This window comes from Dipodomys spectabilis, unplaced genomic scaffold (genome assembly GCF_019054845.1).
Source record: "Dipodomys spectabilis isolate Male_0828 unplaced genomic scaffold, ASM1905484v1 ptg000359l, whole genome shotgun sequence".
In the NCBI taxonomy this organism is placed as follows: Eukaryota; Metazoa; Chordata; class Mammalia; order Rodentia; family Heteromyidae; genus Dipodomys; species Dipodomys spectabilis.
In genome coordinates, this window is record NW_024871036.1 from 799,644 (window position 1) to 871,732 (window position 72,089).

A 72,089-nucleotide genomic window follows, 5' to 3' on the forward strand; every position below is an offset into this window, starting at 1 on the left:
ATATAACTAAAAATGTGAAAGACCTTTACTCTGAAAACTTTAAAATTCTAAAAAGGGAAATTGAAGGAGAGTCAAGGAAATGGAAAATTTTTCAATGCTACTGGTTGGAAGAATTAACATTGTGAAAACTGCAATACTTCCCCTAAACAATTGGCAATGCAATACTCATCAAAATCCCAACAATATTCTTAAATGAATTTGAGAAAGCAATTCAAATTTAATATGGAATTACAAAATTACAGATGAAACAGTAGGCTTAGAAATGAACTAATGGGCCTATATTCACCTTACACACACACACACACACACACAATGGAATTCTGTTCACCCATCAGAAAGGATGACTTTTCACAAATCTTAAGGAAAATGAAAGGCTTGGGAAAATTACAATAAGAGAAAAGAGAAAGGAATGCAGACAAAGAGCAATATAGGTTTCATGGATTCATTCATTTATGGTAGCTAGAAGGTGCCCACAAATCTACAAGTAAACAAGACATATTCTACCTCATCCCAGTTAGAATGGCCATTATCAAGATAACTAACAACAGCAATTGCTGGCATGGATGTAGCCAATTGGGAACTCTATTATACAGTTGGTGGGAAATTAAACTTGTTCAACCACTGTGGAATGCAGTACGGATTTTCCTAAAAAGATTAAATATAGATCTCCCTTAAGACCCAGTAATCCCCTCATGGGTAGTAATCCAATAAATAACAATCTCACATGAAAGCTACCAGTATAACCATGTTCAGTGCCCCGGCCCAGAGCTCAAGGACTGGAAAATTTACCACTGCTGGTATTTGTTCCCGCAAATATGAACTGTTTGACATAAGATACCAAATCAATCTATTTGAAATAGCTAGGATAGGACTTAAAGGTAGTGGGTGATAAAATGGCTTCTTTGTTGAATATTAAGAAAAGATGTAGGCAGTCCAAGAGAAGAGATATTTTTTGTTGTTGTTGTTGGTCGAGGGGCTTGAAGTCCTGGCTTGGGCACTGGCCCTGAGCTCTTCAACTCAAGGTGAGTGCTCTATCTCTTGTGCCACAGTTCCTCTTCTGGTTTTCTGGTGGTTAAATGGAGATAAGATTCTCAGGGACTTTCCTGCCCATGCTGTCTTTGAACCACAGTCCTCAGATCTCAGCTTCCTGATTAGCTAGGATTATAGCTGTGAGCCACTGGCACTAGGCTAATAATGGGGAATTTTAGAAAAGAAAATGCACCTCTTCACTTGTGTCTAGACCACAGATATCACTATTAGAACACTTCACTTTCAACTCATTTCATCAGACATTTGTAAATTTTCTCTTTTTGTACATGTAGGAATACTGCAGTCAATATCAACTCAGCTGTGGGATTGGATCGATTGTAGGAAAATTGTTAGCACCTAAATCAAGGACTATTACATCAAAACAAATGAGACCCTCTTTTGGAATAATTGTTTTCTCTTTTTATTACAAATCTTTGCTTGATTACTTCCTAATGTGATATTGGACCTCTTAATAGAGTGGTGACATTTTCGTTCTCGTCAGCTTTCTCCCACATGTGGTAAAATATTTAAGAATTCAAAGATGTCCATTGATAATTTATTAAGCTGACCTCTAAGGAAATGTGCATTTCTGGAATTTGGTCAGCTGTCTTGTTCTTACATGCACAGGCTTTCTTTGATTTATTTGTTCTACAAGGAATTATACTTTCTAATCTTTGTGTGATCAATTTTAGTCTCTCTGATCAGTCTTTCTGACCCTCTCTCTGGAGTCTCATTTCAGTCTGCCTCATAAAAAATATATTATTTATCAACAAAATGACTCTCAGCTTCTGTTTTTTGCCTGACATCGTGTAGTCTGTGATAGCAGCCCCATAGCAGACAGTGCTTACTGGAGTTTTTTGTTTGTTTGTTTGTTTGTTTTGTGTGGGTTTTTTGTATTAGAGGTCTAGGACTACTATTCAAGTTAGTAGCTTCTCTGGGTCCCAGTGATCCCCTGACCTAGATTCAACAAAGGACAGCTGACTAAATTCCTGTTTTAATTTTCTCAAAATGAGGCAATCTGGCATCCTTGCAAAGCGATCAATAATCCTCTGTACCCACTTACAGAAATATTCTATCAAGATGGCTTTTCAAGGTTGACTGTAAAAATTTTTCATTTCCAAGTTACCACCATAAAGTAGATCATATTCCTCAGAGCAGACTTTTGGAAGGAAGGTTACCCTTCCTTCCTTCTCTTATAATACATCAAACCATAATATTCTGCAGTTGTGGCCAGCCTGGAGCACATTTTCCTAAGAATATTTTGTAGTGTAAAAGAGGACCAACTATCAAAGTAAAGGTGAAAATACTCGTCTACTACAGACTGATTTATCTTGCTTATATCTGTTGTTATTTTCATTACTTCAAACACAGGGATAAATTATATTAGGATTAGACAAGTGGCAAAGGATTAATGGAATAAACATTCAGTTTACTTTCATATATCCAATATAATACACTTAACCCCTTAAGGAAAATTAAATCCAATTGTAGAAACAATGTCAGAAATATAAAATAAGCCTCAATATGAATAATCTGTCACACATACACCACCATCTATTCAGAAATTCAGTCTCTCTATAAATACTTATTTGGTACAAGATAATAAAAATTTAATTAATGAATATGATTTCTAAGTATCATCTGAAATACTCCTCGTATATATAATTATATATAATTTTTAGATGTCACCTAGAAAGGAATTTAACATGCATGTAGAAATCAAATTTCCACAACTTAACTGATATTAGAGGAGTCATACCCTTCTGTATTGTGTGGTGTGAAGTTTACCACAGTGCTGAACCTTTCCACATAATACCAAGAGTCATGCACAATAATTTATTATTTGATGTTAAGATAAGTGCTGAGTGTAGGATACACTTTGTATTAATACATTAATTCACACAAATGAAACGATGATGATATTTGTTTAAATTCTAATGCTTCTCAATTTTACAATTCATGAAATATATTATTAAAATTAGTTTCACTTTTTCATTTCTATAAATGGAGAAATTAAAATTATCTATTAAACATTCAATATTAAGATATCAATAATAAATATACTATTATTAAAATGATATACTATTAAAATGTGATTTGAATTATAGTTCTAACAAATTGTAATGTAAACAACATTTAATAGAATTATGGATAATACCTTTTATACTTACCAGCTTGTTATTGTTTCCTAATTGTGTCATTTGTTATTCTTGGTACAAGTCATCTATTCACCTTATTTGTTTAGTTTTCTATTTTGTCTCTATTGGTTTGCTGATTATGCATTTTGTTTTTTCTTTTTAGTGACTGACATGAGGATGAAAATCTGTATCCTCGTTTATTACTTCTGATGTTAAAGTCAAATTGCTGCTCTCCACAGCTGTTCTACACTTCTTTGTATAGTATAGAATTTTCCCTAGTCCCATCGACTGTATTGATGCTCTCATATATTTTATTTTATTTTTATTTAAATTTTATTGTCAAGGTAATGTACAGAGGGATTATAGTTACATAAGTAAGGTAATGAATTCATTTCTTTTTTAACTTGTTACCCCTTCACCCATTTTTCTCCCGCTTCCCTCGCAATGCAACTCCCAAGATCATTTCCAACATATTGTTTTGTGAGTATCACTGTTGCATAGGTTCCCTCTTTGTCCATTGTCTCACCATTTTGTTTTTTATTTTCATTTCCTTTCCCCAGTTCAGATCAACATATTTACAATACCCAGGGTATCAAAATCAAATACAGTGACTAAAGAGGTTACACCTTAGGTGGGGAAAACACAAAATGATAAAAATAAATCACCTAGTACATTAAGAACAACAACAACAAAGAACATATCTTGGAGTTCATTTCACTTAAAACCACCTTATACGGTCATATGTACATAGCTATTGAACTATTCTGCTCATCTAGTAAGATTATCCTTGATGTACACAATAATCCTCCCCTATTACCCAGTAATCCCACTTCTGGGAATTTAACCAGGTGACCACAAACAAGGCCACACTAAAGCTACCAGCACAATTATGTTTATCACAGTAATATTTACCATAGCTAAGATATGGCATCTAATTTGAATTACCCTTTCTTTATCAGAGGGTAATCAACTTGAATGTTATCCACCTATACAATATTTTTACAATATACTTGTCATTATTTTGAAAAAAACATATTTTATTATTTTCTCATAGTAAAACAGAAAATAGTTTAATTCAATTGAAAGTTCTAACTTTCAAAACCGAATAATTGTTAACAGGACAGAATATATGTGTTCTTCAAAATTCCTGTAACTACTAATTATTCATTTTCAAATTCTGAACATTTCTTTCAAGAGACATTCAAAGCAGTACATTTTTGCATGTTATTTAATTCTGCAATAGAGGCAGTTTCCAATGGGGTGTTACATATTGATAAGTCAACAGAAAATATAGCCACATTTTAGTAGAGGATAAATCTATGAAGTATTTATAAAAATTGATTCCTCAAAAGTAAACATTTGTTCATCAGAGTAAGCTATTATTTCCATGACCATCAATCCTAAGCTTTTATGCCATAAAGTCATCCCACCCCAACAGTTTCCAACTTGTAAGGTGTACCTTAAAATTCCCTTAATTCACATCATGAATAGCTTATGACTATTGGGAAAAAATTCTACACTTCTGCTACACTTCTGATGGCCTTCCTATTGTGGAAAGAACACTACACTAAACTTTGCTGCAACATTTCCCCATCCACCGCCAGTGGTATTCTTGAAATCAAAACACTTGCAAATATTATTTATATTTATACTTTTTTAACTATCATAGATATTCAGGAGGCTAAGATCTGAAGATTATGGTTCAAAGCCCACTCAGGCAGGAAGGTTCCTTAGATTCTTATCTCCAATAATCTTCTCAGGAAAAGAGAGACACAAGTGGCCCTGAGGTTGAGGTGGTATAGCACAAGCCTTGAGCACAAACAGGCTCAGAGAGAGTGGCTTGACACAGAGTTCAAGTTCTAGGACAAACCAAAATAAAATAAAATAAAATAAAAACAAGCCTCAACTCTAGCATTTTTCTCATTGTATGCAGAGGCCCATAATTTAAGAAATTGCTTAATGTGTTAGGAATAGATAGAACCAAGAAGTCACACATTTACCCTCTTCATACCATGTTACACCAAAGCACCAAAAATTGCTTTTTCTAAATGTATAAATTAATATCATCGATTTGTTGGCAACTCTGTTTAGGTTATTCACATTACTTTATACATGAATTCTTGGAATTATCTATTAACTAAGTTCTAATTATACCTTGCTTGAACGTATATTTTAAGAAAATAGAATGTCAGAATCATCCGTGAATTTGTCAATTAAACCCTCTACTTAAAAAGAATTTTGTAGTATCCTATAGAATATGAAATTACAAACAAAAACAAAATATTTATTTTAAATCTAAATTCTAATTTAGCAAGCTCTACAAAATCCTACATTAGATGAACTTTGTAATTTTTCCAGGCTTAAACTTTTGTAATCTGTCATCATTTCTTTGGAATCCAACAGAATGATGCTTACTTTTTCAAATTTTTGTTTAAAATCATAAGCCGATTTCCATCTAGGAATGTTATATAATGAAGAGAGCATTAAAAACACAACTGAGTATTATTTTTAAGAATTTTTATTTTTTTTTGTTTTTCGTATCTCCTTTCTATCCCTCCCCTTCTCTTATCCTATTCTTTTCTTCTCTCAATATCATCTTTAAACTTACATAATTTTTATGGGTTTTACTTTTAAATTTAAATTTTTGTTTTTCCATTTTCCTTGTTTTTTCAAATCTCTCTCCTATCATTCTGTCCACTCCATTTCCCTCTCTGAGATTAGGACTTGGTTAAATTCACTCTTCCTTTACCTCCCCAAATCCCTCTACTCCTATTTTTCACATTTTTCCCTAAACCTCATAATTTCTGGTTTGCCAAATTCTTCTTTGCTCTTCTTATCCAATTAATCCATATATGCTTGATGTTGAACAGATTGTATCTGTTGAATTAGATTGTATCTGCAGCAACTATAGGACTTTGGTTGATCCTTGTCTTAAGATAGTGTTCTAACACAAGACTGGTGACTTGCATTTTAATAGGAAACTTGACTTCTCAAAACATAATGACAAAATTAGCCCAAACATCCAACTTTGTATGCCTTTCTTGTTGTTTGGTATGTTTCATTAAGACAAAATTATACTACCTGGTCCAGGGAAGGTATCACTATGCAATTCCACTTTCTAACCTCCGTCTTAGTCTGAGTGCTAGAATTCCAGGCTTTTATCACATTGCCTTGCCCTAATTTGTTGGTTTATTTAATCTAGAAACAGACTAGCAATTCTGAAATTCTCCAATGATCTTATCCACTAGGCTGATTGCTCAGACTGTTTATGTACAATTTTTAAAGATGTTCTAACATTTGACACAGGATATGAACATTTTCAGATGCACCTGCAGGGGTCTCTGATTCATTCCTCCATGGATCTGATCCATTTAATCATGATTACTTAACTCTTTTATTATCTCTGTTCCCTACCTATGTAATAGTCTCAAACATTTTTGAAGAATGTTCACTTGAGGACTTTTTAATATTAGAAAAAGTCATTTAATCTAGTCTTATTCAGGACATATTTTCTATTCTTTTCTAACTTTTCTACATATTCTGAGAGTTGTTTCATTTGTGTATTTGTGTGTGCACATATAAGTGCCTCTGTGTGTATGTGTATGTTTGTATTTATGTATGCAAAAGCCTCAAGCTCTTATTCAGCAATCTTGATCATGACTGATATTTTATCTCTTGATCCATTCTCCCAAAGCAGTTTTGGCTGGTTAATTATAGATAGTGTCTCAAACACTGTTCTGCCCAGGCTGGATGCAAACTGAACTTCCCAGACGCCTTTACCTCCTTAGGTTTTATTTTTTCCAGCAGTATCAACGTTTAAACCAGATATATTTTCGTGAGTGTGAAGTCGAAGCTCTAGCCCAGATTTTTAACTCAAGAATGCATATAAAGATAGGTGAACATACCTACTACATATCCTGAGTATATACTGTTAGAAATGTGAGCTTAAGCTATGTGCCATTGTCTCATGCCTATAATCCTAGCTACTCAGGAAGCTGTGATCTGAGGATTGCAGTTCAAATCCAGCACGAGTAGGAAAGATTCTAAGACATTTATCTCCAATTAACCACCAGAAAACTGGAAGTGGTGCTGTGGCTCAAGTGGTAAAGCACTAGCCTTGAGCTAAAGAGCTGAAAGACATTGATCGGGCCCAGAATTCAAGACCCCCCCCCCCCCCCATGAACATAAAAATAAAACAGAAAGAAAAAACAAAGAAAAAGAAATGGCCTATTTTTCCAGTTAAGTCCATGATCTCTAACTTGCTTTGGAACCAGAATTATTCTTCCATTCTACGTTTTACAAATTTGATTGATTAACTAACATGATTTAGAGCTAAAAGATGAAAGAGAATGGCCTCATCCTTCATTTTCCACGTAGTAGTAGTGCTTTCTCTATATCACTCCCATAGTTCTACATACTGGCCTTTGCTTTATTGTTTCAAAGTTGCCTTCTATAGTACTATTCTTTCTCCTATTATTCCTATTGTTTCTTCTACTGTTAACTTATGTACACTTGGGAAATAATGCACAACACACACTCACAAAAAACAAAACCAAAAAACGAACAAACAACAACAACAAAAATAAACGTTTCTGAGAAATATATTCCCACTAAAAATTGGCCTTGATTTTTGAAGTACTTATGAAATTTGAACTTAAAATGCTCCTGGATAATGGTTTTTCATAATTTTATTATAAAAATAGTGTACAGAGGGATTAGAGTTACATAAGTAAAGAAATTAGAACATTTCCTATCTAGCATTGTTACCTCCTCCTTTGTATTTCCTCTGCTATCCCATCCTTCCCCATCTCCCCAACTCCCCCCTCCGCTCCCCAACTTGAAAAGTTCGTTTTCTACATAGTGTTTTGTTCATCTCATTGTTACAAAAGGTCATACTGTATCCTTGTTTCAGCATTTTGTTTTTTCCCTTCCCCTCCCCACATTAGATAAATGTATATACAAGATGCAGGGCACTGACATCAAATCCAGTGAAAATAGGGATTATATCGTGGGGAAAGAGCATAGAAGAGAAAAAAAATCACATAGTACATTTTAGATACATTAAAACAATAGCAAGAAAGAAAAAATGCATGTTGTGTAACTATCTTGGGGTTCATTTCACTTAACATCATCTTATATGCCATATGTATATGAATAATGTTTTTGTATACCTTTTAAATTCCATATTTTGTCTTTTCTAAGTTGTCTCTGAAACTAGTGTTACCTCATGTCCAAAGATGTCTTTGTGCTATTTCAATGAAGCCAGAAAATATTCATTTTACCTCGAGCAGCACCATAGATTGTTATTGGAAGTTAAGTGGAAGGAACTGTTATTGCAAGTGGAAACTGATCCCAAGAGAGGAATTGAACATAGAGAAATGACAAAGTTCCAGTTAATTTGTGCTGTACTTTTTACTGTACAAGAAAATAATCCAAGGCTTGAAAATAATCCAAGAAAACTCTGTCCCTGAATTGTCCGAGTGGTTTATTTACTCATATGAAACTGTATCATGAAGCCACATTCCTAGATCCCTAAGTGAGTTTCTTAAGATGGCATTACTTTTTCATACTGTTACTATGTATTATAATTCAGGCCACGTGGTAGAAAGAAGTGGAACACGATACTAAGTCCAGGAATGCTAACATTCCTATCACATCACTAAGGAAATATAGTGTTAAAACCTGCAGCACTCATAGGACTGTTACATGTGAAATTGTTACATAAAACATCATTAACAGTCATCTCCAACACCCATAATATTCTGCTTCCACTTACAAGCTGAAGAGCCAAATATCTAAGCCTTTTTGTTGATTGTGTATGTTTCCTAGGAAGAAAGAAGGAGGATGTGGGATGTCATGGTGGAATAATATGTACATTGGCTCCCTGTCCACATTTTCTGCATTTTTAAAAAGTACTACTGATGAACTCTCATTTACATCTAATTGACTATGCTATCTGCACAAGATGCAGATATATGAAGTCATTTATTCTGGTGGATAATCACATACATTAACAAATTCCATTTCTGGAAAAAAAAGATACTAGGTAAGAAAGTATAAAGTATTGTCGATAAAATGGTTTCTTCTCCTAGCAGAACAAAATGTAGTATTGAAATAATTACTCCAGGTTTCTTTGAGATTTTATGTTGTCTCAGTATCAAAATGTTCTCTAATTCCTTGGCCTTGGCTAATTTTTTAAAACAGATTTTTTTAAATAAATAGCAATTTTTAAATTTTTTAAAAATAATTTCAAATAATTAGTAATTTGTTGTTTGCTTTTGGCAGGCATACAATAAGACTGCATTAACATTGTGTGAGTTGAGAGGCTACATTTTTATCAGAATCTAAACATAATGAAAAATAGATGATTTTAAGGCAAATAGCTTATATGTTTTTCAAATTTAATGACAGGATAACAGGTTATAGTAGAAAGAATGCTAAACAGCAAAATATCTTCCCAATATATCTATCATCCCCAAATATCTAATGCCTCAAATGTAGATTTACAGTATATATATATATATATATATATACATATATATATATATACATATATACATATATGTATGTATATATATGTATATATGTATATATATATACATATATATGTATATATATATACATATATACATATATATGTATATATGTATATATATATATATATACATATATACATATATATGTACATATATATATATGTAAAATAACCACCTTTCATCACCCAAGGAATGCATATTTGAATAATTATCAGATGGGAGAAGTATACTCAAATAGGTACTTAAAAGTCCCACTTGTATTTCGAAAGGGACATGATAATGTAAGAACCAGCACAAAGATGTACAGAAACTACATTAGAAGATAAAGGAAAAGACAACAACCCAGATTCTGAATTTTCTGGAAAGCGGAAGCGGATGTAAATGCTTTTTCCACTAAAATCATCTGAAAAGCATTTCAGCTCTGTCGGTGGCTCGATTTTAATCTAGTGAGACTTCTTTTAGATTTCTGTCCTTCAGAACTGCAAAATGATAAGTACAGATGGTAAAATCCACTTAACTTGTAGAAATTTGTTACAACACATTTAGTTTAGTAAACTAACTCAACTACAGCCTTTTCCTGATGCAAATACAGGGACAACATATGTCCTTGTTTCTGAGAATAAGAAAAAGTTGCCACTGGTGTTGTACACATGTATGATGTACATACTACTAAGGGCTTTGCGTTAATAAAGTCTGGAAATTCTAAATAATATCTAAATAAGAAGCTCCCTATCTTTATATTCACATAGGGGTATTACTAAGTACCAAAGTTATGTAGAAGGCTAGGGTAATAAAATGGAAATGAAATCTGTCTCCTAATATTACAAAAATAATTTATGTCATTTTGAGGTACACTTTCTAAAATAATAAAAAATAAGGTAAAACAGAAACAGAAACTCAATTTTTCATCCTTCCTAACATTCCAAGAGAAATTAGAGAATCAAATAAAGATATAGCTATCCCAGGATGGTATAAGATGTTACAGGATCACTAGATGGTGGAAAAGAAGATAACAAAAATGGATCTCCTCATACAATGGGAAACAAAATCTACACCTTCAGATTGAGATATAGCTAGAAAATAGTTTCCATTATGGTAAGTCTTTGATATTTTAGTTTGTTTACACAGCAACATTCCTTTCAGGAAATGATTTTATTAATACTCAAGGGTTTGCAGCTTATAACCCAGCAACAAATAATGCTTCTAAATGTAAACAAGCATGATACTAAGAGTAACCAAGCCTACTTCCATTGCTATAGCTGATAAATAAGAATGATCTTGAGGAATAGTCAGTCTTGAACTTTCTCAAATCTTTCCTCTTCTCCAACATGAGAAGTCCAAGGCAAGATATGTAAAACATTAACAGAGGATTCTTATATGTTTTATTGTTCACACTAAAGCAAAAACACTTGCACACTTTGCGAGCCTGACTTTAAAAGAGTCAGACCCTCACAATTATTTTATAGACAAAAGTTTACTGCTTTGGCTTAGATGTTTTCTAGCCTTTTGGTGTTGCTCTCTATTATTTTGGCAACAACATTGAAAAACAAGATAAATCCATCATGCTTATGTTGGATTGCTCAAAGTCAAGCTTTCTCCAAAGAAAGATTTCTTTTTTTTTTTTATTGTGAAAATACTGTACAGAGGGGTTACAATTATATGGGCAAGATAATGAGCACATTTATAATCAAGCATTGTAGCCTCCTCCTTTGTTTCCCCTTCCCATCCCTTCCCATCTTCCCCCTCCCACCCCACAAAAAATCCTCCCCACCCCCCCCGGACCAAAGTTGTAAGGTTCGTTTTCGACATAACGACTTGTACATCTCATTGTTGCAATGGGTCCAACTGTATCTCTATTTAAATGATTTGTTTTTTCCCTTCCACTTTACAAATTATACAAACATCAAATACAGTGAAAGCACGGGTTATACTGTGGGGAAGGGACATACAAGCAACAAAGAAATAATCTTATAAATATGTTAGAAACAATTTCATGAAAAAAAAACTTTGGAATACATATCTTAGGGCTCATTTCCCTAACATCAACTTATCTGACCTTTTCTGCTTGACTCAGACAATATAATAGATATTGCAAATAAGGGAAATCATGGGACCCATATTTCTTTAGGCCTGGCTTACTTCAATTAATATAATTTTTTCCAAGCCTTTCCATTTCCAACAAATGGGGATATGTCAATCTTTCTGAAGGAGGCATAGAATTCCATTGTGTATATATACCACATTTTCTAGATTCATTCATCTACTGAGGGGCATCTGGGTTGGTTCCATATCTTAGCTATAGTAAATAATGCTGCTTTAAACATAGACGTGTTGGTAGATTTAGTGTGGTCTTGTTTGTAAACATTTGGGTAAATGCCCAAAAGTGGGATTGCTGGGTAATAGGGGAGCTCTATGTGGAGTCTTTTGAGGAAACTCCATACTACTTTCCAAAGTGGTTGAACAAGTTTACACTCTCACCAACAATGCAGTAGGGTTCACTTCTGTCCACATCCCCTCCAGCATCTGTTGTTATTAGAGTTCTTGATTTTAGCCATTCTAAATGGGGTTAGGTGGTATCTCAATGTTGTTTTGATTTGCATTTATTTTATGGCTAGGGAGGTTGAGCATTTCTTCATGTGTCTATTGGCCATCCTTCTTTCCTCTTCAGAGAAGTTTCTCTTTAAGTCTTTAGCCCACTTATTTATTGGGCAGTTGATTCTTTGAAGATTTGTTGTTGGGGGAATTAATTTTTTGAGTTCCAGGTATATTTTAGATATGAGACCCTTGTCCGTTTATGGCTAGTGAAGATCTTCTCCCAATCCGTGGGCTTTCTATTGATCTTGCTAGCTATGTCCTTTGCCATGCAAAAGCTCTGAATTTCATGCAATCCCATTTGTCCAGCCTTTCTTTGATTTGTTGTGTTTCTGGGTCTCTATTAAGAAAATTTCAGCCTGTGCCAAGGAGACCTAGGGTTTCTCTTATTCCATTCTGTAATGTTTTCAGTGTGTCGGCTTTGACTCCCAGGTCTTAGATCCATTGGGAGTTGATTCTGGTCTAAGTTGATATATAAGGTTCTAGCTTTAGTTTTCTGCAAGTAGTTATCCAATTTTGTCAGCACCATGTACTGAAAAGGCTGTCTTTCTTCCATTCTAATTTTTTAGCTCCCTTATGGAAGATTAGATGGCAATAAGTCTGTAGGTTTATTTCTTGGTTTTCAATTCTACTCCATTGGTCCTGCTATCTGTTGTTGTGCCAGTACCAAGCTGTTTTGATTACTATGGTGTTGTAGTAGATTTTGAAATTTGGTATTGATATTCCTCCAGCAATGTTCTTTCTGTTGAGGAGCGTTTTTGCTATTCGGGGTCTTTTATTGTTACATATGAATTTTTGGATTGCCTCTTCTATTTTCTTGAAGAATAAGGTTAGAATTTTGATAGGTATCGCATTGAATTTGTAGATAGCCTTGGGAAGTATGGCCATTTTCACGATGTTTATCTTTCCAATCCAGGAGCATGGGAGGTTTTTTTCCACTTTCTAAGTTCTGTTTTGATTTCTTTTTTAAAGTTTTTACAGTTTTCATCATAGAGGTTCTTCACTTCTTTTTTTAAGTTAATTCCTAGGTATTTTATTTTTTGTGGGGCTATTACGAATGGAGTTGCTCTTCTAATTTCAGCCACACTTTTCTCATTGTTGGCATACAGAAAAGCCATTGATTTTTGAGGTTAAATTTTATGCTTTGCCAATTTGCCAAATTTTTGAATCAACTTGAATATATGGGAGTGGTGTCTGTGTGATTCTTTAAATACATGATAATGTCATCTGTAAATAGGGAGAGTTTTACTTCTTCTTTCCCTCTTTGGATCCCCTTTATGTTTGCATCTTGTCTTGTTGCTGCAGCTAGGCATTCTAATACAAGATTGAAGAGAAGTGGAGAGAGTGGACATCCTTGTCTTGTTCCTAAGTTAAGAGGAAATGGTTTTAGTTTTTCAACATTAAGTATAATGCTGGCTGTAGGTTTGTCATATAAAGACTTTATTGTATTGAGGAATGTTCCATGGATTCCTAATTTTTCCAGAACCTTCATAAAAAAGGGGTGTTAGATCTTGTAAAATGCTTTTTCTGCACCAATTGTGGTAACCATGTGGTTCTTATCTTTACTCCTGTAGATGTGATGAATTATATTAATTGATTTGCATATATTGAGCCAGCTTTGTCTCCCTGAAATAAATCCTCTTTGATCGTGGTGTATAATTTTTTTGGATGAATTGTTGAAATCGTTTGGCCAAAATTTTTTTGAGAAATTTTACATCAATGTTCATCAAAGCAATGGGTCTAGAGTTCTCTTTCTTTGAAGAGTCCCTGCCTGGTTTTGGGATGTGTGTTTAGATGGCTTCATAGAATGTGGTCGGTAGTGAATTTCTCTTTCATTGAATAGTTGGAGTAGCATTGGTGTGAGCTCTCCTTTGAAGGACTTGTAGAATTCCACTGTAAAACCATCTGGTCCTGGATTTTTCTTAGCTGGGAGGTCTCTTACTGCTGTTTCTATTTCAATGCTTGATATGGGCCTTTTAAGATGGTTTAACCCATCTTGGTTTAGTTTTGGCATGTAAATATTTGCTAGGAAAAGGTCCATTTCTGCCACGTTCTCTAACCTATTAGCATAAAGTTTTGAAAAGTATTCCCTTATAATGTTCTGAATCTTGGTTGTTTCTGTGGTGATGTTTCCATTCTCATCTTTGAGTTTATTTATTTGCGTGTGTTCTATTCTTTTTCTGATAAGATTTGTTAATGGTCTGTCAATTTTGTTAGTTTTTTCGAAGAACCTACTCTTTGTTTTGTTGATTCTTTCTGTAGTTTTTTTGGATTCTAATTCATTTAAGTCTGATTTAATTTTAATTTTTTCTTTCCATCTACTGGATTGGGGTTTAGCTTGCTGCTCTTTTTCAAGGAGGTTCAGATGTCTCATTAAATTGTTGGTTTCATATGTCTCCAATTTGATGATGTAGTAACTCAGTGCTCTAAACTTGACCCTGAGTACTGCCTTTGCTGTGTCCTAGAGGTGCTGGTAATTTGGGTGCTCATTTTTCTTGAATATTATGAATATTTGAATTTCCTTTCTAATCTCTTCTAATCTCTTCCATGACTCATTACTCAGCAGTGTGTTGTTCAGCTTCCGTGTATTACAGGACTTTCTTTGTTGGCTTTTGGTGTTGAGTTCTCATTTTATTCCCTTGTGATCAGAGAGAATGCAAGGTATAACTTCAATATTTCTGAATTTGGACCAGTTTGCTTTGTGGCCTATAATATAGTCTATTTTAGAAAACGTTGCCGGTGCTGCTGAGAAAAACATGTATTCTGATGATGCTGGGTGAAATATTCGGTAGATGTCTGTTACATCTAGTTGATGTATGAAGTTGTTTAGATTTGCGATTTCTCTGTTGAGTTTTTGCCGTGTTTATCTACCTAGTGGGAAAGTTTTGTGCTAAAATCGCCAACAATTAATGTCTTTGGATCTATGTGGGATTTGAGGGAAAGTAGTGTTTCTTGGATAAATTTGGGTTCTCCATTGTTTGGCGAATAGATATTTAGAATTGTGATATCCTTCTGAAGGAGAAATCCCTTAGTTAGTATGGAGCGACCTTCTTTATCTCTTCTCACGAACTTTAATTTGAAGTCTATTTTATCTTATATTAGGATTGCAACTTCTGCCTGTTTATGCTGGCCGTTTGCTTGGTAGATTTTGTTCCATCTTTTCACATTGAAAATGTGTTTGTTTTTATGGGCAAGATGTGACTACTCTAGGCAGCAGATAGAAGGATCTTGCTTTTAATCCAACTAGACAGTCTATGTCGCTTAATTGGGGAGTTAAGTCCGATAATGTTGAGAGAGAGGAGTGAGAGGTATTTGGGAGTTCCTGCCATTTAATCCACCTTCTTGGGGGCTGCAGCTACTGGATTCTCTCGATGGTTCTTGGATTCTCAGTTTAGGTGCGGTTTCTTGGCCTTTATTTTGGTCTTGTTGATTTTCTATGTGTATGACCTCTTTAAGAATCTTTTGTACGGCTGGTTTTGTGGAGATATATTGTTTCAATTTTTCTTTGCAATGGAAGGTTTTTATTTGACCTTCAGTTAAGAAGGAGAGTTTAGCTGGGTACAGTATTCTTGGATGATAGTTGTTTGTCTTTATGGCATGGCATACATCATTCCAGGCTCTTTTTGCTTTGGTTGTCTCTGCTGAGAAATCTGAGGTGATTCTAATTGGTTTCCCTTTATAAGTGATTGGTCTTTTCTCTTTGACAGCTTTAAGGATCTTTTCCTTGATCTGAATTGATCCTGTGTGGATTATAATGTGACAGTGGGATGTCCTTTTGTGGTCTGGTCTATTTGGAGTTCTCAAAGCTTCTTGTACTTGAATAGGCCTATCTTTTTGCATGTTTTGGAAGTTTTCTGCTAGGATCCTGTTAAACAAATTTCCCAACCATTAACTTCTGTTTTTGGTGATCCTCTACACCCATTATCCTCAGATTAGGCCTTCTGATGTTGTCTTCCAAGTGCTGAATAGATCTATCATATTTCTTGGATTTGTCTTGATGGTTGTATGTTCTTTCTCTATAATATCTAGGCTGTCTTCAATCCCCTAGATTCGATCTTCTGCATGGTCTAACCTGCTGTCAAGTCTTTCTACTTTGATTTTTATGTCTTTTCCTTCTAATTGGCCAGCTTTGATGGCTTCAAATTCTTTGTTGAAGCTTTGTTTTAGATCTTGTATGATCTTCTTTACTTCCTTAATTTGGTATTCAGTGTTTATTCTCAAATCACTTAGTTGATTGATTATGGTTTCCTTGGACACCCATTCCTTCTGTTGGGTTCCATTCCGCATTCCCTTTGTGGTCTCTCTGACTTTCTTAAGCTCTTTGTTAATGGATTCCATGAATTCCTTTATTGATCTTTGTGTATTCTCATCATGCTCTCTCAATTCCTGTATTACTTTTTGCTTAGCTTCCTCACGTTCACACAATTCCTGTAGTTTTCTTTGAGTGTTCTCAGCCTGCTCATGCCATTCCTGCCTTTCTCTTTGTGTGTTCTCAAGCTGGTCGCACAATTCCTATATCAGAAATTTTAAATTCATACATATGCATACATATTTACACTTTGAGTAATAAAATTTCAACTGGTATTATCTGCATCTTTCAATTTACCTCTCTCCTACCCATTTACCGACACATTGATTTCTGTTTAGTCTTCGGAAAACACTGCTCTCTCATATAAGTACACAAAATTGCAAAACAAAAAGTACAAAAAATACGTTATCATAAATACAAAAGTAGTTTAATCCCTACCATAATAATTTGGAGAAAACATGCATTAAATTAATGACATTGAATACTGCTCAAGAAGGGGAGTCTAGGAGAATGTAGATTTGTGTGTGTGTGTGTGTGTGTGTGTGTGTGTGTGTGTTTTCCATGAGAAAATATCTGTCATCATACTCAATAAAATACAAAATTCATCTCTGACAAAGACACACACTGAAAGCACGGTGCATTCCACACATGTATGTAAATGGAGAGCCTATGTGTAAAAAAGCAGCCTATGCAGAAAAATCTGAGATATTTCTCTAATTAAGAAGCCAAAATCCAGAAGTGGAGATGGGGCTCAAGTGCTAGAGTGTCAGCTTTAAGCAAAAAGACAAAGCAAGATTTATAGGTCTAATTCCAGAAAATGTTCTCATAATTAGCAAATAGGAAAAGTACTTTGATTATCCCTCACTCTTTTACCAGTTGTGTGTCTCAAAATGAATCCTGGGCGTTGTCTCTGAGCCCTTCAGTTCAAGACGAACAGTCTACCACTTGAGCCACAGCACCACATGGGGTCTTTTGGTGGCTCGTTGGAAATAAGAGTCTAAGAGGCTTTCCTTGCCTAGGCTGTCTTTGAAGTGTGGTCTTCAGAATGAATGCATACACAACCCCATAACCATGGGAATAGGTCCTCATTCATGTCAGCACAGTTATATCTGTCACCATGTTCAGTAAAATTCACAATACCTCCATGAATTAGACACAAAATAAGGTGAAGGAGTGCACTGAACGCCAGATGCTGTCAATACATGTATGTCAATATTTATCCTATGTTTCAAGGATGAATCTATGCTTATCCTGGCCCTCCCTGGGGCTCAATGTCAGGTCCTGGGAATGGCCTACCTCCTCATTTGCTCATAGGCTGGTGTTCTCTCCTTGACCCTTTCGCCAATTGGCCTGCTGGGTTCTGAGTTCAAATCCCAACAGTACCGAAACATGAATCCTGATATGAGAAGCTCATCGATTCACCTGCTTTCCTGTCCTGTGAAAGTCCTAGGTCTCAGCTAGGATGGAGAAGGCCTAGGCAACTCCATGGACACGGGAATAGGTTGCCATCCATGTCATTACAGTTATATCTTCAGATGGCAACCTCCTGAAAATCTAGGGTTCCAGGTTTGAACCACCGGCATCTGGCCTATTTTTTTTGCCAGTCCTAGGGCTTGATCTTAGGGTCTGCGTACTGTCTCTGAGCTTCTTTTATCTCAAGGCTATTGCTCTACCACTTGAGCCACTCCACAGCTCCTGAATTTTTCTGAGTTTGTGGCACTGAGGATTCAAACCCTGGCATACATACTTGGTGAGCAAGCTCTCTACCACTAAGCCACATTCCCAGCCCCACTCTCACAATTTTATCCCATAACTTGTCTATCCTCAAGAAAAGGGTTCTGAGTGTATGTCATCCAAAGAAATCCCTATAGGAATTTGTCCAAAGATAAATGACAAAGCTTATCCTGGGGATTGACTCTATACATGTGATGTCTGTGACAAATGCCTCCATTAAATTATGTATTATGTTTCAACATTTAATAAAGTATTAATGAAAAACGAGTCAATGACCTAATTTATTGTGTATAATTTTATAATAGATGTACAAAACATAATAAATATTATGTGTATAATAATACTAAATACAATAAACCATAAAATGAATAAAATAATACAAAATCAATAATAATATACATAATAAACATGCATATGTACATATATATCATATATTACACATGTATAGAAATATTTTTTACATTGCAGAGCCTTAATACAGGCCGTGGGAACTCTAGCTTGAATTTCTTTTCTTCAAGATCAGCGAACTTCCCCTTCACCAATGGTGTGAAAGAGTTAGCTGGACAGTGAGCTCAAATACCATCAATGGCAGGAATATTGGCCCCAGTTCCAAGGCAGTGACTTAATATTTTTAATGGAAGCAGTTATCTGCCAAGATTTTATTTTCATTAACAATGATCTATTTGTTCCATTATATAAATTTAACATATTGTTTGTTTCACAGTAGATTAATATTTATAGAATTTCTTTCCTTTGGTGACCAGGTTCTGCAGTGTAGAACAGGCTTTCCTCGCCTCCTTATTTTCCTGTGTCAGTTTCCTGAGTATTGGCTGGCATTACCATGTGGTAGCATAGTACCATGTCCAGCTATATTATTTATATTTTGCACAGTAGAATATTACTGTGAACAGCTTTAAGCCATATATCTTCATGAGTATGAATGAATTTCTTGCGAAAATGTTATAAATAGAGTTATTGAGTGAAGCAAATTATAGTAGGCATGCATGTAATCCCAACATCCAGGAAGATTGTTAGTTTAAGAGCAGCCTGAGTTACACAACAAGTCCCTTTTAAAACAAAAAAAAAACCAAACCAACAACTGGTAAGCTTGGAAGAGGGAAAGTATTGTTAAGTGGGGTGATAGGAACATACAATATTGGTGTGTGTGTGTGTGTGTGTGTGTGTGTGTGTGTGTGTGTGTGTGTGCTTGTGCAGGTCCTAGGGCTTGAACTCAGGCCCTGGAAACTGTTCCTGAGGCTTATGCTCCAGTCTAGCACTCTAACACTTGAACCAAACTCCACCTCAAGCTTCTTTAGAGGTCATTGGAGATGAGTCTGATCCACATTCCTATCCAGGCTTAGAAACTTGATTCTCTTTTTTCCGCCTCTTTTGTAAGTAGGATTACAGGCATGTTGTATTACTGTTAAGTAATATAGTAAATATCATGATAGTTTATACACCTTCCAGCAGTTTTTGAGTGTTGCACACACACCTAAGATAAGAACTGCTCCATGTTTGATGACATCCAGATCTCATAATCCCATGAGATAAGTATTGTTATGCTAACTTTACCTGAGAAGAATTAGAGATCCAGAGAGTTTAGTTAATTTTGAGTCCCCAGCTACTATACAGTGGAGCCTGTATTCAAGGCCAAGTAGTTCTGATAATTTCAGAAAACATGGAGTCATCATGCAGTCTAGTCAACATGTGTTCTAGCAAGTACTGCTATTTGCAAGTGCAGTTCTGTGCCTGACAGATTACCTTTCTCTCTCTTTAACTGTTTGCACTCCCTTCCATTAGCTAGGGACAGCACAAATGATGAGAAGAGCCATTTTTGAACGGCAAATTGATAATGGGGATTGACCTTGTTATCACATACATATTAATCTGATCTTCCATTTGAGTTATGCCTCCAGCAATATATTTCTGGTTTTTCTTTTGTATTATTATTATAAAGGCGAGTTACACAGATGTTACAGTCATATGTCAGGTATGGATATATATTTTATTGAAAGGTCACCCCATCCCTTGCTCTTCAATTTTTCTCTCACTGGTTTGGTTTTATTAACTTTATTCTTCTTCTTCTCCTTCTCCTTCTCCTTCTCCTTCTCCTTCTCCTTCTCCTTCTCCTTCTCCTTCTCCTTCTCCTTCTCCTTCTCCTTCTCCTTCTCCTTCTCCTTCTCCTTCTCCTTCTCCTTCTTCTTCTTCTTCTCCTTCTCCTTCTTCTTCTTGTTCTTCTTCTCCTTCTTCTTCTCCTTCTCCTTCTTCTTCTTCTCCTTCTTCTTCTTCTTCTTCTTCTTCTTCTCCTTCTTCTCCTTCTTCTTCTTCTTCTTCTTCTTCTTCTTCTTCTCCTTCTTCTTCTTCTTCTTCTTCTTCTCCTTCTTCTTCTTCTTCTTCTTCTTCTTCTTCTTCTTCTTCTTCTTCTTCTTCTCCTTCTTCTTCTTCTTCTTCTTCTTCTTCTTCTTCTTCTTCTTCTTCTTCTTCTTCTTCTTCTTCTTCTTCTTCTTCTTCTTCTTCTTCTTCTTCTTCTTCCTCTTCTTCTTCTTCCTCTTCCTCTTCTTCCTCTTCTTCTTCTTCCTCTTCCTCTTCTTCCTCTTCTTCCTCTTCCTCTTCCTCTTCTTCTTCTTCTTCCTCTTCTTCTTCTTCTTCTTCTTCTTCTTCTTCTTCTTCTTCTTCTTCTTCTTCTTCTTCTTCTTCTTCTTCTTCTTCTTCTTCTTCTTCTTCTTCTTCTTCTTCTTCTTCTTCTTCTTCTTCTTTTTCTCTTTCTTCTTCTCTTTCTTCTTCTTCTTCCTCCTCCTCCTCCTCATCCTTCTATTATTATTATTATTACTATTATTATTTTTGTGCTGTAGAGAGTTTAGTTCGATTCGTTTGGTAATGGTTACATTTCTTTTGTCTTTGTTTTTGTTTTAGTCAATAATGAGGCTGGAACCCAGGACCTGGAAACTGTCTCTGAGCTCTTTTGCTGAGGAATGGCACTCATATTGAGCCACAGATTTAATTCCCTGAGTGCATTTCTTTTTGGACAATGTTACCCTTTCCCTTCATCTCTTCCAGTTTTCCCGTCCTTCCCCACAAACAAGTTGCATAGGTCATTTTCAACATAGTACCAGTTGAATAGCACTGTTGAACATGTTCATCCTTTGTCTCTCCTTTTCTATGATGCCTTTAACTTCTCAAAGAGAGGTAAATTTTTAAAAAATGTCAAAAATGAAAAAAAAGAAAGAAAAATACCATCTTGTTTCTGTTTCCTGTTCACTGGTTATTTTTGAGATAGGGTTTGTGTGCGCGCGTGTGTGTGTGTGTGTGTGTGTGTGTGTGTGTGTGAGTGTGTGTATGTGAATACTGGGGCTCGAACTCAGGGAGCTGACCTTTAGCTTCTTTACTCAAGGGTAAGTCTACGACTTGAACCAAATTTCCACTACTTCATTTTGAATAGTAAATTGGAGATCAAGGTTTCACAGGTTTTTTCCTACCTATTCTAGCTCCAATTCACTTTCCTCAGATCTCAGATTTCTAAATAGCGAGAGTTACAGGTGTGATGCACTGGTGGTGTTATGCCTACCTTCTTTTTGTTAAGTAGTTGAAATGTAACAGACAGTTGAACCCATAGTAAAAATGAAATCAATTTAACTTTGCCAACTTCATTATATTTTAATATTTTGTCACATTAGATATGTACAGGAAAATATTTTTGTAAATTCTCCTGCAATTTGGTTTTCATCTGTTTTTCCTCATGATGAACTTGATTTTATAGCTTTTTATCTACTAAATATTGATGAGAATATGTCCAGAGGGCATTACTGACCCTTTTGTTGGCTTTCATAAGGAAATGGTGCAAGCTAACACTTGTGATAAATTTTTGTGCAGGATCCCGATGATATATCCACATTCTTAACCAGAAGACAGTAGTGCCTGTTACAGATCATCTAGATCTGACAAAACCCTGACTGAGGCCTTGTTAACATCTTCCTGTAGGTCCTCTTAAAGTGTAATCTTGACACTTCAGTGACCATGAGAGAGCCCTGCTGGACGTTCTCAGGACACAGAAAAGGTTATCAGTCCGGTGTGGCACCTACAGTGTGATGAGAGATTGTTTACTGCTTCCTATGATGGAACGGCACAGGAAATGTTAAATCCGTAAGCTGTCATCAGTCCCGAGGGCTCCTCATTGAGCATTCGATCCTAAGATATAAGGAGAAATCAAACTCTTTCTTCCTTGTACCAGTTGTGGACCTGTTTTTCTTCTGCTGCTGTCATATTCTGTGGAAAGAGCTCTATAAGCCATTTTGCTTATTCTAGGCCCTACGGATAAGTCTGGCTCTTGTACTTAGACAAAAAGAAATCTGGTGATAAAAAATAGCAAACAACATTTTTTTCTAGTCTAGTTATTACCCAAATATGTTTTCAAATTCTACAAATAATTCTTATTAGTAAGAGGCACTAAATTAGCAGTCAATTTCTCAAACTCTTTGGTTCCTCAGTAAGCTGTGTGAGAGAAAGCACAGCGAGTGTTAGGCATCCTCCAGCCTAACTTCTTGGCCAGGGAGAAGTGTCTCTACGATAGGCCTCCAAATTGAACAAAGAATACTTCTTATACTTCAGATTACATGTCCAAGCTATACATAACAAAGAAAGCTAAGGAAAAGACATTAATCTGACTTGGGAACAATGCAGATCACAAACATGAATTCTAAGTAAATAGAAATGAAAAGAAATTTTCCTTTATTCATATAATACAATTAAAATAGCTACTTTTCTCATTATCACTTAATTGTGGTTATAGGTACTTAGTACTAGCTTCTTGAAAGTCCTCAAAAACTCTTTGACATGAACTCAGAAGTAATGTGGTTATCATATCAGCTTGAGATTTTATGAAAAAAACTTTTTTAATTTTTATGTTTAATTTTTATGTTTTATTATAAAGCTGCTGTACAGAGGGGTTACATTTACATAAGTAAGTTACATTTCTCATTGAACATTGTTACCCACTACAGAGTTTTTCTCCCTCTGTCCCTTCCCTCCACCCCCCCACCATTACATTGTAAATTTAATTTCTCCCATACTGTCCTGTGAATATCATCGTTGCAATGGTTCAGCTTTTGTACTTCTTTCAGCATTTGTGATTTCCCTTTCCTTCCCCCAATCAGATAAATGCATATACAGGATGCAGGGTACCAGAATCAAAGACAGGAATTGCCATGGATAAAACCGATAGGAAAAGCAAAATGACATAAAGTAAGAAGAAAGAACTACTTGCAGTACATTGGCTACATCAAGCTTGACAACTAAACAACAGATGACTTGCTGTTTCTATGTCTTGCTGTTCATTTCATTTAGCATCAGTTGGTATGGTCATATATATGCTCATAACTCGAACTATTATGGTCCACTTTCAGGAGTAACAGGCTAATGCTAAACATTGCAAATGACGGAAATCATAGAGTTCATGTTTCTTTGGGCCTGACTTGCTTCACTTAATATGATTTTTTTCAAGTCTTTCCATTTTCTTACAAAAGGGACGCTGTCATGCTTTCTGATAGAAGCATAAAATTCCATTATGTAAATATACCACATTTTCTTGATCCATTCATCTATTGAGAGGCAATTGGGTTGGATCTGTAACTTACCTATGGTAAACAATGCTGTAATGTACATAGTTGTTCTGGTAGCTTATTGTGCCCTAGTTTGAGATCGTTTGGATAAATACAGAGGACTGGGATTGTTGGATCTCTAGTAGGCAGACAAGCCCACCTAGTCGTCCAGAGTTACAGAGCCCACCACAACAAAGTTGTTAACTAGGAAGCAATTTTATTGAGAAGGTTCCTACACTGACCTGTCAGGGCCCCAGCACAGGCTCGGAAGCTGATAATACCACCCCTAGCAGCCCATGTACTTTGGTTTTTAACCGCAAAATTGACGAAGTCAAGCCTGGTCACGCAGGGTGACCAATGAGATTGTTACACACACAAAAGATTGCACAGTCATACTAGACCACACACAGGTGGTCAATGAAGTTACAGTTTGTCAAATAATGGCTGTTTAAACCAGCCTATCACTTTTGGTTTAAATGACTCACAAAGTCAGTGGGTAAGACGAAGCACACACAAAAGGCAGAGTTTATGGTAATCATACACAAAGGAGGAGTTTAGTGGAGTTTACCATAAGCACGTGAAATATGTGGAGATATTTCCAGTAGGAGCCAGATTACAACCTATCTGTTTTATTGGTCAGTCTGTATCAGAACAATCAAGGTGGGTTAGATTGTAAAGGGGGGGGAGGGGAGCATAAGGGCATTCTTTACATTCCAAGAACTGGGCTGCTTGGAGCCAAGGTCTAGTAAACCTGTTTTTAAAGTTTTTTTTTTTTTCTTCTCTTAAATACCTAAAGCAAAAGCAAAGCCTGGAAAGAAACTGTACCAGTTCAGGTTTCCTCTCAGGGCCTATTTCAGATCTTAGGGGAGCTCTATGTTTAGTCTTTTGAGGAACCTCCATACTGCCTTCCAGAGTGGTTGAACCAGCTTACATTTCTACCATCAGTGTAGTAGTGTTCCCATTTAGCCACATCAACCGCCGCATCTGTTATTGTTTGTTCTCTTGATAATGGCCATTCTAACTGAGGTGAGTGGAATCTAAATGTGGTTTTGGTTTTGATTTGCATTTCTTTCATGACCAGTGATGCTGAGCATCCCCCTTCTCTTTCTGAGAAGCCACACTATTTCAGGTTTGTAGTGACTCAAAAGAGGCATAGAAACTTGTAATATTGTATGCTTTTTGTTGTACATTCACTTCACTTGGAGCTTCCAATTACTCCTATAACACATAGCAAAAGTTTATATTATTTCCCTTTATTATTTCCCTTACTGCAAACAAAACACCTATTTTCAAAAAGCATAGAAAAACTCCCTGTGTCATGGGTCTCAGTGAATTCTAAGGAAGATTCTTTACTGGGAAATTTTATTTGGTTGCTTGTTCGTTACATAGCTTAAACACATGTTGAATTTGGGGTTTCCCCACCAAATCTTCAACAAACCAGAAACTATGTTGCCTCATTGGATTTTGCCTCACAAGTTACAAAATATTTTGACATATTTTTGATTTGGTGTTTTGGAAGTTTTTGGCTTTTGAGATAGAATCAGGCTTGAACTGAGGGTCTGGAGCTCTTGCTTAGATTATTTTACTCAATGCTGTCACTATGACACTCGAACCACCTCTCCACTTCTGGCTTTTTGCTACTTAATTGAAGATGAGAATATTGAGAATTTATTAGCTTGGGTTGGCATCAAACTGTGATTCTCAGATCCCACACTCCTGAGCAGCTAAAATTACAAGAATAAGCCAGAACCTGGATATATTGAGCTCCCTATGAAACTTAAACAAGGACACATAATTCTGAAGCATGTATGAATGGCTATGTACTTCAAAATTAGTTAGAAAAATATATCCTTAAAAAAAGAAAAATATAGCCCTTTATATGTGTGTGTGTGTGTGTGTGTGTGTGTGTGTGTGTGTGTGTGTGTGAATGTGCTAAGGAAAATGAGGATGTATCTACTGATTTTGAGGAAAGAGTTCACCTGGACTTTTCACAGACTGAGCTACACTGTACACAATGCTTGAGACTAAAGGTGAGGTAAATGATGCCATCATCCCATTCATCTACATCCCTTGCTAACATAAGCATATACTGTGGTGTTGTCATGAGTATTTTGTATATGAGAGCCAGTACTGGGGCTTGAATTCAGGGCCTGGATTTTGTCCCTTAGCTTTTGCACTCTACCATTTGAAGCATAACTCAGCTTTCTTCATTACTGTTTAATTGGTAGTAAGAGTCTTTTTTGCTCAGTTGGCTTTGAACTGAGTTAGTTTTCCAGGCCTGAGCTTCCAGTGCCTAGCTTTTGATTATTACTTTCACAAGATACATGTTCACACACATTCCTCTCATTCAAAAACCTCACTGTTCAGGCTGATTGACAAGTTGTGAGGAAAGATGGTTGAATGGATAAGTTACCAAATAGGCCTCTAGCCCCATTAACATCATTCTGGTCAGTAACTTACCTTTCAGTGAGTGAGTACATATTTCCACTTTCATTCTGACTTGTTAAACAGGGCATCATGAAATGTTTTGATACACCTTTTAATATTATCTCCCAAACAGAGGATATTATTTGAATTTATTTGATAATATTTCAGATGGGGGTGGTCTTGTGTTTAGATGTCTATGGGCAGAAGCCTTCCAACTGGGCTTCAGGCCCAGAGCTGATGCTTCTGTCTGCTGGTTGCAGAGAGGAAGGTTTTCTTCCTGGTCAGGCTTTGAATTGAGATCCTTTCATCCTAGACTTCGAAGTAGCTAGGATAACAAGCATAAACCACCAACTGTCTTGTTTTAGAAGCATTAATTGTTTTTCATTCATTGCTTCTTTTCCTGGAAAGTTGATCTAGACAGGCTGCTTGTACCTCATGACGAGGTGATTTAAATAATACCCTTTGCCTCTGGCATTTCTGAAACTCATTTCCTCAGTTCTAGGCAAATGAATTTGTTCTAAAGCCATTAGCATTTTCCTTCTGAGATGTTAGGTCGTTTATTTAAATCTCTTATCCTTTCCTTTGGCAAAACAATCAGGATGTTTTGTAAAACCCTACTTCTTGAGAATATTATATTTAAAAGTTATAATGTGCACACTTTCATATAGTCTCTCCTTTTATAAACATATGTTACATGATTGGGTGGAAGAATGATGACTATTGAATTAATTTGATAACCACTCTAGAATTGTTAAGCCTTAATGCTTATTAAATCAAAGGATGATTAAAATACTCAGAATAGTGCATTGTGGCTACTATTCATTTGATGTATGTGGAAAATGATCAGAATTCTTATGATTAATGAAATATATCTTCAAATTTCCAGTGGTAGACTGCTATGCTAACTGGGAGGAGACAGTGGTGATGCTGGTAATGAAGTAAAATATCCAGGAAGAGCATTTGCTAAGGATAAAATTTCCAAGGCTCATACCAAATATATTGAATTAGAATGCTAAGTGATGAATGACAGCACCAAATTTTGTTTGTTGGGTTCTTTGTTTTGTGAAGTCCTGGGATTTGGACCTAGGGCCCGGGTCCTGTCCCTTAGTTTTCTCCTCAAGGCTAGTGCAATACCAGTTGAACCACAGCTTCATGTCCATATTTTGGGTGGTTAATTGGAGATCAGTCTTACCAAATTCCCTCTTTGGGCTTGCTTTAAACCTGATCCTCAGATATCAGCTTCCTGAGTAACTAGGATTCCAGTTGTGAGCCACCTGAGCCCAGCTAGAATCACATTTTAAAAGTATTCTTTACTGAATCAGATGTGTCTGACTACTATTTTAGCACTTTGTTTCCAGTGGGACAGATTTAAACTAAATTCAGAACTTTTCTTCTTGTTACTGACAGCATCCAATATCTATCTAATTTATTCCTATCTTCATTTCTGATCTTTTTCTTCTTTGAACTTTTCCATTCTTATTTCACAAGCAAGCATGTTAGTGCTGTTTTCCTTTTCTGAGGCAAGTCAGCTCCATTCCCATCAATGGGGGATGTACTTACTGTTCTTACTGCTTGGAGTACCTGCTCCTAGATAATTGCCTGGATGATGGCTCTCATATCAACATCCCTCATCAATGTGAAGTTGTTGCCACAAAATCATCAATTTCATGTCTCTGATTTATAGAAATTAACATTAAGATTTCTGGTTTTCTTTCCAGCATGAAATTAGTGAGGAGAGAGCCACATTCACTTCTGTTTCTCCAACACCTGTAATAGTGCCTAGTCCTTAGTGCTCAGGAGCCTTACATGGAGATCAGCCTTCTCCAACTCAATTGATCCTAGCTTCTGGTCAGGAGAGCTCTTCAGGCTGAAGTTTGGTGGCCAGTAGTCATTCCCTCTCATTCTTTGTGCCTTTTGGTGTTGTTGAATCCATTTCAGGGCCAAATCAGTGCCTGACACCTATTTCCTGCTATGGCAAAGGTGGCTGTGCCATCATAGAAATTATGGCCATTGTATTGTTAAGCTGTGTGAGGACACCCACCCCCACACAATTTGCCAGGATTCCATTCAACAATTCAGCAACCAAACTATCACCAGTTCCTGATCAACTCAGAGTATGTGTCCATTTTCTTTAAAGAAAAAAAAGAAAAATTCAAGACATGCCTTTGATGATTTGTCATTGATTTACTGAAACAGAGTATATAATTTTTTGTATTAGTATGTCTTTGACCATCTCTCTTGAGCCCTTGCCATATTTCTGTGTTTGCAGCTTGGGAACGGAAATAAGTTTTAATTCAATGTAGTCAGAGTCTATAGTTCAGAAGGCTCTTTTTTAGAACCTTTTGGAGGGAATACCAACTTTCCATTTGATGTTCTACAGGTGGCCATCTTGGTACAGGTACTGAGTAGACTGTCATAAGATCAGAGAATTGTAGTGATTTCTACTTACTTTCCTCTGGGGGCAGGGAGTGTGATCCCACTGCATATGTGTCTCTTTGCTACACTGAAGGGCCCAGGCCTCCTCTGAAAATCTACGGCTTGGGGTAAGAAAAGATAGAAGTCAGAACACAGCTTCTCACATCACTAAGATTACAGGCCTGAGTTTCATTGACTCAACTTTTGTATACATATTGTAGTCAATTTCATAATACTCACTTTCATTATATTCACTTCATAGACAGATATATACAAATATATGTATATAATTATTCATCTATTTATAACAAGTGTTATATCTAGAAACACACATATATATATTCATATAACTATAATCAAATTATATCACTTCTTTCCCCAATAATATTTACACTAATGTTTTATGCAAAAAATACTAAAGACTAAAAAGTTAAATGCCCTTGTAATTTGAAAAATCATATTTAATCTTATATATTATATAAAATAATATATATTACATAAAGAATATAACATATTTACATAAAACTGATTTAATTGTGGATTTTTTTCTTCCTGATTTTGCATTTGTTCACATCTGTAAGCCTTCTTTCTTCTATTGATGATGGTTTATACTTTCCAGTATATATATCTCCTATATATTTTGTCAAATATTTTCAGCACTATGTAGACTTTTTATATTATTGGAGCCAAATTTTTCTTCCATATTTGCCCAAAGCACAATGAAGATGTATACAGATTGGAACTAACTGTTGGAAGTGTGTCCCACATACCACTATAAGTGTTGTGGCATTTATACCAGTTGACAGATTAACTTTCTAGGACATCTGATCTGCTATGTCCTAGACCTTTTGTAGCCACCTTATCACCCCATGCTGGCATGGCCTGGCTTCATTGCTACTCCCTGTGCATTTAAATGTTCCCATTATATCCAGTAGGATCTCTTGTACAGCCTCCTGTCACTCTGCTTCAGATTGTAAGTTTAAAAGGAAATATATCAAGAATTATAGAATATGTCAAAAAACATTGACATTTTAATAAAGTTTGAAAAAGAAATAGAATGAACCTTTTACGACAATCAGGACAAAAAGAAAAAGAAGGATTTTCTTCTGAAGGAGAGAAGGAATCTTGAAATCTAGATTGGTTTCTAAGTTGTCTTCAGGCAGAAATTCTGCCTCAGAGTCCTCAAAGGGACTTCCTCATTAAAGACAGGATTTTCTTCCTGAGCCCAGGTAGGGACAAATTCTAATTTCTCAATTGGAAATTGGATCCCCTGCAAGAGGACAGATTGGTCTGGGTATTCTGTGAGGGAAGATTCCCTGACCTCATCTGAATCTAGATTTTGGACCTCACTTATTGGTTTTTCTCAGCATAGACTGGGGTCATTTTCCATTAGCATACATTTACCCTGAACACCATGACGTGTTTTTTTTTTTTTTTTACTGGTTTGGAGCTGATCTAGCTGGATTGTGAACATCAATCGGAAACATTCTGGATCATCTTCTTCCTTGGTGGTATGTGTCGATACACCTGCATAACATGTGGGGTTCAAAACCAGTGGATTGTCCACAGGACTCAAAATCTACTTGGGCCTTTCTCCAAATTGAAGAAAAAAAAACCTCTACCTTCACATGCTTTCTGGAGATCAGTGATGGATTTTGATCTCCATCAGTCACTATAGACGATATCACTGATGGGTTCTTTGTCTGGAGTTATGCAGGAGCCGCTCTATGGTGATGCAAACCTGAGAATGGAAATGGGTACAGGAGTCTTAGAGTAGACCCTAGAAGTTAAGGTGTGACTAAACTCCCATGAGTATCGAATGGGAGAAACTGTAGAATTTGAGTTTGGACTGAACACTGATGAGAAGGTAGGGTGTTTTAAACGAGTGGCTACTTCTAAGTTCTTTCAAAAGGAAAACAGTTATTACCTGGCATAGAATATCCATAAAATGACATTTTTGCCAAACTGGGGAGTACTAAGGGCTCTTGGCTAATGAGGCCCATCCCTAGAGATGCAGGTTCCATACCTACTCATGAGCTTGAGGCATCTAAACAAGGACTTCTTCCACTTTTTCTTGGTCTCATGGGTCATGGGTTCCTCCAGCTAGTCCAGAAGAATGTGTAAGCAGAAGAGCAGGTCTGAAGAGGGCATGTTGAGCTTGACATACTGTAAAAGTTCTTTCAGGGTGTCATGGACTTGAGCTCATAGAAATCATCAGGGTAGAAGTCCATCCACATAGGGAGGATGGAACAAACATTGTTGTGGGAAGATTGGTGACAAGGAAAATGAGAGCCCACCCTCCCCATTCTGAGTCTTGTACTATACACAGCCCTCCCTGTCATCCCTGAGAGCCCAAAACCGCAAGCACATCCACAACTATGTAATCTGCTATCCTCTGAACTGCCAAGCCTCAATCTTCTAGTGAAAATCAAAACTGGTGAGCAAAGAAGAAAGTTGACTTTGATTCAGAAACCTCAAACATAGCAAGTTTTCAAGGACAAAACTTCTCTTTATGCAAACTTCCACTTACTTTTTCACTTGTTCATCTTCCTCCCAGTTACGGTAGAAGGACCAGTACCAATGGGAGGAGAGTAGGAAGTTAACTCTATGCTTCTCCTTTTCTGAATTTACATGACACACATGGGACTGGCAATGTCCCACATGGTAATGTAAACATGACAGACAAAAAGTAGTGTTATGTCTATACAATTTAATGGAAATTCTGTGAGGATGCTTATATGCATCTGTCCAGATACATACACAATGGATCCTGCCTCTAATCCTCCTAATCAGGAGAGTGAGACCTGAGGATCACAGTTTGAAAAATTCTAAAGACACTTATATTCAATTAACCAGCCAAACGCCAGAACTGGACCTTGGGCTCAATTGGTAGAGTGCTTCAAATCAGACAACACTCAGGCCCCAGATTCAAGTTCAAGTTGCATCTTTACTTATGTCTATATTCCTTCAAAGGCCTCCAAGGTGGTTATTTCCTAGGTGAGGGTGAATGTTGGGTGCCACTTGCTCATTCCTTTAATCCTAGTCTCTCAGCATGCAAATTGCTTAACTTCCACTAGCTTATGAGGCATATGAAATATTCTGGCAGCCCAGTAATAAAAAAATTAAGCAGGGAGTGCACTTCTTTGTCTCAAGCCAAGTTCCTTTGATGAGAACCCAGTGAAACAGTCTCAGAGAGGTAGCAATTTTTCCAATACTCTTCCAGGGGGTCTCATCAGCCCTGGGTTTGTTGGTCATGGGGCTTGAACTCTGGGCTTCAGTGCTATCTCTCAGCCCTTCAGCTCAGGGAGAGCTCTCTTCCGCTTGAGCCACAGCACAACTTCCAGTTTTCTAGCGGTTTATTGGAGATAAGAGTCTCATGGACCTTCCTGTTCGGGTAGGCTCTGAACCGTGATCCTCAGATCTCAGCCGTTGACTGCAGTGCTCTAACAATTGTCCAAAGTTCCACTGCAAGCTTTTTAGTAGTGAACTGGAGAGGAGAGACTCATAAAATTTCCTGCTCAGGCCATCTGAACTAAATCTCAGGTCTCAAACCCCTGATTAGCTAGTTATGATTATGAGCCTACAGAACCTGGTGATAAAGCATTGTTACTGGAGACAGTGGGGTTGCAAGTTTTAGTCCAACTTCACAACACTCTATATCATAAAACAGCAACAGTAAAACCCTATATCAAAATACAATAATAAGAAGTATTTAGAATACAATTTAGTGATATAGTCTGCTAGCAAAACTTTCAGGAAAACCTTGGTTTTATGATTTAGCATCACAAAACCAAACAAATTGAGATAATTTCAGTAGATTCTACAAATTTTTAAATTACATCTTAATAATTTCAAAACATACATGAAAACATTCATACTTATAAGGAAAATGTAAAAAAGTTAAAAGATGGCAGATTATGAAATGGAAAATTCTACGCTGCAGAAAAATTATTGTCATGGTGAATATATGGTGGTATTGTCATGGTGAATATATGATAATGTTCTTCAGAGCAGCAATAGATAAATATATATTTACTACACATATTCTAACTTATCTGTCTCTATCAACTTCCAATCTTCTATGCACATTATCAATGTATTCATGTTTATGGTATACTCCAAAAAATAACTAGCAGAGTCAGGAATTTACCGAAATACATTAGCTTCAATGTTTTAGGAGATAAACGTGCTAATTATATTGACTATTCTGTATCTTAAACATGTAGTGTGTTATCATTGTATTTCTAAGTATATGAAAACACTATTTCAAAGTGAAATGGAATACAACAATGTTTTGAAGGCATAAGTCTGTAAAGCTACCTATTTGGGACTTCTTTTCAAGACCAGTGTAGTTTTACCTGCAATAGTGCCCAACCTGTGGCTCTGCATGATGGAATATGTCTATCATCCCAGGTCAGTGGGGAGCTGAGTGCAGGAGGATTTCAATTCAATGTCATTCTAGGCAAGAACATCCACATGGCTCCATCTCAACCAAAGAAGGTTCAATACTGGCCAGCACCTATCTCCCCCACCTAGGTGAAAATAAAAATAAGAGCTTTGTAGTATAAGAAACAAACAATATTAAAACAAGCCAACACACACCTAGTGTTTGTTTCTCATACCTGAAATCCTAAATATAGCTAGGACTATATATATGAACCAGAAGCACAAAGCAGTTCATCATATTAAAAATGACTATTTGAGTGTCTGCTTTGACTCCGAGGTCTTTGATCTATTTGGAGTTGATTGTGGTGCCGTGTGATATATAAGGATCTAGCTTTAGTTTTCTACAAGTGATTAATCAATTTTGCCAGCACCATTAAATAAAGAGAGGGTCATTCTTCCATTCTACTTTTTTAACTCCCTTATCGAAGATTAGATGGCTATATGCCTGTACATTCATTTCTGGGATTTCAATTCTATTCCATTGGTCCTGAGGGAGGTTCTTGTCTCACTACAAAGCTATTTTGATTACTATGGCTTTTTAGTAGAGTTTGAAATTTGGTGTTGATATTTCTCCAGCACTGTTCTTTCTGTTAAGGATTATTTTTGCTATTTTGGGTATTTTATTGTTCCATATGTATTTTTGGATTACCTCTTCTATTTCCTTGACGAATGAGGTTGGAATATTGATAGTTATCGCATTGAATTTGTAGATAGCCTTGGGAAGTATTCCCATTTTCCCGATATTGATCCTTCCAATCTTGAGCATAGCAGGTTTTTCCACTTTCTAAGTTATGTTTTGATTTCCTTTTTCATGGTTTTTAAAGTTTTCATCATAGAGGTCCTTCACATCTTTGGTTAAGTTAATTTCTAGGTATGTTTTTTTTTGGGGGGGGGGCTATTACGAATGGAGTTGCTTTCCTGATTTCAGCGACGCTTTTCTCATTGTTGGCATACAGAAAAGCCATTGATTTTTGAGGGTTAAATTTATACCCTTCTACTTTGCCAAAGTTTTGAATCAGTTTGAGTAATTTGGGAGTGGAGTCCGTGAATAAGAGAAACAATAGGTCACCTTGGCATAAACCAATATATTTGTAAAAGAGACCCTGAAACACAACAAATAAAAAAATGTTTGGAGAAATGGGATTTCATGAAATTGCAGAGCTTCTGAAAGGCAAAGGAAAGAGTTATCAAGATCAATAGAAAGCCCATATACTGGGAGAAGATCTTCACTAGCCATACAACGGACAAGTGTCTCATATCTAAAATATACCTGATACCCAAAAAATCAAATCCCCCAAAAACAAATCCTCAAAGAAACAACTACCGAATAAATAAGGTGCCTAAGACTAAAGAGAAACTTCTCAGAAGAGGAAAGAAGGATGGCCAGTAGACACATGAAGATATGTTCAACCTCCCTACCCATAAAAGAAATACAAATCAAAAACAACATCAAAACAACAACTACCTCGCCCCAGTTAGAATGGGTATAATCAAGAACTCTAATAACAATAGATGCTGTAGGGGATGTGGCAAAAAGGGAACATTATTGCATTGTTGGTGGAAGTCTAAACTTGTTCAAAAACCTTGGAAAGCTGTATGCAGGTTCCTCAAAGACTCCACACAAAGTTCTCCTATCACCCAGCAATCTCACTTTTGGGCATTTACCCAAATGGTCACAAACAAGACAATACTAATGTTACTAGCAAAACTGTGTTTATTGCAGCATTGTTTACCATAGCTAAGATATTGAACCAACCTAGATACCCCTCGGTAGATGAATGGATCAAGAAAATATGGTCTATATACACAATGGAATTCTCTGCCTCAATCAGAAAGAATAACATTGCCCCATTTGTAAGGAAATGGAAAGCCTTGGAAAAAATTATGTTAAATGAAGTAAGCCAGGCCCAAAGAAACAGGTCCCATGGTTTCCCTTATTTTCAATAACTAGTAAATGTCTGAGACAAGCAGAAAAGTTCAAATATGTTGATGATAGGTGAAATGAACGCCAAGATAAGGATTCAAATGTATTTTTTTCTTTCATGCCATTGTTTCTAACATATTTATAAGATGATTACTTTGTTGCTTTGTATGTCCCTCCCCCACGGTATAATCCCTGATTTCATTGTATTTGATGTTGGTATAATTTGTGAAAGGGAAGGGAAAAAACAAATTGTTTAAGTAGGGATACAGTTGGACCCATTGCAACCATGAGATATACAAGATATTATGGTGGAAAATGAACATTAAAACTTGCCCGGGGGAGGGGGATAAGTGTGGGTTGGGGTAGTGGGGAGGTGTGTGTGGGTGAGATAAGAAGGGATGGGAAGGGGAAACAAAGGAAGGGGCAACAATGCTTGATAAGAAATGTGCTCATTACTTTGCACATATAATTATAACCCCTCTCTATGGTATTTTCACACACACACACACACACACACACACACACACACACACACACAAACACCATTTCAAGCCAGGTGCCAGTGGCTCATACCTGTAATCCCAGGTACTCATAAGGCTGAGATCTGAGGATTGAAGTTCAAAGCCAGCCCAGGAATAAAAGTCCCCATAAGACTCTTATCTCCAATTAACAACTCAAAAGCCAGAAGTGGCTCTGTGGCTCAATTGCTAGAGTGCTACCTAACTTGAGCGCAGAGTCTCAGGGACAGTGCCCAGGCCCTGAATTCAAGGCCCACAACAGACAAAAAATATAAATAAACATGTAAATGTCTGAATTTCTTGTGAAATGGTAACCTCACTGTACATACTTAAGTAACAATTACATTTAAAAAAGAATCAGAAATCCCGAAGCCATGGGTCATTATGATGTGCATCTACTTTCCAGAATTTCAAAGTCCCATCGTCTGAGCTGGTAGCACACAGGTTGTAGCCCAGGGTGATGAGAAAATATGAAGGCAGAGATCCTTTCAGATTGTCCCACTAACTCTTATTACTTTAAGCAAAAAACAAACAAAACAAAGGAAAGCAAACAAAATAGACTTTATGGTTAATTAAAGTGCTATTAAAGATTCCTGGCAGAATTACATTGTTAAATGATGAGTCAGTACATATGTTTTGTAGATACTGAACTCACATGTGTCACAAAAGTATCTATGGATTCATAACTAGAAAGTCTTAAGTGTAAAGCATATTAATTAGGCGAGTTTCATTAAGTAGTCAATGAAGAAAACACCACACGGTATTCAGTCAGGTAAGTAGTTTATTTACTGAACTGCTGCCCATGCCATACATGGTATAAAGGCATGTACAAAAAATGGGGTGACCCAACCTCGGGCAAGGATGTATCTAGGTAAAGAACCGGATGAAGTGTGGCCAGGTCGGGGAAAATTCTGGCCACACTGGATCTAGATGGGACTTTAAGGCCTGGGACTCACCTCTGGTTACATTGAAAGTGTGACCAGAGGCTGATCCGGTTGTGAATTAGCAGGAGGGATAGGTGGCTGACTCCAGGTGTGCCAAATACTTAGGTAACAAAGAGTGGAAACTTAGTCAAGAAGTGGGAAGGTATGTGCAAAGGGTCTCCATGGCCTGGGGCAGACCTAATACACAATACAGGTAGTACTTCTACCATGTAATTCCTGACTCCAAAAAATTCATTCTCAATAATGTTCTTTCTTTCTATCCTTCTATTTCTTTCTTTCTTTCTCTTTCTTTCTTTCTTCCTTTTTTCTTTTTCTTACTTTCAAACTTACCAAATATTATAATATCAAATCACCTATATTAGCCAATGATTAACTCAAATTACCTGTAATCATTTATTTCCATAATATCATCTAGAGGTAGGCAGAACTGGAGCTCACAGCATTAACTAAAGTGGTAGAATTTGAGAGGATCACATTTCTGAATCAGTCTAGGAAGGAAAGTATCACCCATATCAACCTACTAGGTAGGGATTTTGGAATGCAATCATGATCCCTGCTTTTTGGGATGGGTGGAAAAATTGCTACTCTATGAGTACAGTAACTTAAACAAGAAAGGATTGGTGGAGTGAATACCTGTCTTGCAAACACAAAATGTAAACTCAAATCAACTTCCTAAAGATAAAATAAGAAAAGGAAACAAAGAACAACTCATACTGAGCATGTGTTTAATGTAAATATTTACACTAAATTACGGTAGTTATAAATGCCATCATTTATTTCTAGGGGCAAACACGTTTTGTTTCAAGCCTAAATGAAAAAATAACACACTATATATAAAACTTTGGTAAAACACAGGTCTAGCTTACAATGAGGAACACATAAGTTTGCATGCACAGTGGTGTTGCAGGGTTGATATACATAAATATACAAACATATATATACGTATATACATACATACATACATACATACATACATATATATACATACAGGTATGTATTTATACATCAAGTAACATAATAAATAAAAATAAAAAAATTACAATGAATAAATTTAGTTCACAGATACCTTTCCCAGAGTATTATTTTACCTGAACCAATTCATGTCTTAAAGTCTCCAATGCTATATCACTCTTACATGGTTGCTAATCCCTTTCAGCTTTTTTATGATATTGTTTTTTCTTTGTTTTTCAGATGAAAAAGCCTGGCAATGAACATACTTGTATGACATTCCTTTCTTTAGAAAATGAAAAGCATGTTGTATTAGCTGGCTCTTTATGTATCATCAAACTAATTTTTTATAATTTCAAGTACACATTGTCTTACACTTAGATCACACTCATTCTCTTCCAATAGTACTTATGGGAAGGAGAACATGAAGGATCATTTTGTTACTTTGGGAGCTTCTATCATTAATCACTGAAATAAATATTATGAAAATGAAACTCTGAAATTATTTAGAGAGATCACTTGAAAGTTACCTTTCTACACACTCATTCTACTCCCTCAACTAATTCATAGAATTTAAAATAAGTAATAATTTAGCTGTGTGACAGTGGCCCATGCCTCTAATCCTAGCTACTCAGGAGCTAAGATCTGAGAATGGTAGTTTAAAACTAGCCCTTGCAGGAAATCCGTGACATTCTTACCTCCAATTAACCACCAGAAAACAGGAAGTGGCACTGTGGCTCAAGTGGTAAAGTGATAGCCTTGATCTGAAGAGCTCAGGGACAATGCCTAGATCCAGAATTCAAGCCCCATAACCAAGAAAAAAACCAGTCAAAATGTAATATTTTAAAGCTAATGTGCACATATACACAAAAATTATATAGAAATAAAACTGTAACAATCCCTGGACTGGCAAAGAAAAACAGATTAAAATGAAATTGCCTTCAATAATTCATTTAGACGATATATACTGACAGGGAAGCCTACTGGAACTCACATCACTAATTGAAGAGGTAAAATTTGAGAAGATCACAGTTCAGAACCAATGTGCAAGGAAAGTACTAAGAGTCTCATATCATCCTAAAGCCTGGCATGTTGGAATACATTTGTGATCCCAGCTACTTGGCAGACAGAAGTGAGGAACTTAGCCTCTGTTCAGCCTTCAGCAAAATTGATAACCTATGAGCAAAGTAAATAAATCAAATAAGGATGTTCTAATGGTAGAATACGTGTTCAACAAACAAAATTTCTAAATTCATACTCATTTCCTAAAAGAGGAAATGAAAGAAAGAAAGAAAGAAAGAAAGAAAGAAAGAAAGAAAGAAAGAAAGAAAGAAAGAAAGAAAGAAAGAAAGAAAGAGAAAGACAGAAAGAAGAAAGACAGAAAGAAAGAAAGAAAGAAAGAAAGAAAGAAAGAAAGAAAGAAAGAAAGAAAGAAGGAAAGAAAGAAAGAGAAAGAAAGGAAGAAGAAAGACAGAAAGACAGAAGGACAGAAAGAAGGAAAGAAAGAAAGAAAGAAAGAAGGAAAGAAAGAAAGAAAGAGAAAGACAGAAAGAAGAAAGACAGAAAGAAAGAAAGACAGAAAGAAAGAACGAAAGAAAGAAAGAAAGAAAGAAAGAAAGAAAGAAAGAAAGAAAGAAAGAAAGAAAGAAAGAAAGAAAGAAAGAAAGAAAGAAAGAAAGAAAGGAAAAGGGGCAGGGAAGGTGGCTTAGTGGTAGAATGTTTGCCTTGTATGCATGAGGTCCTGGGTTCGATTTCTCAGCACAACATAAGCAAAAAAAAAAAAGCAGGAAGTGGCTCGGTGGCTCAATTGGGAGAGCACTAGCTTTGAGCTGTAGAACCGAGGGAAAGCACCCAGGCCCAGAGTTCAGTCCCCACGACAGGACTCCCCACTCCCAAAAAGAAAAGAAAGAAAGAAGGGAGGAAAAAAGAAAGGGAAAAGGAGAGATATAAATAAAAACCTCAGCATGCGTTAGATGTCAATAATGACCCTAAATCATTTTAGCTATAAATGCCATCATTTAATTCTGGGCAGAGACATTTTGTATCACTCCTGAATAAACCATAGCATACAAAGCTTTGGTAAAATACCACATAAAAAGCTGTGGTAAAATACACGTCTGGCTTATTCTGTTGGACCAATAGGAGTGTATGTCTACTGTTGTTGCAGGTATGTTAAGGTGTGTGGGAGTTTACCATCCTGATGATCTTGCAATGATGAAATTGACTAACTACACAATTACCTGGGCAGATCCCTGCTGAGACCTATATTAAGTCACAGGTTAGCAAAGAACAATATTTACAATGAAATATATATATATATATATGTATATATATATATATAATTTACAATGAAATATATATATAATAAAAATAATTTTGTGACAAAAATTATTTTTACCTGATTCTGTGTATGTTTTTCATTATATGTACAAGTTCCTCATTCCCTTCTGTCTCATTATGTTGTCTTTCCTTGGTTTTGTTTTGTTTTCAGAACCATGGTATAACAGGACATTTCTTGTATTTTTGTCTTCTAGTCTTCACAAAGTCTGCAGTTAAATATTCTTAAGTTCCTTTTGTTAGAAAATTTCAAGCACATTGAATGGGATCTTCATCATAATTTTGTTATGATCTCAAATACGTTTTTATTTCTGGCATTTCACCTGTATAATCTCACTTCAATCTTTTCCAAAGGTCACTTTAGTGGAAGGAGGAAATTCAAAATGGATTCTGGTAGAGAATTTCTGCTACTAAAATCTCTGATACATAGTAAGGCAAGCAACTCCAAAATTATTCATTAGAGAGATGAGTTGCAAGTCATCTTTTCAGATGCTTGTGTTGGAGCACGGCTGGCTTTCCAGGCAGGAGATGGGCTGTGTGAGAGGCTTCTAGACAAGCAAGGCGGGCTTCAAGGGCAGTTATAGGGAAGTGAAGATTTTTTGGTATAGCATTATGGGCTTTGTGGGAAGAAGTAGGTTCAGGGCTGTGTTTGCGAGGTTAGGCCATTTAGAAGTATGGTAGTTATGGGTGAAGTTTCTGATGAAACGTGGAGGGGCTAGTGGGAGAAGGCTAGTTGTGGGTAAGGTATGAAAGGGAAGGGAGGAGCTTGGAGGTACTAGGATATGGGAGTAATGGGACTATGAAAGACTAGAGTAGTTATGGGCCCGGTATCTGATGGATGAATTGAGGATTCGAGGGAGGAGCCTGATGTAGGCGGGGTTCTTGGTGCAGCAAACAGGATATAGAAGGAGGAGATATGGATGTATCCTGGTTTCTGGTGGTGCAGAGCACGGATTGTAGGAAGGGGTGGAGTGGAAGAAGGCTTTCCCTATAGCAAAGAGGACTTTCAGGAAGAAGTCTGATTGCAGTCAGGCCTTTGAAAATTTATAGTGGGACTACCAGGTGGTATGTTAGTTAAGTTTTGACTTTTTAAGGAGGAGGCTGATTGGAAGTGGTTTTCCAGTGGATCTAGTCATGTTTTATGGGAAGAGGGAATTGGAAAGGCGCAAGACCTAGTGAAGAGTGGGACTACAAAAAATAAACAGTTACTGCTAATAGGAACACCATTTTCTGTCACTATAGTATTATATTACTTTATGTATGCGAGAGATATTGGAGAAAGTAACCAAGTAATTTTTCCTTCCTAGTGAAATTTTTCTTTACTCCAGTTGAGTGAAAATAAAACCACAGGTCACATCAGGCTCAGGCACACGGTAGACTAAGACACATGAAGCACTCAACTTGAATCCCCAGCACAACCTTTAAGGACCACAAATAAAAAGTTTGAAATGTCTCACTTGATCATAATGGACCCTCTATTGTCTTAATATTGTGAATGAATAGAATTTTTACTCTGGCCAATTTAGAAATACAAAAACTAAATAAGTAGTAATGTTTTAACCATATATAATATTGGAAAGTATATTAAAATAATTAGGAAAATATAAAATTGAATATAGAATGTTCATTCTCCCCCATCAATTTTTAACCTAAAAACCAGAACATTGCCATATAATGAGACTGCAGCATGGTTTCTTTTCAGTCATCAAAATGGTGACTTAAGCAATGTGTCTTTGTCATTGGATACATCGATGTTAAAACATATCTAAGAATGTGAAGAACTAAGATGGTGGAGGAGAAGCTGGAGGTGAAACCAGCTCTTGCATAGAAAGCAGTTTTAGTGTTCCAGTGAACAGTCCTAGGCCAGAATTACACCAAGTGTGCCATCACGGTACAGAGAGTGTAGCCAGAGAAAGAAAATCCAGGCAAAGAGACAGATCTCAGTACTTGCCGGATGCTGCCGACACAATGGCGGCCATAGATGCCATACCTGCAGCACTGAGAGTCCGGGACAAAAGCGCCAGATGCAGCAGGTAAGCGGATTCTACTCAACACCAGCAAGAACTGACAAGGAGCTTATATTTTCACCCTGCAGATCGCAGACCAGAGACAACCAAGGAACCAACACTCAGGCGGTGTTAGTAGAAGCCTGGCGTCCTCACTCCTTCTCAGGGAGCAGAGGAGGGAAGGCCACTCATTCCCCACCCTACTACTGGAGATCTCCATCTTTGATACTGACAAATGCCCGGCTGAGCTGCTAGCGCCAACTCAGGCCTTGAGAGAAAAACAGAGAGTCATTTAGCAGGTCACAGGAACCTGCCCAGACCTGCCAGGCTCAACTCCACACAGGGAACAGTCACCCAGCCCAGGCAGGGGAAAATCTGTCCCCAGGAGTTGCTCTCTTTACTGCATAAACAGAGCCAGAGGCTGCCCCTCCCTATAGCAGCCTTGACAATCAATTGAAATTCAGTAAACATAAACCCTGAGACTGGCTCCAGTCTGGGCTCTGTGAGTGTCTCAGAAGCTAGCCCCTCAGGGAGAAGCTACTGTTTGCTGAAAGGCCTCAAATCTACACAGAACCTAGCCTCATCACAGCATCTCCAAACAAGCGGTAACAGCCATCTTCCTCTTTTGTGATACTCAAAGCAGATCTATATCCCATTGAACTAGCCTGGGAGGAGGATCACAAAATCCTGGGAAAAGCAGAGCATTTTTCTGCTTGCCCAAACAAACTGACTTAAGTAACCAATCAAGCCACAGGAAAACCAAACACCACAACCAGACCAGAGACTCCACCAAGAGACTGGTTATTAACAAAAGGGAGATACAGAATCTTCCCATCTCACCCACCCCCCAAAAAACAAAGAACTTTCAGTTTTTGTACCTTATTTTTAATATTTTTAAAATTTTTAAATTCTAATTTAAAAAAAATTTGTTTTCTATTATTTTTTTCTTCCTCATATAATTTTAATTTTAGGTGTATATGTGTGTATGCTTTTTAAAAATCTCTACTGACATTTTGATCATTTTTTCTCTTTTTCTTTTTTCATTCTTTTCAATTCTTCTCTTTCATTCGTTTCTCTATGACTTAATTGCTGTTCTGCTCATCTTCAGATATACCTGTTGCCGATTATTAGATCTTATCACCCAGCGTGTACACACTTAATCCAGAAATTTATTACTCAACTCAAAACCTTAGACTTAAAGTCCTTAATAGCAGTATTTCCTCTCTATACCCATATAATATTTTTAAAGGTTTTTATTTTTCTACTTTTTCCTGTCTCCTTTCGATCCCTCCCCTCCTCTCATCCCATCCCCATTCTTCTCTGAATACTAGTTCTTCAAACTTGCAGTTTTTAAGGGTTTCACATTTTAATTGTAAATTTTTGTTTTCCCATTTTTGTCTCTTTTTTCTTCTTCTTTTTTCTCTTATTCTTTTTTCTTTTTCTTTTTTTCTCTCTCTGCTTTCATACTGTCCAATCCATTTCCCTATTTGAGATCAGGACTTGGTTAATTCCACTCTCCCTCACCTTCCCACATCCCACTAATCCTATTTTTCCCCACATTCTCCCTAAACTTAATAATTTCTGGTTGCCAAATTCTCCTTACTGTTCTTAGGCCACTAAGACATATATGTTTGATGTTGAATAGATTCTATCTCTTGAACTAGATTGTATCTGCAGACTTTTGACTGTGTAACTACAGACTTTGGTTGATGCTTACCTTAAAATAGTGTTCGAGCACAAAACTGGTGTTACACTCATCCCAAATGGGCAGAACAAGCTAGAAAAACGCAAGAAAAATAGCAAGTCCGAGGATCTCAGCTCCCACTCATGACAATCAGGGGACAGAAAAGGTAATGAATAATCCAGAGGATATTCCCAAAAAGCTCTACAAACACTACAGGTAAACAGGGTAAATGAAAAGAGTGCAAATTTGCAAAGGTATCAGTGTGAGCAAGATAAGTAGAGAGAGGAGGTAAACCAAAGATCAATACAGGAGACTCATGAGCCTGAGGAAGCTACTCAAAAATTGATACAGGAATTTTGTGAGCAGATTTAGAACACTGAAACAGAAATAAAGGAATTGCATAAGCAGGTTGAGATCAGTCAAAGAGATAGATAGGAATTGCGTGAGCTGGCTGAGAACAGTCAAAGAGAAAGTCAGGAATGGTGTGAACAGGCTCAGTACACTCAAAGAGAACTGCAGGAATTCTGTGAACATGAGGAAGCTATTTAAAGAGAAATACAGAAACTTAGAGAACTGGATGAGAATAGACAAAGATCAATGGAGGCATTCATGGAATCCATAAATGGAAAGCTGAAAGAAATCAGGGAGACTACAAATGGAATGCTGAATGGAACCCAAGAGAAGGAATGGCAGTCCAAGTAAACCATAACCAATCAACTAAGTGATTTGAGAATAAACACTGAACACCAAATGAAGGAATTTAAGAAATTCATGCAAGATCTAAAACAAATCTCCAACAAAGAATTTGAGGCCATCAAAGCCGACCAACTAGAAGAATAAGAAATAAAATACAAAGTATAATGTCTTGGCAGTAGGTTCGACCAGGGAGAAGATCGAATTATGGGGATGGAATACAGCCTAGATATTATAGAGAAAGAATATACAACCATCCAAGACAAAACCAAGAAATATGATAGATCTATTCAACATTTGGAAGACACCATCAGAAGGCCTAATTTGAGGATAATGGGTGTAGAGGAACACGTAGAGACAGAAGTTAATGGTCTAGGAAATTTGTTTCACAGGATCCTAGCAGAAAACTTCCCAAACATGCAAAAAGATAGGCCCATTCAGATACAAGAAGCTTTCAGAACACCAAATAGACCAGACCAGAACAGGACATCCCACCATCACATTAAAATCTGCACAGGATCAATTCAAACCAAGGAAAATATCCTTAAAGCTGTCAAAGAGGAAAGATCAATCACCTATAAAGAGAAACCAATTAGAATCACCTCAGATTTCTCAGCAGAGACCATCGAAGCAAGAAGGGCCTGGAATGATGCATGCCACGCCCTAAAAACAAACAACTATCAACCAAGAGTACTGTACCCAGCTAAAATCTCCTTCATAACTGAAGGCCAAATAAAAAACTTCCATAGCAAAGAAAAATTGAAACAATACATCTCCACCAAACCAGCCCTACAAAGGATTCTTAAAGATGTCCTACACTTAGAAAACCAACAAGACCACAATAAAGGCCAAGAAACCACACCCAAAATGAGAATCCAAGAACCATAAGAAGAACCCCCATTACCGCAGCTCCCAAGAAGGTGGATAAGATGGCAAGAACTCCCAAATAACTCCCAGTCCTATCTCTTAACATTAACGGCCTTAACTCTCCAATTAAGCAAAATAGACTGTCTAGTTGGATTAAAAAGCAAGATCTTTCTATCTGCTGCCTACAGGAGTAAAACTTCCCCCCAAAAACAAACTTAGTTTGAATGTGAATGGCTGGAACAAAATCCACCAAGCAAATGCCCCCCGTAAACAGGCAGGAGTTGCAATCCTAACATCAGATAAAATAGACTTCAAATTAAAATTGATTAGAACAGATAAAAAAGGTCGCTACATACCAGATATCTTATTCAGGTGGATATTACAATTCTAAATATCTATTCGCCAAACAACGAAGCACCCAAATTTATCCAAGAAACACTACTTTCTCTCAAATCCCATATTAATCCAAAGACATTAACTGTTGGGGATTTTAACACACCACTATCCCTACTTCATAGATGAACTGGGCAAAAACTCAACAGAGAAACCACAGACTTAATAACTGCATAGATCAACTAGATTTAATAGACATCTACTGAATATTTCACTCAGCAGCATCAGAATACATGTTCTTCTCAGCAGCACATGGAACATTTTCCAAAATAGACCACATTTTAGGTCACAAAGCAAACTTGTCCAAATTCAGAAACATTGAAGTTATACCTTGCATTCTCTCATACCACAAGGGAATAAAGTTAGAACTCAACACCAAAAGCCACCAAAGAAAGTCCTGTAACTCATGGAGGCTGAAAAACACACTGTTGAACCACCAGTGAGCCATGGAAGACATTAGAAATGAAATTCAAGTGTTCATGATATTCAACAAAAATGAGCACAAAAACTACCAGCTCGGAAGTGGCACTGAGGCTCAAGTGGTAGAGCGCTAGCCTTGAGCTGAAGAGCTGAGAGACAGCGCCCAGGCCCAGAGTTCAAGCCCCACGACGAAAAAAAACCCAAAAAAACAAACTACCAGGTCCTCTGGGACACAGCAAAGGCAGTATTCAGAGGCAAGTTTATACCTCTGAGTACCTACATTAACAAATTGGAGATATCTGAAACCAACAATTTAATGAGACATCTCAGCCTCCTTGAAAAAGAGCAGCAAGACAAACCCAAATCCAGTAGATGGAAAGAAACAATTGAAATTAAATAAGAATTAAATGGTTGCTTGGTTGCTATGAATATTGCTGCCATGAACATGGATGTTCATGTTGACTTATATTCCTTCAATGTGTATCCAGTTGCGATAAAGGTCATCAACATATATGTCTTTTTGGTATTGTGTAAACTTCCATTAGGATCTCCATATGGGTTGCAGTAGTTTACAATGCCACAAAACCAAATACAGTTCCTGATGTATTTCAACCTCTCCAGAAGTTTATTTATTTGAGTGGTGATAGCTATTCTGGAGTATAAGATGGGATCTCAGTGACTTTCGTGTTTATTTTCCTATGTATTTTCTATGTGGATACGAATCTCAAACATTTCATTTATTTATTAAACACTTACATTTGTACTTCATTCACAATCAGTGCCTTTCTTTTTCTTTTAGTATTTGATCAATTTTTATGTTTTATAGTATTTGTTTTTTTCCCATTCCATATACTCACTTTACTAAAAAGATTTTTTTCATTACACTGGTGCAAAATTTACTAAAAACAACCGATTGTACATTTATACCAATGGATGCTTTTTTTAGTATTTACAACCAGGAAATTACGTCAATAAATATGCTGAACTTCTTTCACTAGATAGACTGAAAGGATAGTATCATATTGGCTTAAACTAATCTCAGAATTAATAGTCACAGCCTGGACCACAACAGTCTTGGCTAAGTAAAACCACTAACAGCACAAACTGCATTTAAAGAGAGAAAAGGTTAGAAGTTAGAAGGAAGTTAGAAGAAAGGCACCACCTTCATGAAGCAAATGTGGAAGTTCACAAACAGACCTTCGAAATCTGAATATCAAGAAGATTAAAGGATAAAAGTATTTAGAACGACAACTTTAGAACTCAGAATTGGGGAGGGGGCCAAACACTAGACACCAAAACTCAATGCTGAAGGGAAGAAGTGTTTTACCGCAAACATTAGCTGTGTCTGACTCTCTCAAACCAAACACACACACACATACACACACACACACACACACACACATCTAGTGAGAGACGTTAGCCAAAGTACAGGAATTGTGGACTTAGACTCCATTTTGAAGGCCTTTACCGAAAGTATGTATTGTGAAGACCTTTACTGAAAGTACCCATTGTAAAGACTTTTACAGAAATTTAGAACTCCAGTTCCTGGAAAAACTTTGAAATGTCCCAATAACGTTCTGCCAGTAACTCCCCTAGCAATAGCCATCAGCGGATGACAGGAAGGTACCTAAAGCTACAGATGTTTCTTAAGATAGCTAGTTAACAGTTTGCTGCTTACTGCTTAGCCTGCACATGTTAGCCAATAATATTGTTAGAAGATTCAGTCACTAAATGTCAACTAATCATGTAACTGCCAAGGTAGGAACACCCTTACCTCAAACCTATACCCAATAAAAACCCTGTTAACTGAAGGATTGGGGCTCTCAACTCTGATCCGCTGCAATGGAGATGGTTATGAGTCCAGGATCCAGCATGCAATAAATGAGTCTCATGTGCTCGCATCGGAATTGGGTCCTTGGTGGTCTTTGGGGATCCTTATCTCAGCACAAGACCACTGTACACAGAGAACCCCAGGGGCAGCTGTATCTGGGACAATGAAGCTTTCTTCCTTTTCCTTTTAGATAATCAAACATGATCTTGCAGTTGTCTCCATAGCTGCCCCACACCTGAGCAAGAGGAAGGAAAGGATGCCTTAGACTACAGGATGGCCTGTGTACCCCTGGTTTTCTGTGTAAGAATGCAGTTCATAGTCCCCTAGGCAGGGGTGACCAAGCTGAAATGGGGTACACATTGCCTGGAGGATGGCACCCTGTGAGCCCTGCATGCATGGTGAACCAGCCTGGAAAACCCTCTGAGCATTTCCGGGATGGCCTCTCAGCGACTTGGAGAAGTTGACTCCTGTAGTTGGACATGGCAGGAGGCAGGGGGGAGCAGGAATCCAGAAGATGGGAGAGGCACAGGAGCAAATGTGTCTCTCCATGGAGACTCCTTGGCCATGCTAAGGAAGTTCACAACACACACGTGGCAGCCACTTGCAGGTCCCCAGAGATTCTACTTGTTTGGGGAGCAGAGCCTGGTCCTGATCCAGAGGCACAACTTCCCCAGTGGGCCTAGGCCGGGCTGCGCTGGAGCAGCGCCTACTAGACTTGCTTCCTCTGCCCTGCTGCGCATAGCCTTCTAGCACCTGCCCGGTCTTCAGCACCCACAACAGGCCAGCTCCATGGGGCAGGCTGAGGCTGTGCTGGAAATTCCTGGTGCCTGTTTCAATGTGAGCGCAAGGCCTAGCCCATAGCGTAGCTGGCCCTCACTCACTTCCAATGGCTTCCAGAGATGCATGACAATCACAGCCCCAGCTCTGCTGCCTTCCTTGCGCCCAGAGTTTACCTATGAGTCCCTGCCTGTGTTCTTGAAATTCTTTAGCCATTGGTTGTCTCATTTCTCATTATTTGGGTGGGACTTGAGACTCCTTCCTCTCCTCACCAAGCAAACAGGCCTCAGCAGATCCACCCCAAATTCCGCATCTCACAGACACTACCCAGAACTCAGCTGCCTTTGGGGTTGCTGCTGCCTGAGCTGCTAGCCTACTACCTCCTTCCTCCCTTCACTGCCTCTGCCAGGGCCTCCCATCCTCTCCCCACTGCCCCCAGCCCCAGCGCCAGCTCGGCTTCCCCTGTGGCCTCCCCCCTGTTCACACAGCTCCCATCACCATCCCCAGCAGGGCCACTGCTATGAGGAAGACAACTGTGGGCCTGGTGCAGCAGAATCAAAGGTGTCACAGTGTGTAGCCAGCTGAGAATTGGAGGCAGCATTGATTTCTGATCACTGTCTTTCACTTCACTTACACATATTAATGTATTAATTTGATATTTATTATTGGATCTCGTAACTTCTTATTAATCCTTTGCAGAATAGCTGGTAGAAATATAGTCCCAAAATTCGGATTGTCTCTTGTTTTATTCTTTCGAGATTCAGAGATGTTTTAAATAGTTATAACCACCACGAACTCTCATTTCCATAGCAGAGTGCTATTCAGAAAATGCTTGCTTATGCATCTGTTATCAATTATTTACAAGGCTTGAAATTTTTAATGTTTCAAATATTACAGGAAGATCTTTGATTAATGTTGAATGGATGTGAGTAGATTGAGCTGTTGCATACATTCAATTGTGTGTGTGTGTGTGTGTGTGTGTGTGTGTGTGTGTGTGTATGTGTAGGGGGGTTATGTGTATCATTGCGAACAAGGATAATGAATTTGTTTCCTTTTTCTGAGATATACATTATGGTATTACTTTGTTGTGGCAGGTTCTGACTGCTTGCCTTTGCCTAATATGCACATTCCAGATCAGTTTTTCAATTAAAGATTCTTATTGATTATTGAGCATATAGTGCTCTGATATTGCTTTGTCTTTTGTCTGCCACCTAGGATCTTGTTTTCCTCTTTAAAAATTAACATTCAACATAAAATTTACCTACTGACTGATTTTCCCCTTTAATTTGCATTTAAAAATAAGTATTAAAAGACCTTTGATCTCTGTATTCATGAAGAAAAAGCATTTTGAATTTTCTGTTTAATGTAATAACATCTGGACAGATTTGTTAGCACCAAGATCTTAAAATTCCTTTTGTAGTTTTAGTTTAAAATACCTCCTTCATATTTTTAGCATGGTGAGACAAACAATGATAACAGTTTTATTCATTAAAATATCAGATAATTCATAATTTTGAATATGTCTAGTGGCAATTGAATACATTTGCTCAATAGATTTGCTTTATAGACCGTGCACAAAAATATCACTCATAGGTTCTGAGAAGGTGGATAAGTGGTAGTCAGCTTACCTTGAATGCACGAGCCCCTGGGTATGATTCCTCAGCACCACCTAAAGATAAAAAGCCAGAAGTGGTACTGTGGCTCAAGTGGTAGAGCACTATTCTTGAGCTTAAGAGCTGAGGGATGGCAACCATGCCCAGAGTTCACCACCACCAATAAATAAAACTCATACTCAAGTACATTAATTTCAAAGGTTGATTACCATTTTAGTTAAGGGCAGGATGCCAAGATATAGCAGACCTCTGTCGCAGTTTTAAGAAGGGTTTCAAAACCTGAGATGTACTCAAAAACAAAACAAAATATTAGCTCTGCCAACAACATATAGAATCGTGACTCAAAGAGAAACCAGTACTAAGAATGAAATACTTTTTATAACATTTCTTAAGTGATTCTGGCTCTATACTAATTATTGTATAATGTGACCTTCAAAAACCCTATAGGTGGGCCTGAGTCTTAGGGCCCCCTACAAAAACTGGAGAAGAGAATCCTTAACCCTGGTTATTAAAATTGCTATTGTTAAGGTAGTGTACATACAGATCACCATTTTGTAAGTCGGTAATGCTTCGTTCTTGTTTGACAATCACTTCCATTGCTCTCTTTCTGATTTTCGCTCCTGTCCCTATCCACAAGAGATATAGCTCATTGTGGAGTACAATCTACAAAGTACAACTGCTGCATTTGTTTCCCTGTTCTTGAATTTCTGTGGCTCCCTCAATGCCCATAAATGGATAAACAAGAACAGAAAAATCCAATTCCTGGAATTCATTTCAATATAAACATCAGTAGTTTTATGAGAGTGTCAGACTCTGTCCACACATTCTGAACACTTATACTTTCTGCACCCAGTCATAACTTCCACCAGATTCGAAGGCCACAGAGTAATTTTTTTCACTTTCCACACAGGAAGAAGCTGAGAGTCTGAAATATTAAGTAACATGCATAGTGGCTCAGACCTGAAGATCATAGTTTGAAACCAACCCAGGTTGACATAGCTATTACATATTTATTTCCAGTTAACCAGAAGAAAGCAAGAATTGAGTGTATCATGTACTAGAGCTCGAATGCCACCAGACGTGAATGGGAAACCTAAAGGATAATGTCAATATGATGGTTTTAAGAACCAAAGCTCTCCCATAGATAATTTCAGACATCACACACACACTCACTCACTCACACACACACACACACACACACACACACACAAACAGAATCCTTAAAAAAGATATTAGTACTGAAATACAAAGTTTTTTTATTTTTGTAAGTTTTACTTTTAGCTTTAGTGAGGTTTGACATGATAGTTTCTACTGATGAGCTCCAACTTAGAACTTTTTTATAATTATACCCATGTCAGTATTCAGAGTAACAGTCTCCTAGTTAAGTCTTCCTCCTTTTCCAGCAATGATAAGTTTTCTCTTCTTGTCCCAGTTTCTTCTTTTGAGACTCAATATATTAGAATTTTCAGTCTTGCATGGTCTGTAAGTTCATTGGTCCATAGATCTCAGCCATCCTAATAACCAGGATTATTGGTGGCAACTACTGTCCTGGACCGAACCTGCCTTGGGAAAAGTGTTCTAAGTTCACCATTCAGTGGAAGTTATTAGTACACACCCATAATCACTTTGTCTTCAGAATTGGGAACTTGTTAGGTCCAGGAATTCAGGGCAAGCACTCACTGTGTGCTATTTCATACTTTTTTAGATTTAATGGCAGCTTCCAATAATTGTCTACTTTAAGAATTGTGTGAAGAGAAAGATTGCCCTAAGAAACAAAAGCACTGTAGTAACTGTTGCTCTCAAAACACACTAGGAGGGAAAGAAGCTATGAAGGAGCCATATAGCGTAGACACTGTTTTTAGAAACTCAAGCTGCCTTTTATGTTATCTTCAATAAAGAAAATCAGAAGGGGAGTTCCAGGAATATGGCGGAGGAGAAGCTGGAGGCTAAGCAAGCTATCGCATACAAAACAGTTTTAGAGTTCCAGTGAACAGTCCTAAGCCAAAGAATCACACCAAGTGTCCTTCACAGGACAGAGAGTTAGCCCAGAGAGGGAAATCCAGGCAAGGAAACAGATCTCATGGCCGAACTCGCCATACCTGAATGGCATTCGTCCAGAACAAATGAGCCAGATGCAGTGGGTGAGCAGATTCTACTCAACACCAGCAAGAACCAAAAAGGAGAGGACATCGTCATCCTGCAGTTCGCAGACCAGAGACGACCCAGGAACCAAGACTCGGCGTGAGTAAAAGCCTGACCTCCTCAATCCTTCACAGGGAACGGAGGAAGGAAGGCCAGTCCCCCAGCACCCCAGTACCAGAGATCTCCATCTTGGATACTGACATAGCTCGGCGGAGCTGCTAGCTCCAACTCAGGCCTTGGAAGAAAACTAGTCATTTAGCAAGTCACAAAACCTAACTGACCTGCCAGACTTAGCTCCACCCAGGGAAAAGTCACCCAGCTCGGGCGCCAGCCCCAGGAATGGCTTTCTTCACTGGGTAATCAGAGCCAGAGGCTGCCCCTCCCATAAGCAGCTTTGACAATCAATTGAAATTCAGTAAACATAAACCCTGAGAATGGCTCCCGGCTGAGCTCTGTCAGTTTCTCACAAACTAGCCCCCGGGAAAAGCTACTGTTTGCTGAAAGGCCTCAATTCTGCACAGAACCTAGCCTCATCACAGCATCTCCAAACCAGAGGAAAAAGCCATCTTCCTCTTTTGTGATTCTCAAAGCAGATGTCCCTCCCATTGAACTAACCTGGGAGGAAGATCGCAAAATCCTGGGTAAAGCAGAGCATTTTTCTGCCTATTCAAACAAATTGACTTAAGAAACCAACCAAGCCACAGGACCACAAGCAGACCAGAGACTCCAACAAGGCTGGTTAGGGACACAAGGGAGATACAGGATTTTTCCCACCCCTCCCAAAAAAATCAGAAACTTGTTTTTCCTTCTTATTCTATTTTTGTACCTTTTATAAAATTTTTTTTCTTTCTAAAACTTTTTTTTAATTTTTAATTTTTACCTTTTTTGAAAAAAATTGTTTCCTAGTAACTTTTTTTCCTCTTATAATTTTAATTTTACGGGTTCATGTGTGTGTGCGTCTTTCTTTCAGGGTTTTTTTTGCTTTCTTTTTTTAAAAAAATTTCTTTTTGTTTTTTGTTTACTCTACTGAACTTCTGATGTTTTTTCTTTCTTTCTTACCCTTTTCACCTTTTCTTCTCTTTCGTTCTTCTTTAGGTGACTTAATTGTTACTCTGCACATCCTCAGATAAACCAATAGTTGACTATTAAAACCTATCCTCCATTGTGTACACATTTAATCCACAAATTTATTACTCAATTCAAAACCTCTGAGACTTAAATTACTTAATAGCAGTATTACCTCTTTATACCTATATAATATTTTAAGTATTTTTATTTTTAAGATTTTCACATCTCCTTTTTATCCCTCCCCTTCTCTCATTATATTCACGTTCTTCTCTGCATAGTTTGTTTTCATTCTGTATAATATTTTTAAATTTTACTTTTCTATTTTTTCTGGTCTCTTTTTTCCCTTTCTCTTTGTTCTTTATTTCTCTCTCTCTCTACTTTCATCCTATCCAACATATTTCTGGCTTTGAGATTAGTACTAAGTTAAGTTAACTCTCCCTGTGCCTTCCCTCATATCTCTATTACTATTTTTTACCAACATCTCTCCCTAACCCTTATAATTTCTTGTTTTACAAATTCTTCTTTGCGGTTTGTAGCCCATTAATACATAGTTTTTTGATGTTATAGATGTATCTGTTGAACTAGATTATATCTGCAGACTATTGTCTGTGCAAATACAGACTTTTGTTGATGCTTGCCTTAAGTTAGTGTTCTAGCACAAAACTGGTGGTATTTTCATCCCAAATGGGCAGAGCACTCCGGAAAAACACAAGAAGAATATCAAGTCCTTGTATCCTAACTCCCACTCATGATAATCATGGCACAGAACAGATAATGAATAATCCAGAGCAGAGTTCCCAAACAGCTTTACAAACACTGCTAGCAAACATGATAAATGAAAAAATTGAAAACATACAAAGGACTCTGAATGAGGGTGATTGGGAGAGAGAGGAGGCAAACACAAGTTTAATGCAGAAAAAGATTGAAAACCTACAAAGGACTCTGGATGAGCATGATAGAGAGAGAGAGGAGGCAATCCAAAGGTTTATACAGTAATATCATGAGCGTGAGGAAGCTACTCAAAAACTGATGCAGGATTTACGTGAGCAGCTTGAGAATACTCAAAGAGAAAGGCAGGAATGGCCTGAACAATCTTAAAACACTCAAAGAGAACTACAGAAATGGCATGAACGGGAGGAAGCTAAGCAAAGAGTAATACAGCAGGATGAGAATACAAAAGATCAATAAAGGCATTCATTGGATCCATTAACAAAGCGCTGAGGGAAGTCAGGGAGACCACAATGGGAATGTGGAATGGATCCCAACAGAAGGAATGGGAGTCCAAGGAAACCATAACCAATCAAATAAGTGGTTTGAGAATAAACACTGAACACCAAATTAATGAAGTAAAGAAGTTCATACAATATCTACAACAAAGCTTCAACAAAGAATTTGAAGCCATCAAAGCTGACCAATTAGAAGGAAAGGAAATAAATAACAATGTAGAAAGTCTTAACAGTAGGTTAGACCATGAAGAAGATCGAATATCGGGGATTGAACACAGCCCAGATATGATAGAGAAAGAACATACAACCATCCAAGACAAATCTAAGAAATATGAGAGATCTATCCAACACTTGGAAGACACCATCCGAATGCCTAATCTAAGGATAATGGGTGTAGAGGAGTACCTAGAAACAGAAGTTAATGGACTAGGAAATTTGTTTAATAGGATCCTAGCAGAGGTCTTCCCAAACATGCAAAAAGATAGGCCTATTCAGATACAAGAAGCTTTTAGAATGCCAAATAGACCAGACCAGAATAGGACATCCCACTATCACATTATAATCCACACAGGATCAATTCAGACCCAGGAAAAGATCCTGAAAGCTGTCAAGGAGAAAAGATTAATCACCTATAAAGGGAAACCAATTAGACTCACCTCAGAATTTTCAGCAGAGACCATCGAAGCAAGAAGGGCCTGGAATGATGTATGCCATGCCCTAAAAACAAACAACTCTCAACCAAGAATACTGTACCCAGCTAAAATCTCCTTCATAACTGAAGGCCAAATAAAAAACTTCCATAGCAAAGAAAAATTGAAACAATACATCTCCACCAAACCAGCCATACAAAGGATTCTTAAAGATGTCCTACACATAGAAAACCAACAAGACCACAATAAAGGCCAAGAAACTGCAACCAAACTGAGAATCCAAGAACCATATGAAGAACCCAGTTTTCACAGCCCCAAAAAGGTGCATAATATGAAAAGAAGTCCCAAATACCTCTCAGTTCTATCTCTCAACATTTACGGACTTAATTCTCCAATTAAGAAACATTCACTGTCTAGTTGGATTAATCAACAAGATCTCTCTAACTGCTGCCTTCAGGAGTCACATTTTGGCTGTAAAAGCAAGCACATTTTCAATATTAAAGGCTTGAACAAAATCTACCAAGCAAACGGCCCCCATAAACAGGCGGTAGTTGCAATCTTAATATAAGATAAAATAGACTTCAAATTAAAATTCGTGAGAAGAGATAAAGAAGGTCGCTACATACTAATTAAGGATCCCTCCTTCAGGAGGATATTACAATTTTAATATCTATTCGCCAAACAACGGAGCACCCAAATTTATCCAAGAAACACTACTTTCCCTCAAATCCCACATAGATCCAAAGACATTAATTGTTGGGGATTTTAAAACACCACTCTCCCCACTAGATAGAACAACTCGGCAAAAACTCAACAGAGAAAACCGCAGATCTAAACAGCTGCATAGATCAATTATATTTAACAGATATCTACCGAATATTTCACCCAGTAACATCAGAATACACGTTTTACTCAGCAGCACAAGGAACATTTTCTAAAATAGACCACATTTTAGGCCCCAATACAAAGTTGTACAAATTCAGAAACATTGAAGTTATACCTTGCATTATCTCTGACCACAAGGGAATAAAATTAGAACTCAACACCAAAAGCCACCAAAGAAAGTCTGGTAACACATGGGGGCTGAACAATACTCTGCTGAATCACAAGTGGGTCATGGAAGAGATTAGAAAGGAAATGCAAATGTTCATGCTATTCAACAAAAATGAGCACACAAATAACCAGCTTCTCTAGGACACAGCAAAGGCAGTACTCAGAGGCTAGTTTATAGCTCTGAGTTCCTACATCAACAATTTGGAGAGATCTCAAACCAACAATTTAATGAGACATCTGAACTTCCTTGAAAAAGAGCAGCAAGATAAACCCCAGTCTAGTAGATGGAAAGAAATAATTAAAATTAAATCAGAATTAAAGAATTACAATCCAAACTAAAACTATAGAAAGAATCAACAAAACAAAGAGTTGGTTCTTCAAAAACATTAACAAAATTGACAGATCCTTAGTAAGTCTTATCAGAAAAAGAAGAGAACACACCTAAATAAATAAATTCAGAGATGAGAATGGAAACGGAATACTTCTCAAAACTTTATGCTAATAAGTTTGAGAACTTGGCAGAAATGGACTTTTCTTAGCAAATATTGACACACCGACACTAAACCAAGATGAGTTAAATCATCTTAACAGGCCCATATCAAGCATTGAAATAGAAATATCAATAAGAGACCTCCCAGCTAAGCAAAGTGCAGGATGAGATGGTTTTATAGCGGAATTCTACAAGGCCTTCAAAGCAGAGCTCACACTCCTCCAACTCTTCAATGAAATTTAAAGAGAAAGTTCACTATTGGACACATTCTTTGAAGCCATCATAACCCTCATCCCAAAACCAGGCAGGGACTCATCAAAGAAAGAGAACTATAGACCCATTTCTTTGATGAACATTGATGCAAAACGTCTCAACAAAATGTTAGCCAATCGACTTCAACAATTCATCCAAAAAAATTATACATTACGATCAAACAGCATTGATTTCAGGGATGCAAAGCTGGTTCAATATAAGCAAATCAATTAATATTATTTATCATATCAACAGGAGCAAAGGTAAGAACCACATGGTTATCTCAATAGATGCAGAAAAAACATTTGACAAGATCCAACACCCCTTTATGATGAAGGTTTTGGAAAAATTAGGAATCCATGGACCATTTCTCAATACAATAAAGACTGTATTTGACAAACCTACAGCCAGCATTATACTTAATGGTGAAAAATTAAAACCATTTACTCTTAATTCAGGAACAAGAGAAGGAAGTCCACTCTCTCCACTTCTCTTCAATCTAGTTTTAGAATGCCTAGCTACAGCAATAAGACAAAATGCAAACACAAAGTATATCCAAATAGGGAAAGAAGAAATAAAACTCTCCCTCTTTGCAGATGACATGATCTTGTATGAAAAGAATCCCATAGACTCCACTCCAAAATTACTCAAGCGGATTCAAAACTTTGGCAAAATAGCAGGGTATAAAGTTAACCCCCCAAAATCAATGGCTTTTCTGTATGCCAACAATGAGAAAAGTGTGGCTGAAATTAGGAAAGAAACTCCATTCGTAATAGCCCCACAAAAAAATAAAATACCTAGGAATTAACTTAACCAAAAATGTGAAGAAACTCTATGATGAAAACTTTAAAAACTTGAAAATGGAAATCAAAACAGTAGTTAGAAAATGGCAAAAACTCCCATGCTCCTGGATTGGAAAGACTAACATCATGAAAATCGCAATGCTTCCCAAGGGTATCTACAAATTCAATGGGATACCTATCAAAATTACAACCTCATTCTTCAAGGAAATAGAAGAGGCAATCCAAAAATTCATATGGAAGAATAAAAGACTCCAAATAGCAAAAACGCTCCTCAATGGAAAGAACACTGCTGGAGGAATATCAATACCAAATTTCAAACTCTACTATAAAGCCATAGTAATCAAAACAGCTTGATACTGGCACAGACCTCAGGACCAATGGAATAGAATTGAAATCCCAGAAATGAACCTACAGACCCATAGCCATCTAATCTTCGATAAGTGACCTAAAAAATGGAATGGAAGAAAGACAGCCTCTTCAGTAAATGGTGCTGGCTAAATTGGTTAACTACTTGTAGAAAACTAATGCTAGATCCTTATATATCACCCTGCAACAGAATCAACTCCAAATGGATGAAACACCTGGAAGTCAAAGCAGACAATCTGTAAACATTATAGGATGGAATATGAGAAACCCTAGGTCTCCTTGGCACAGGCCGAAATTTTATTAATGGAGACCGGGAAACACAATAAACCAAAGAAAGGTTGGACAAATGGGATTGCAAGAAGTTGCAGAGCTTCTGCATGGCAAAAGACCTAGCTAGCAAGATGAATAGAAAGCGTACGGATTGGGAGAAGATCTTCACTAGCCATACAATGGACAAGGGTCTCATATCTAAAACATACTTGGAACTCAAAAAATTAAATCCCCCAACAACAAATCCTCAAAGAAACAACTTCCCAATAAATAAGTGGGCTAAAGACTTAAAGAGAAACTACTCTGAAGAAGAAAGAAGGATGGCCAATAGACACATGAAGAAATGCTCAACCTCCCTAGCCATAAAAGAAATGCAAATCAGAACAACATTGATATACCACCTCACTCCAGTTAGAATGGCAAAAATCAAGAACTCTAATAACAACAGATGCTGGAGGGGGTATGGACAGAAGGGAACCTTACTTCATTGTTAGTGGGCCTGTAAACTTGTTCAACCACTTTGGAAAGTAGTATGGAGTTTCCTCCAAAGACTCCACATAGAGCTCCCCTATGACCCAGCAATTCCACTTTTGGGCATTTACCCAAATGTTTACAAACAAGACCACACTAAAGCTAACAGCACAACTATATTTATTGCAGCATTATTTACCATAAGTAAGATATGGAACCAACCCAGATGCCCCTCAGTAGATGAATGGATCAAAAAATGTGGTATATATACACAATGGAATTCTATGCCTCCATCAGAAAGAATGACATTGCTCCATTTGTTAGGAAATGGAAACACTTGGAAACAATTATATAAAGAGAAGTAAGCCAAGCCCAAAGAAACATAGGTCCCATGGTTTCCCTTATTTGTAATATCTAGTATATGTATGAGTCAAGCAGAAAAGTTCAGATAAGGTGATGTTACGGAAATGAACCCTAAGATATGTATTTAAATGTTTTTTTTTCTTTCATACATTTGTTTCTAACGCATTTATAAGATTATTTCTTTGTTGCTTTGTATGTCCCTCCCCCACATTATAAGCCCTGCTTTCACTATATTTGATGTCGGTATAATTTGTGGAGGGGAAGGGGAAGAGCAAGTTGTTTAAATAAGGATACAGGTGGACCCGTTGCAACAATGAGAAGTACAAGTGGTCATGTCGAAAACGAACTTTACAATTTTGGTGGGTTAGGTTGGATTGGGGGATGGGAGAGGCTGGGAAGGGATGGGAAGGGTAAACAAAGGAGCAGGCTATAATGCTTGATAAGAAATGTACTCACTATCTTGCCCATGTAATTGTAACCCCTCTGTACAGTTTTTTCACTATAAAAAAGAAAGAAAATCAGAGACTGCAGTGGCTTGTAAGCTCCATTTATATTCCTGAGCATTGGGCGCCCTTCCCCTTTGCCTTTCTGACCCTTTACATCAGGGGCATCTGGGAAGATGTTCTTACATCTAGAGTTTGTCCCTGGGATTAAAAACTTTATTTTGTGATCATAAACTCCATTATTTCTTGAATTGGATCTGAGGGGCTGGAGATAGTTAGGTAAGAGTATTCAGAAACTTATAATTACTTCTAAGTTTGCTCTCTAAAATCATCCCTTCCCACCCCCTTAGAATCCTATTTACCAACTGTGGACACAGCCTTACACTCTGTTCTACTGGAGCTTTTGAGTGTGGGGCATCATGTGTTTCTTATGTGTACTGCTTTACAAATGGAGATTTTCTCCTACACTCAAAATGATTTCATTGATGGGGGCACTGTTCAATAGGCTAAACAGGGTTTGTTCATGTGTTCATATCCTAGGTAGGACTAGTAATGTCAGGACTCACTTGCTGTCAGTGGTATTGCTCTGAGGAATTTCTGTCAATGTTGCCCCCAGTACCTAGTCCAAGGCCTCTCAGAAAGGCTCCAGACCCAAACTGCTTGAGTCTCTGTGTGAGCTAATCATCATTGAGCAACTATGTTCCCTGGTTTGTGATATATTCTCTTCTGTGAGCATATGCATATGAGGGCCCAAGAAGAGAGTTACCTGGAAGGGAGGTCCTAGGATGCAAAATGTCTACTAGGCAATGGAAACCCATGGTTTGGCATGCTTAATGTTTTAACCTGTGCACTGAACTAGCAGGAAAAAACAACACACTAAGAAATCTGCCAGTTATGCCATATAAAGAGATGTTGTGAAGGATAGAGAAAGGACATTGATTTCATGGTAGTCATGACAAGACCATATCACACCTTCAGAATACTAATCCATACACACTTTTCTATTTACACATGTTACTAGGTCTGAGTTGTATGTAAAACTCCTCAGGGACTTCAGAACAGGAAGATCTAAGGGAGAGTCTAAGATTGGTCTACCATTTTGGAAATTAACTAGTTTGATGAAAGCCCTTAGTAGTGTCCTACAAATATGTGCATTTACACTACTACATTTGATAAGTATCCCCTCATTGAATTATATTTGGTTGGTTCACTTGCTGACATCGCAGCTGCCTGGTAGATCCATTGTGACTTCACTTTATTCTGTTGAACCAGAAATGGAAAAGGAGATACTGACCACAACACTTTCACATCTTTCTCAATGAGCAGTGAATGGCAGGGGAGTATTTAAGATGCTCCCCATGTTCTCAGTTTGCTAGTACCACCTGGGATTCCAGCTCAAATCTTGATAAAGAGATACAGAAGTTACATGTAGCTTTTTTTGCCAGATTCACAGCTAGAGAGGTAGATGACAAAGTGGAAGGGCTTGGTGTGGAAGCCACAGGTTGATATGAAGCAGAGTTCAAAGGATGTGGAGATGAAGCAAACTACTTGGAGGGAAAAGGAAAGGCAACTGAAGCTAATGAGAACCTCGAGGGAGAAGATAGAGCAAGTTTGAGGCCACCTGGATATCAAAGTAACCCATCTGAGGTACAATAGTCTCGGTATTCAGAGAGAAGTTGGAAGAGCACCAGCAAGTGCTCTTTACCAATTCTAGGGATCTCCCAGAATGCCAGGGTAAGAATTGATAGCTTCCCAGAGCATTGCTGCTGAGCACAACTCAGATCCCTCCCTACCATGATAATTGACATTGGAGAGGAGCAGCAAGAGTTGTATGAAGTGATAGCAGCTCACTTTGTGGAGCTTGTTCTGCAGCATTGTGAAGTGTGGTCTCTCAGGATGCTTAGGGCAAAGATCCTAGAGCTGGTGTCAAAGAATGCAATCTACTTGGAGTAGACATTTATAGATGGTATGTGCCTGAACACAACAACTGATAATGAGCTGATAGAGGTAGTTCCCTAAAGATCTAACAGCCAAAACTGGAGAGTCAAACCCAGAGCTCTGCACCACATCAGTCCACCATGCCAATTACTTCTACCCTAGCACTGGGTACCCAGTTTGCACAACCATGACCTTGTTACCCTGTTGTTCCCCACAATCCCTCACAACTTTTATCTTTCATTTTGTCTATGATTCTTTGTCCCTGATAAACTGTTCTGGATGCCTGTATTAGCTACGCCAACCCCTGTAAAGCTGTTGGTGTTACCCAATTTCTGCCACTGCAACTCAGCAATTACAGTCACAATTACCCTTTCCCTAGTATCCTACTCTCTGCTACTCTTTTCTGGTACCCACCATTCTTAACACCATGGATCCAACCACCTGATACCTGACACCACTGTCTCTGCCACTCCACTCCCAAACAAAGCAAAGCAAGAGTGGGCACAGACAGTCGACTTGGGTCCACCTCTTGCAGGCACAATATGACAAGTTATTCCTCAGGTATTTTACATGAGGGAATAACTGGTGTTGGAAGGCAAGTTACTAAGAGGTGACTAAAATCCAAGGACATCAACTTATATCTTGGTGCTAGGAAAAGCAGGCCCTAAGGTGATAGTTAATGAGAAAAGAAAATTTTACAAAGAATATTAGAGATGATAAAAAATGCTTAGCTTATTCTCTTCTACTAGTGAGCTGAATTATTTTATGATATAGATATGTAACTCCTTTCCATTTTAAAAAGCATATAAAGATGCACATTTATGTGGTACTTATATTGATTTATGGAATAGTTGCATATGATCACATTAATGATACTCAATATTTTATGCTCTATGATATGCTCATACTTCTGCCTTTGGCAATATGAATTGAGCTCTCTAACAACAAATGGAATTTCATTGTAAAATACCATAAGGAGATTACTGAGGCTAGTAACAAAATGAAGGCTGGAACAAGAAAACTGAATAAAGCTACAAGTTTGAAGGGAAGGGGTCAGTGGTAAGGGCTATGATAAAAGAGAAATTCTTCACCATGGAATCTTGGAAGAAAAGAATTGTTTTGTTGAATTACTAGCTTTTTAAACTTTAGAAAGCAGAACATGATTTTTGATTCTTGCTTTTTGGAACTTCTTTAATGAGTGGTGTAAAAAATTATCAAAATGACTTTGAAAATTCACTGGCATGAATGATCAGATTAACATTTTAATCAAAGTAGCCTTGAGATGCAGGCATCCTGGATTCTTTTTCTACTAAATTAATGGAATGAGCTTCCTTTTGAATGGTTGGACAGTCCATGACACTTGTTCCAAAAAAAGAAAAGATACTTGAGAGAAAAAAAAGTGGAAGGAGACTCAAGGCTGCTGAAATTAGCATATTTCCCATTTGGACTTTAATGGGTTGTTTCTACAAAGAATAAGAATTTCATCTTAACATAATAATTTCAAAATGGATGTGCTACAGGATAGCTTCTAAATGTAATATTTAATGCTGTTGGATTACTTGAAGACAAATGTTTACAGCAAACTTTAAATTTCAGAAAAACTGTAATGCACCAATAAACAACTTGGAGAAATATAATTTAAAAATTCACCGTTCAAAGCACACCCTTGCAGGAAAGTCTGTGAGACATTTATCTCCCAACAGGAAGTGGCACTGTGGCTCAATTGGTAAAGGGCTCCCCTTGAGCTGAAGAACTCAGAGTTATGTTAATACCCAGGCCCTGAGTTCAAGCCCTATGACTGACAAAAAGAAATTTTAAAGAATTAAAGCATTAGGGCTAGGAAGGAGACTCAGTGGTAGAGTGATTGTCTTGTATACATGAAGTCCTGGGTTCAATTCCTCAGCACCACATAAGCAGAAAAATGTGGAATTGGCGCTGTGGCTCAAGTGGTAGTGCTCTAACCTTGAGTTGAACAGCTCAAGGACAGAGCCCAGACCCAGAGTTCAGGCCCCCCTTCCAACAACAACAACAATAATAAAAAATTAAAGCATCAAACAACCTGAGGATGTTGTCCAGAATAAAGAATATGACATTATCCGTTTACATGACTTAGTTAGTGACTTGTAACCTAGTTTAACAGGGGAGGTCGTGGGCAATTTGTGTGTTTGACAAAACCTTCAAAATTATTTTCTACTTTCCCAAGGAGTTAGAAAGTAAGGAATGGGATGAGGAGAGAAGTGTTTGGTGGTTTGCCTTTTGGTTCAGTAATTTGTTTCTGGAGTCAAATTCAGAGAAATTCTGCTTGCAATCCTAGTTGCATGGGGAATGAAGAAGCCATGCCATGGAAGTGGTTTTGTCTTGTCCTTGGTCTGGTTCCAAACACCACTGGACAATCCAAGTCCCACTTCAGGACCAAGATTCCTTGAAGACTACTGATCCACTGGATATGTAGACCTAACCACAGCCAGAAAAGGCAAAATGCAATGTCGAGGGCAGCACTGGAAATCTAAACCAGGCAGAGATTTTTAAATATATTTTTATTGTAAAAATACTGTACAGAGGGCTTACAGTTACATGACTAGGTAATGAGTACATTTCCTATCGAGCATTGTTACCTCCTCCTTTGTTTTTCCCCTACCATCTTTTCCCTCACCACATGTCCAACTCCTCCCTCCTCCACCCTATCCTGACATTGTAAATTCATTTTCCACAGTGTCCTGTACATCTCATCGTCACATTGGGTCACCCTGCATCCCCATTTCAGCATTCTGCTATATCCCTTCCACTCTCCAATTACAAAAAATGTATATAAGATGCAGAACACTGGAATCAAATACAGTGAAAACAGGGGTTATATGTGGGGGGATGAACCTACAACAGAATCACATAGTGCATGATAAGTATATTAAAAACAAAAGCAAGAAAGTAAAAACCGTTTTTGTCTTTGACTTGGGGTACATTTCGCTTAACACCCCTTATATGTTCATATCTATCTAGCCTTTGATCTTCTCTGCTTGTTCTAGACATGTACTAGTCCTTGCAAACAAGGGAAAAACAAGGTAAACAGTGGGACCTATGTTTCTTTGGGTCTGGCTTACTTCACTTAATATAATTTTTACCAAGTCTTACCATTTCCTAACAAGTGGGGCAATGTCATTCTTTCTGATGGAGGCATAGAATTCCATTACGTGTGTGTGTGTGTGTGTGTGTGTGTGTGTGTGTGTGTGTGTGTGTACCACATTTCCTTGATCCATTCATCTACTTAAGGGCATCAGAGTTGGTTCCATATCATAGCTATGGTGAATAATACAGCAATAAATATGGTTGTGCTGGTAGCTTTGGTATGACCTTCTTTGTGATCATTTGGGTAAATGCCCAAAAGTGGAATTGCTGTGTCATAATGGGGGCTCTACGTGGAGTCTTTTGAAGAACTTTCACACTGCTTTCCAAAGTGGTTAAACAAGTTTACACTCCCACCAACAATGCAATAGGGTTCCCTTTTAGCCACATCCCCTCCAGCATCTGTCGTTATGACATTTCTTGATTATAGCTATTCTAACTGGAGTGAGGAGCAATCTCAGTTTTGATTTGCATTTCTTTTGTGACTAGAAAAGTTGAGCATTTCTTCATGTGTCTATGGACATTTTTATTTCCTCTTCAAAGAAGTTTCTTTTTAAGTCTTTAGCACGTGTAGTTATTGGGAAGTTTTTCCATTGATGATATGTTGTTGGGGATTTAAGTTTTTGAATCCTAAGTATATTTTAGATATAAGACTTGTCTGTTTTATAACTCATGAAGCTCTTCTCCCTGTAAGTGGGCTTTCTATTGATCTTGTGAGCCATGACCTTTGCCTTGCAGAAGCTTTGCTGTTTCATGCAATCCCATTTCTCCAACCTTTCTTTGATTTCTTTTGTTTCTGGTTCTCTATTAAGAATATTTTAGCCTATGCAAAAGAGCCCTAGAGTTTCTCCTATTCCTTCATGTAATGTTTTCACGGTGTCCGCTTTTATTTTGAGGTCTCTGATCCATTTGGAGTTGATTCTTGTGTAGGATGATATATACGGATCTAGCTTTAGTTTTCTACAGGTGTTTAACAAATTTTGCCAACACCATTTACTCAAAAGGCTGCTTTCTTCCATTCTAGGTTTTTTAGCTCCCTTGTCAAAAATTAGCTGGCTATAAATCAGTGGGTTCATTTCTGAGTCTTTAGTCCTATTCCATTGGTCCTCAGATCTGTTCTTGTGCCAGTACCAAGCTGTTCATATTACTATGGCTTTTTAGTAGAGTTTTAAATTTGGAACTAATATTGCTCCAGTGCTGTTCTTTCTGCTAAGGATTGACAAACCTGCAGCCAGCATTATACTTACTATTGAAAAGTTAAAGCCATTTCTTATAAATTCAGGAATGAGATAAAAATGTCTGCTCTTTCTACTCCTCTTCAACTTCTCTTTAATCTCAACTCCTAAAACACAAATTTCACAATGAATTTACAAGAAAAAATACAAAAACCAAACATGGCAATGCTTAGATGCAGGACGTTTTACAAAACCCAGAATATAACTCTGCTGTCTAAGGGAGGGGCTCTCTATATTAATTAACAAACAAACCCAAAAGAGCAGCTAGGTGTACTAGACGTGAGTGTCCCTGACATCTACTCCATGGACAAGGAACATGGAAGGGGTTCCTGAACCTGCTGGAGAATGCATGGAGGAAAGTTTCGTTGTCAGCCTGAGTACAAAAGTTAGCTTCACCCTGCCTGGGCCTGTCTTTCTTGTTTTCTCCCCACAGTGGAGAAGAATTGTCCCCTGCTCTATGGAGAATAAATACTGTACAAGCCGATCTGAATGTGGCTTCTGTTTGGTCTTCACTCTTTCCTAGGTGGGCAGTCACTGCCCCACGGTGCGTGTGTGCTCCCAGGGGCTGATCCTCAGAGCCCATGCCCAAGGGGCAGGTGGGTGCTACATGTGAGTCAGTGGCACTGTGTCATTCATGCAGCAGCTGCCGAGTAGCTGCTCTAGCCCAACAGCAGTTACACCCTGATATTCTCCCACAGTCCCAGGAGAGGTGCCCACAAGGGCCTGAGTTGGGAAAGCTGACACTAGGGTCCTACTTCACCAAAGGGACCAGCATGCAAGATGAAGTGGCTTACACCTAAATTACTAATTATATTATGGAGCAGTTTTAAACAAAGTGATACACATTACTGTATGATATATAATGCTATATTCTTGAGTCTGTAGTCTCCAAAATCATTGGACTTCATAATAGCAAGAATGGATTTTATTGTTTGTATTTACAAGGCCACTATGGCAATCTGAAATAAAAGTACAACAAAACTCTTATCCAAAAACCACATTATTAAATCTCAGAATTAAAAAAAAAGTATGTAAGTAGTGCAAATGAAATTATACTAGAATAGTAAATTACACACAAAATATATTACATTAGTTACACTCAAAAGTAAAATAAGTAATTACAAAAAGAATTCCTACTGGATAAAAAATATTACAGTGGTTTAACAGGTTGAAGTGATATAAGTTATATATTTTGTTTTAATAAAACTTATTTATATCTCCCAGTTCTGTTTATCTCAGAGAAGGAAAATGATAGGAAGTAGAAATTATATGTGGCACCTCTTGCTTCCAGTACCATGAAGGGGACTGGCACTTCATAATGTGAGTCCTGGGGTGACACCCACACCCAGCCCATGTAGACCTATCAGAGGTCCGTGTGGTGACACTGAAGGGGTCGAGGACAGGACATTGCTGTTGCAAAAGGGGCAGCACTTGTTGTGGTGGGCTGCAGACAACAAAGCTCCAGAGTGACCAAACCAATCTACCCAGCCTCAGGTGCCAAAGCCAGGTGGGAAGGCAGGGGAGACCCCAAACCCTACCTTCAATCTGTGCAGCCTACACTGCCAAGGCCAGACCCATTGCACTGATTTGGAGCCCAACATGGGTAGGAGGTGTGCCCATTGCCTCCAAATGGAGCATCCCCAGAATGGCACCCAGAGCTGGACCCATGTCTACCAGAAGGATGACAAAGTAAAGCCAAAGGAGTTTTGGGCCCCTGGTGCTGCAGCTGGTGCATTGCAAGTCCAGGCTCCTCTGGCACTGATGGGTATATGTAGGGATGGCCCTGTACCTGAGTCCACAGAGATAAGCAAATGGAGGTCCACGGGGATGCTGAAGGGGCTCCAGGTTGCTGAGCTGCTGCAGCTTTCACAAGCCCACTTACAGAGGGGACAGCACATGGCTCTAATCCACAGACCACCTTAAAGACTGATGAGGTGAACCAAGGCTGGGCTGCCTGGCCCCAAGGGGGTGGATTACATGCCTAGCCTTCCTTCTCCCATGGGCTGCGCTCTGTAGACACATGGTGTCCCCCCAACCCCACACCCATGGGGGCAGGCAGTGATCCTAGAACGGTGTCTCTCTGGGATTACACTTGCACCCAGGACCACTGCAAACCAGTACCAGCCGAGCTGGAGGAGGAGAGGGCAGCAGTGGACTCAATTCTAGCTCCATGGATGCCAGCTCCTGGGTGAAATGGAACAACTGAGACTGGGATGAGAGGTCGGTAGGGTGAGCAATGCTCATCTGGCAATGCTAGGGAGCATGCACACACATCTCCTCACTGCACATCTGCCACATGGGAGGGGGCCCCACTTCTCAATGGCTGACCTGAGGAGGCAGTCACACCCACAGGGACTACAGAAATGGTGGTTAACGTGGTGATTTGGAAAGGGCTCTAGGGCACAGCTTTGCTGCAGCACTGAACAACTGGCAAAAAAAGGAAAAAATATCCATTAAAACTTTGTTTTTTTTGGTTGGCCGTGGGGCTGCACTAAAACTTTTCACCAATGATGACCTATTATACTTTAAAAACAGTTTTACTTTCCTCTTGTCCTATATTTTTGCATGGGCCCTTTGTGTTAACCAGAAATCTCCAGGATTTCTTCATGCACAGTAATACAAATTAAAATAGCTTCTATTCTTTCTTTAATTAAGGGAAGTTGCATTTAGTTCTTTCCCATGTTAGAGTCATGAAAAAGAAATCCTGAAGAATATCTATAAAACACCAAACTCAGGATTTCTTCTGAACTCCTCTCTGAAGAAAGAGAATACAATGACCAAGAAATAGGTATCACCCATATTGTCACTCTGCTAGCTCTCTCTCTGATTAGAAAATAATCCTGCCAGGCACATGCAGATCACTTATGCAAAATGTTTTCCAAAAATTCTTGTTGTTATATTGCATTTATCTTCCTCCTCCTGTCTACCCTCTTGCGGCTCTTCCCCAGGTCCTGTTTCCTTCTTCCTTCTCTCCTCTCCTCTACATTTTCCCTGTCCCCTCCTCTTCTCTCTCCTGCTATGCACTTCCTCTGCTCTTACCCCTTCCTCCTCCTTTCCTTTCCTATTTCTCCTACACTTTCACTTTCTTCTACTTCTTTATGGTCCTGTGGGTTGGACTCACGCTAAGCAGTTGTTCTGCTGCTCACTACATTCCTCCAGTCTGGACTTCAATTACACTCTTTTTCTGTTTTGTTTTTAAAAAGCAAACCCAGCAAAGACTTTTGATTCAGGATTTAATTCATTGTACATATTCTACACCACAAATATGTGCTACTTCATACAGTGAGGCTAATAGGTTTGATTATGGCTTCAGATAAACTCATCAGAAACAATGTGTTTGAAGGCAATCTAATGTGATCCTCTGTTGCTACCAAATTAATGAACTGGTTACTTTGTATCTTGCACAAGTACTTCCATATTGCTCCCAGTTTAGTGAACTGTCACTTTGTGGTAGCACCACAGTAACACTAACGCAAGGATTGTTGGGGATCAGAAGATTAAGTCCAGACAGGAAAATCCATAAGATATGTATCTCAAATTAATTACTAAAAAGCCATAAGAAGACCTGTGGCTACGTGGTTTAGTGCCTTCCTTGCACAGAATAAGCTGATGACAGGACCCAGACCTGAGTTGAAGACCTGTGGTAGGTACACACACACACACACACACACACACAGAATTTCCCTGCTAGAGGAAGTAAAATATCTCTTTTCCCAATAACATGCTTGAGTTTCTAGACTATGGGTTTGGATATTTTTGAAAGTTGCATTATTAACTTACCTAATTTTAACAAATGACATCCTGTTTACTATTATTTAATCCTGGTTGGAAAATATTTTAAGACCTATTTTCATGTAGAAAATTGAGTTTGTTCCCCAAAATCGTGACTGTCTTGGTTTATAAGAAAGAAAGACTTGTGCCTTTACTTCATTAGTTCATAAATTAGAAAAGTAACCCTAACTCTAGAACCAATTGCCTTTGGATTCTAAAGGCCACACAAATACATAAGTTTTTATTCATCCTATCTTTGATTCAGCTCATCTTTCTTATATCTTGCCATTTTTCTAACCCGAACCCTAACTGGAACATTCAGGATAACCTCACACTAATCATACCCTAATCCTAACATTATTAGCAGTTTCCTATTTCACATACATCCAAATTCTAACTTGACTTGTTATTCAAAGATTTACTTTCAGTTTGACCCTAAATTTTCCATTTCCCTAATACTAATACTAACCCCAGCTGGAACTGAAACCTAACTTTCACCATAATGATAGTACAATTCTAATGTTTAAGAAAAAGACTCTAGTTTTTATTCATTCTAATGAATACTCCAGTTTTCCCTCTGGAAATGAGTTCTAGTTTGCCCTTATTCCCAAAAATTTCCTGATTCTACTTCTGAAGTGATCTTGTTCCCTAATATGATCCATTATATTACTTTTCCTCACATTTTCTTATCAGAAAAGACACTGTAGTTTCCATTGATTTTACCTTTTCCTGAACCTCTGTTCCCTAAAACAGTTTCAGATTTACTTACCATCTTGTCCATTACTTAATGCTAATTCTCAACCTAAACTTGGCTGGAAAACTCCCATTAATCACTACAAGAATTATCACTGAGAAATAAATTTAATGATAATGCTCTAGTTACTATTCAGTGTCACATTTTTGCTTCTACTTGTTAGTGAAAACTGAATTTTCTTTTTATGGTCGGTCATCGGGTTTGTACTCTGGGCTTTGGCGCTATCCCTCAGCTCTTCAGCTCAAGGCAAGCACTCTACCCCTTGAGTCACAGCGCCACTTCCGGTTTTCTAGTGGTTTATTGAAGATAAGAATCTCATGGATTTTCCTTGCCAGGTCTGGCTTTAAACTGTGATCCTCAGATCTCAGCCTCTTGAGTAGATAGTATTACAGGCGAGAGCCACTGGTGCCTGGATTGGAAACTGAATTTTATAGTAAAAACTTTCCTATTCATAACACTAATCATAATCAGAACAAAATACTGACCTTAATCTTAGTAAAATTGTATGTCAATACTAACATTAACACAGGTAAACTAATTTTCACTCATCCTAACTTCATTCAAATAAACCTTCCAAACATAAGCTTCAATTTTTTCCCAATATCTTAGTCATTTTCTAACCCTAAACTTAATCTTTCTTAACTGGAACATTGAGAATAACCATACGACTAATTGTAAGTAGATTCTAATATTAATAGCAATACTCTAGTTCACATTCATTCTAATTCTTACCATGCTTATTCTAAAATTTACCTACAATTTGAGCATCATTTTTTTCTCCTACATTCTAACCCTAACCATGTCTAGAATCCTAATGATAACTTTGACACTAATGGTATCCCAATTCTAAAATTTATGTAAAATGCTTGCTGTGTCATCCTAGCTGAAATTCCACTTGTAATTCTTCACATAAATTGCAGGTTTTCCTAAACCCTACAGATTTTCTCACTCTTAACTCTGAATCTATCTTGTTCCATAACAGGAATCATTATACCGATTGATCTCAAATCTTGATATTATGAAATACACTGTACTTCCATTATCCCTGCTTTTCCTGAATTCCTAGAACTTAAAATAAGTTCAGATTTACTTAACATTTAAACCATTCCTAATCTTAAACCTACAGATAATTGAATCATAATGTTAATAGCAAGCCTCTATTTCACATTTATCCTAACTGTTGCTAGGCATGTAGGCCTAAATTTTATTTGCACTTTGAAACTAAAAATTTTAAAGTGTTTATCTATTTCCTGTCAGGTGTTGTTTTACTTTATTTTTTAAAAGTTTATTTTATTGTAAAGAGGCTTACTGAGGGATTACAGTTACATGTGTAAGGTAATGAGTCCATTTCTTGTTGAACATTGTTGCCTTGTTCTTTGTTGGTCTCCCACTATAACTCCTCCCTCCCCTTCGTGTAAATTTCATTTTCAATATAGTGTGCTGTGAGTATCATTGTTGCAATAGGTCATCTTGTGTTGAACCTAAATTTTCTTTTCTCT